This window comes from Hemitrygon akajei, chromosome 28, assembly GCF_048418815.1.
Source record: "Hemitrygon akajei chromosome 28, sHemAka1.3, whole genome shotgun sequence".
Lineage (NCBI taxonomy): Eukaryota > Metazoa > Chordata > Chondrichthyes > Myliobatiformes > Dasyatidae > Hemitrygon > Hemitrygon akajei.
Window position 1 is genome coordinate 46,719,935 of NC_133151.1, and position 72,089 is coordinate 46,792,023.

The following is a 72,089-nucleotide window of genomic DNA, read 5'->3' on the forward strand; positions in this document are numbered from 1 at the left end:
GCCGAATGACATAATACTGTTCCTATGTCTGATGACAGAATGGGGGATCAGACTCCATGGGCCGAATGACATAATACTGTTCCTATGTCTGATGATAGAATGGAGGATCAGACTTCATGGGGCGAATGACATAATACTGTTCCTGTGTCTGATGATAGAATGGAGGATCAGACACCATGGGCCGAATGACATGACACTGTTCCTATGTCTGATGATAGAATGAAGGAGAATCCATGGGCCGAATAAATAATACTGTTCCTATGTCTGATGATAGAAAGGAGGATCAGACTCCATGGGCAGAATGAAATAATAATGTTCCGATGTCTGATGACAGAATGGAGGATCAGACTCCATGGGCAGAATGACATAATACTGTTCCTATGTCTGATGATAGAATGGAGGATCAGACTCCAGGGGCAGAATGACATAATACTGTTCCTATGTCTGATGATAGAATGGGGGATCAGACTCCATGGGCCGAATGACATAATTCTGTTCCTATGTCTGATGATAGAATGGAGGTGCAGACTCCATGGGCCTAATGACATAATACTGTTCCAATGTCTGATGATAGAATGGAGGAGACTCCATGGGCCGAATGACATAATACTGTTCCTGTGTCTGATGATAGAATGGAGGATCAGACTCCATGGGCCGAATGACATAATACTGTTCCTATGTCTGATGATAGAATGGAGGATCAGACTCCATGGGCCTAATGACATAATACTGTTCCTATGTCTGATGATAGAATGGGGCGTCAGACTCCATGGGCCGAATGACATAATACTGTTCCTATGTCTGATGATAGAATGGGGCGTCAGACTCCATGGGCCGAATGACATAATACTGTTCCTGTGTCTGATGATAGAATGGAGGATCAGACACCATGGGCCGAATGACATGACACTGTTCCTATGTCTGATGATAGAATGAAGGAGAATCCATGGGCCGAATAAATAATACTATTCCTATGTCTGATGATAGAATGGAGGATCAGACTCCATGGGCAGAATGAAATAATAATGTTCCGATGTCTGATGATAGAATGGAGGATCAGACTCCATGGGCAGAATGCCATAATACTGTTCCTATGTCTGATGATAGAATGGAGGATCAGACTCCAGGGGCAGAATGACATAATACTGTTCCTATGTCTGATGATAGAATGGGGGATCAGACTCCATGGGCCGAATGACATAATTCTGTTCCTATGTCTGATGATAGAATGAGGGATCAGACTCCATGGGCAGAATGACATAATACTGTTCCTATGTCTGATGATAGAATGGAGGATCAGACTCCATGGGCAGAATGACATAATACTGTTCCTATGTCTGATAATAGAATGGGGCATCAGACTCCATGGGCCGAATGACATAATACTGTCCCTATGTCTGATGATAGAATGGAGGAGCAGACTCCATGGGCCGAATGACATAACACTGTTCCTATGTCTGATGATAGAATGGGGGATCAGACACCATGGGCCGAATGACATAATACTGTTCCTATGTCTGATGATAGAATGGGGGATCAGACTCCATGGGCCGAATGACATAATTCTGTTCCTATGTCTGATGATAGAATCGAGGATCAGACACCATGGGCCGAATGACATAATACTGTTCCTATGTCAGATGATAGAATGGGGGATCAGACGCCATTGGCCGAATGACATAATACTGTTCCTATGTCTGATGATAGAATGGAGGATCAGACTCCATGGGGCTAATGACATAATACTGTTCCTGTGTCTGATGATAGAATGGAGGAGACTCCATGGGCCGAATGACATAATACTGTTCCTATGTCTGATGATAGAATGGAGGAGACTCCATGGGCCGAATGACATAATACTGTTCCTATGTCTGATGATAGAATGGAGGTGCAGACTCCATGGCCGAATGACATAATACTGTTCCTATATCTGATGATAGAATGGGGGATCAGACTCCAGTGGCCGAATGACATAATACTGTTCCTATGTCTGATGATAGAATGGAGGATCAGACTCCATGGGCCTAATGACATAATACTGTTCCTATGTCTGATGATAGAATGGGGCGTCAGACTCCATGGGCCGAATGACATAATACTGTTCCTATGTCTGATGATAGAATGGGGCGTCAGACTCCATGGGCCGAATGACATAATACTGTTCCTGTGTCTGATGATAGAATGGAGGATCAGACACCATGGGCCGAATGACATGACACTGTTCCTATGTCTGATGATAGAATGAAGGAGAATCCATGGGCCGAATAAATAATACTATTCCTATGTCTGATGATAGAATGGAGGATCAGACTCCATGGGCAGAATGAAATAATAATGTTCCGATGTCTGATGATAGAATGGAGGATCAGACTCCATGGGCAGAATGCCATAATACTGTTCCTATGTCTGATGATAGAATGGAGGATCAGACTCCAGGGGCAGAATGACATAATACTGTTCCTATGTCTGATGATAGAATGGGGGATCAGACTCCATGGGCCGAATGACATAATTCTGTTCCTATGTCTGATGATAGAATGAGGGATCAGACTCCATGGGCAGAATGACATAATACTGTTCCTATGTCTGATGATAGAATGGAGGATCAGACTCCATGGGCAGAATGACATAATACTGTTCCTATGTCTGATAATAGAATGGGGCATCAGACTCCATGGGCCGAATGACATAATACTGTCCCTATGTCTGATGATAGAATGGAGGAGCAGACTCCATGGGCCGAATGACATAACACTGTTCCTATGTCTGATGATAGAATGGGGGATCAGACACCATGGGCCGAATGACATAATACTGTTCCTATGTCTGATGATAGAATGGGGGATCAGACTCCATGGGCCGAATGACATAATTCTGTTCCTATGTCTGATGATAGAATCGAGGATCAGACACCATGGGCCGAATGACATAATACTGTTCCTATGTCAGATGATAGAATGGGGGATCAGACGCCATTGGCCGAATGACATAATACTGTTCCTATGTCTGATGATAGAATGGAGGATCAGACTCCATGGGGCTAATGACATAATACTGTTCCTGTGTCTGATGATAGAATGGAGGAGACTCCATGGGCCGAATGACATAATACTGTTCCTATGTCTGATGATAGAATGGAGGAGACTCCATGGGCCGAATGACATAATACTGTTCCTATGTCTGATGATAGAATGGAGGTGCAGACTCCATGGCCGAATGACATAATACTGTTCCTATATCTGATGATAGAATGGGGGATCAGACTCCAGTGGCCGAATGACATAATACTGTTCCTATGTCTGATGATAGAATGGTGGAGACTCCATGGGCCGAATGACATAATACTGTTCCTATGTCTGATGATAGAATGGAGGATCAGACTCCGTGGGCCTAATGACATAATACTATTCCTACGTCTGATGATAGAATGGAGGTGCAGTCTCCATGGGCCTAATGACATAATACTGTTACTATGTCTGATGATAGAATGGAGGAGAATACATGGGCCGAATGACATAATACTGTTCCTGTGTCTGATGAAAGAATGGAGGATCAGACTTCATGGGCCGAATGACATAATACTGTTCCTATGTCTGATGACAGAATGGGGGATCAGACTCCATGGGCCGAATGACATAATACTGTTCCTATGTCTGATGATAGAATGGAGGATCAGACTCCATTGGCCTAATGACATAATACTGTTCATATGTCTGATGATAGAATGTAGGAGACTCCATGGGCCGAATGACATAATACTGTTCCTGTGTCTGATGATAGAATGGAGGATCAGACTTCATGGGGCGAATGACATAATACTGTTCCTGTGTCTGATGATAGAATGGAGGATCAGACACCATGGGCCGAATGACATGACACTGTTCCTATGTCTGATGATAGAATGAAGGAGAATCCATGGGCCGAATAAATAATACTGTTCCTATGTCTGATGATAGAATGGAGGATCAGACTCCATGGGCAGAATGAAATAATAATGTTCCGATTTCTGATGACAGAATGGAGGATCAGACTCCATGGGCAGAATGACATAATACTGTTCCTATGTCTGATGATAGAATGGAGGATCAGACTCCAGGGGCAGAATGACATAATACTGTTCCTATGTCTGATGATAGAATGGGGGATCAGACTCCATGGGCCGAATGACATAATTCTGTTCCTATGTCTGATGATAGAATGGAGGTGCAGACTCCATGGGCCTAATGACATAATACTGTTCCAATGTCTGATGATAGAATGGAGGAGACTCCATGGGCCGAATGACATAATACTGTTCCTGTGTCTGATGATAGAATGGAGGATCAGACTCCATGGGCCGAATGACATAATACTGTTCCTATGTCTGATGATAGAATGGGGGATCAGACTCCATTGGCCGAATGACATAATACTGTTTCTATGTCTGATGATTGAATGGAGGAGACTCCATGGGCCGAATGATATAATACTGTTCCTATGGCTGATGATAGAATGGAGGATCAGACTCCGTGGGCCTAATGACATAATACTATTCCTACGCCTGATGATAGAATGGAGGTGCAGTCTCCATGGGCCGAATGACATAATACTGTTCCTGTGTCTGATGAAAGAATGGAGGATCAGACTTCATGGGCCGAATGACATAATACTGTTCCTATGTCTGATGACAGAATGGGGGATCAGACTCCATGGGCCGAATGACATAATACTGTTCCTATGTCTGATGATAGAATGGAGGATCAGACTCCATGGGCCTAATGACATAATACTGTTCCTATGTCTGATGATAGGATGGGGCGTCAGACTCCATGGGCCGAATGACATAATACTGTTCCTATGTCTGATGATAGAATGGGGCGTCAGACTACATGAGCCGAATGACATAATACTGTTCCTGTGTCTGATGATAGAATGGAGGATCAGACACCATGGGCCGAATGACATGACACTGTTCCTATGTCTGATGATTGAATGAAGGAGAATCCATGGGCCGAATAAATAATACTGTTCCTATGTCTGATGATAGAATGGAAGATCAGACTCCATGGGCAGAATGAAATAATAATGTTCCGATGTCTGATGATAGAATGGAGGATCAGACTCCATGGGCAGAATGACATAATACTGTTCCTATGTCTGATGATAGAATGGAGGATCAGACTCCAGGGGCAGAATGACATAATACTGTTCCTATGTCTGATGATAGAATGGGGGATCAGACTCCATGGGCCGAATGACATAATACTGTTCCTATGTCTGATGATAGAATGGAGGATCAGACTCCATGGGCCGAATGATATAATACTGTTCCTATGTCTGATGATAGAATGGGGGATCAGACTCCATGGGCAGAATGACATAATACTGTTCCTATGTCTGATGATAGAATGGGGGATCAGACTCCATGGGCAGAATGACATAATACTGTTCCTATGTCTGATGATAGAATGGATGATCAGACTCCATGGGCAGAATGACATAATACTGTTACTATGTCTGATGATAGAATGGAGGTGCAGACTCCATGGGCCTAATGACAGAATACTGTTCCTATGTCTGATGATAGAATGGAGGAGACTCCATGGGCCGAATGACATAATACTGTTCCTGTGTCTGATGATGGAATGGAGGATCAGACTCTATGGGCCGAATGACATAATACTGTTCCTATGTCTGATGATAGAATGGGGGATCAGACTCCATTGGCCGAATGACATAATACTGTTCCTATGTCTGATGATAGAATGGAGGAGACTCCATGGGCCGAATGACATAATACTGTTTCTATGTCCGATGATAGAATGGAGGAGACTCCATGGGCCGAATGATATAATACTGTTCCTATGTCTGATGATAGAATGGAGGAGACTCCATGGGCCGAATGACATAATACTGTTCCTATGTCTGAAGATAGAATGGGGGATCAGACTCCATGGGCCGAATGACATAATACTGTTCCTATGTCTGATGATAGAATGGGGGATCAGACTCCAAGGGCCGAATGACATAATACTGTTCCTATGTCTGATGATAGAATGGAGGATCAGACTCCATGGGCCGAATGACATAATACTGTCCCTATGTCTGATGATAGAATGGAGGATCAGACTCCATGGGCCGAATGACATAACACTGTTCCTATGTCTGATGATAGAATGGGGGATCAGACACCATGGGCCGAATGACATAATACTGTTCCTATGTCTGATGATAGAATGGGGGATCAGACTCCATTGGCCGAATGACATAATTCTGTTCCTATGTCTGATGATAGAATCGAGGATCAGACACCATGGGCCGAATGACATAATACTGTTCCTATGTCTGATGATAGAATGGGGGATCAGACTCCATTGGCCGAATGACATAATACTGTTCCTATGTCTGATGATAGAATGGAGGATCAGACTCCATGTGGCTAATGACATAATACTGTTCCTGTGTCTGATGATAGAATGGAGGAGACTCCATGGGCCGAATGACATAATACTGTTCCTATGTCTGATGATAGAATGGAGGATCAGACTCCATGGGCCGAATGACATAATACTGTTCCTATGTCTGATGATAGAATGGAGGTGCAGTCTCCATGGGCCTAATGACATAATACTGTTACTATGTCTGATGATAGAATGGAGGAGAATACATGGGCCGAATGACATAATACTGTTCCTGTGTCTGATGAAAGAATGGAGGATCAGACTTCATGGGCCGAATGACATAATACTGTTCCTATGTCTGATGATAGAATGGAGGATCAGACTCCAGGGGCAGAATGACATAATGCTGTTCCTATGTCTGATGATAGAATGGGGGATCAGACTCCATGGGCCGAATGACATAATTCTGTTCCTATGTCTGATGATAGAATGGAGGTGCAGACTCCATGGGCCTAATGACATAATACTGTTCCTATGTCTGATGATAGAATGGAGGAGACTCCATGGGCCGAATGACATAATACTGTTCCTGTGTATGATGATAGAATGGAGGATCAGACTCCATGGGCCGAATGACATAATACTGTTCCTATGTCTGATGATAGAATGGGGGATCAGACTCCATTGGCCGAATGACATAATACTGTTCCTATGTCTGATGATAGAATGGAGGAGACTCCATGGGCCGAATGACATAATACTGTTTCTATGTCTGATGATAGAATGGAGGAGACTCCATGGGCCGAATGATATAATACTGTTCCTATGTCTGATGATAGAATGGAGGAGACTCCATGGGCCGAATGACATAATACTGTTCCTATGTCTGAAGATAGAATGGTGGATCAGACTCCATGGGCCGAATGACATAATACTGTTCCTATGTCTGATGATAGAATGGAGGATCAGACTCCATGGGCCGAATGACATAATACTGTTAATATCTCTGATGATAGAATGGAGGATCAGACTCCATGGGCCGAATGACATAATACTGTTCCTATGTCTGATGATAGAATGGAGGATCAGACTCCATGGGCCGAATGACATAATACTGTTCCTATGTCTGATGATAGAATGGAGGATCAGACTCCATGGGCCGAATGACATAACACTGTTCCTATGTCTGATGATAGAATGGGGGATCAGACTGCATGGGCCGAATGACATAATACTGTTCCTATGTCTGATGATAGAATCGAGGATCAGACACCAAGGGCCGAATGACATAATACTGTTCCTATGTCTGATGATAGAATGGGGGATCAGACTCCATTGGCCGAATGACATAATACTGTTCCTATGTCTGATGATAGAATGGAGGATCAGACTCCATGGGCCGAATGACATAATACTGTTCCTGTGTCTGATGACAGAATGGAGCAGACTCCATGGGCCGACTGACATAATACTGTTCCTATGTCTGATGATAGAATGGAGGATCAGACTCCGTGGGCCTAATGACATAATACTATTCCTACGTCTGATGATAGAATGGAGGTGCAGTCTCCATGGGCCGAATGACATAATACTGTTCCTATGTCTGATGATAGAATGGAGGATCAGACTCCATGGGCCGAATGACATAACACTGTTCCTATGTCTGATGATAGAATGGGGGATCAGACTGCATGGGCCGAATGACATAATACTGTTCCTATGTCTGATGATAGAATCGAGGATCAGACACCAAGGGCCGAATGACATAATACTGTTCCTATGTCTGATGATAGAATGGGGGATCAGACTCCATTGGCCGAATGACATAATACTGTTCCTATGTCTGATGATAGAATGGAGGATCAGACTCCATGGGCCGAATGACATAATACTGTTCCTGTGTCTGATGACAGAATGGAGCAGACTCCATGGGCGGACTGACATAATACTGTTCCTATGTCTGATGATAGAATGGAGGATCAGACTCCGTGGGCCTAATGACATAATACTATTCCTACGTCTGATGATAGAATGGAGGTGCAGTCTCCATGGGCCGAATGACATAATACTGATCCTGTGTCTGATGAAAGAATGGAGGATCAGACTTCATGGGCCGAATGACATAATACTGTTCCTATGTCTGATGACAGAATGGGGGATCAGACTCCATGGGCCGAATGACATAATACTGTTCCTATGTCTGATGATAGAATGGAGGATCAGACTCCATGGGCCTAATGACATAATACTGTTCCTATGTCTGATGATAGAATGGGGCGTCAGACTCCATGGGCCGAATGACATAATACTGTTCCTATGTCTGATGATAGAATGGGGCGTCAGACTCCATGGGCCGAATGACATAATACTGTTCCTGTGTCTGATGATAGAATGGAGGATCAGACACCATGGGCCGAATGACATGACACTGTTCCTATGTCTGATGATAGAATGAAGGAGAATCCATGGGCCGAATAAATAATACTGTTCCTATGTCTGATGATAGAATGGAGGATCAGACTCCATGGGCAGAATGAAATAATAATGTTCCGATGTCTGATGATAGAATGGAGGATCAGACTCCATGGGCAGAATGCCATAATACTGTTCCTATGTCTGATGATAGAATGGAGGATCAGACTCCAGGGGCAGAATGACATAATACTGTTCCTATGTCTGATGATAGAATGGGGGATCAGACTCCATGGGCCGAATGACATAATTCTGTTCCTATGTCTGATGATAGAATGGGGGATCAGACTCCATGGGCAGAATGACATAATACTGTTCCTATGTCTGATGATAGAATGGAGGATCAGACTCCATGGGCAGAATGACATAATACTGTTCCTATGTCTGATGATAGAATGGGGCATCAGACTCCATGGGCCGAATGACATAATACTGTCCCTATGTCTGATGATAGAATGGAGGATCAGACTCCATGGGCCGAATGACATAACACTGTTCCTATGTCTGATGATAGAATGGGGGATCAGACACCATGGGCCGAATGACATAATACTGTTCCTATGTCTGATGATAGAATGGGGGATCAGACTGCATGGGCCGAATGACATAATACTGTTCCTATGTCTGATGATAGAATCGAGGATCAGACACCAAGGGCCGAATGACATAATACTGTTCCTATGTCTGATGATAGAATGGGGGATCAGACTCCATTGGCCGAATGACATAATACTGTTCCTATGTCTGATGATAGAATGGAGGATCAGACTCCATGGGCCGAATGACATAATACTGTTCCTGTGTCTGATGACAGAATGGAGTAGACTCCATGGGCCGACTGACATAATACTGTTCCTATGTCTGATGATAGAATGGAGGATCAGACTCCGTGGGCCTAATGACATAATACTATTCCTACGTCTGATGATAGAATGGAGGTGCAGTCTCCATGGGCCGAATGACATAATACTGATCCTGTGTCTGATGAAAGAATGGAGGATCAGACTTCATGGGCCGAATGACATAATACTGTTCCTATGTCTGATGACAGAATGGGGGATCAGACTCCATGGGCCGAATGACATAATACTGTTCCTATGTCTGATGATAGAATGGAGGATCAGACTCCATGGGCCTAATGACATAATACTGTTCCTATGTCTGATGATAGAATGGGGCGTCAGACTCCATGGGCCGAATGACATAATACTGTTCCTATGTCTGATGATAGAATGGGGCGTCAGACTCCATGGGCCGAATGATATAATACTGTTCCAGTGTCTGATGATAGAATGGAGGATCAGACACCATGGGCCGAATGACATGACACTGTTCCTATGTCTGATGATAGAATGAAGGAGAATCCATGGGCCGAATAAATAATACTGTTCCTATGTCTGATGATAGAATGGAGGATCAGACTCCATGGGCAGAATGAAATAATAATGTTCCGATGTCTGATGATAGAATGGAGGATCAGACTCCATGGGCAGAATGCCATAATACTGTTCCTATGTCTGATGATAGAATGGAGGATCAGACTCCAGAGGCAGAATGACATAATACTGTTCCTATGTCTGATGATAGAATGGGGGATCAGACTCCATGGGCCGAATGACATAATTCTGTTCCTATGTCTGATGATAGAATGGGGGATCAGACTCCATGGGCAGAATGACATAATACTGTTCCTATGTCTGATGATAGAATGGAGGATCAGACTCCATGGGCAGAATGACATAATACTGTTCCTATGTCTGATGATAGAATGGGGCATCAGACTCCATGGGCCGAATGACATAATACTGTCCCTATGTCTGATGATAGAATGGAGGATCAGACTCCATGGGCCGAATGACATAACACTGTTCCTATGTCTGATGATAGAATGGGGGATCAGACACCATGGGCCGAATGACATAATACTGTTCCTATGTCTGATGATAGAATGGGGGATCAGACTCCATGGGCCGAATGACATAATTCTGTTCCTATGTCTGATGATAGAATCGAGGATCAGACACCATGGGCCGAATGACATAATACTGTTCCTATGTCAAATGATAGAATGGGGGATCAGACGCCATTGGCCGAATGACATAATACTGTTCCTATGTCTGATGATAGAATGGAGGATCGGACTCCATGGGGCTAATGACATAATACTGTTCCTGTGTCTGATGATAGAATGGAGGAGACTCCATGGGCCGAATGACATAATACTGTTCCTATGTCTGATGATAGAATGGAGGAGACTCCATGGGCCGAATGACATAATACTGTTCCTATGTCTGATGATAGAATGGAGGTGCAGACTCCATGGGCCGAATGACATAATACTGTTCCTATATCTGATGATAGAATGGGGGATCAGACTCCAGTGGCCGAATGACATAATACTGTTCCTATGTCTGATGATAGAATGGTGGAGACTCCATGGGCCGAATGACATAATACTGTTCCTATGTCTGATGATAGAATGGAGGATCAGACTCCGTGGGCCTAATGACATAATACTATTCCTACGTCTGATGATAGAATGGAGGTGCAGTCTCCATGGGCCTAATGACATAATACTGTTACTATGTCTGATGATAGAATGGAGGAGAATACATGGGCCGAATGACATAATACTGTTCCTGTGTCTGATGAAAGAATGGAGGATCAGACTTCATGGGCCGAATGACATAATACTGTTCCTATGTCTGATGACAGAATGGGGGATCAGACTCCATGGGCCGAATGACATAATACTGTTCCTATGTCTGATGATAGAATGGAGGATCAGACTTCATGGGGCGAATGACATAATACTGTTCCTGTGTCTGATGATAGAATGGAGGATCAGACACCATGGGCCGAATGACATGACACTGTTCCTATGTCTGATGATAGAATGAAGGAGAATCCATGGGCCGAATAAATAATACTGTTCCTATGTCTGATGATAGAAAGGAGGATCAGACTCCATGGGCAGAATGAAATAATAATGTTCCGATGTCTGATGACAGAATGGAGGATCAGACTCCATGGGCAGAATGACATAATACTGTTCCTATGTCTGATGATAGAATGGAGGATCAGACTCCAGGGGCAGAATGACATAATACTGTTCCTATGTCTGATGATAGAATGGGGGATCAGACTCCATGGGCCGAATGACATAATTCTGTTCCTATGTCTGATGATAGAATGGAGGTGCAGACTCCATGGGCCTAATGACATAATACTGTTCCAATGTCTGATGATAGAATGGAGGAGACTCCATGGGCCGAATGACATAATACTGTTCCTGTGTCTGATGATAGAATGGAGGATCAGACTCCATGGGCCGAATGACATAATACTGTTCCTATGTCTGATGATTGAATGGGGGATCAGACTCCATTGGCCGAATGACATAATACTGTTTCTATGTCTGATGATAGAATGGAGGAGACTCCATGGGCCGAATGATATAATACTGTTCCTATGTCTGATGATAGAATGGAGGAGACTCCATGGGCCGAATGATATAATACTGTTCCTATGTCTGATGATAGAATGGAGGAGACTCCATGGGCCGAATGACATAATACTGTTCCTATGTCTGAAGATAGAATGGGGGATCAGACTCCATGGGCCGAATGACATAATACTGTTCCTATGTCTGATGATAGAATGGGGGATCAGACTCCATGGGCCGAATGACATAATACTGTTCCTATGTCTGATGATAGAATGGAGGATCAGACTCCATGGGCCGAATGACATAATACTGTCCCTATGTCTGATGATAGAATGGAGGATCAGACTCCATGGGCCGAATGACATAACACTGTTCCTATGTCTGATGATAGAATGGGGGATCAGACACCATGGGCCGAATGACATAATACTGTTCCTATGTCTGATGATAGAATGGGGGATCAGACTCCATTGGCCGAATGACATAATTCTGTTCCTATGTCTGATGATAGAATCGAGGATCAGACACCATGGGCCGAATGACATGACACTGTTCCTATGTCTGATGATAGAATGAAGGAGAATCCATGGGCCGAATAAATAATACTGTTCCTATGTCTGATGATAGAATGGAGGATCAGACTCCATGGGCAGAATGAAATAATAATGTTCCGATGTCTGATGACAGAATGGAGGATCAGACTCCATGGGCAGAATGACATAATACTGTTCCTATGTCTGATGATAGAATGGAGGATCAGACTCCAGGGGCAGAATGACATAATACTGTTCCTATGTCTGATGATAGAATGGGGGATCAGACTCCATGGGCCGAATGACATAATTCTGTTCCTATGTCTGATGATAGAATGGGGGATCAGACTCCATGGGCAGAATGACATAATACTGTTCCTATGTCTGATGATAGAATGGAGGATCAGACTCCATGGGCAGAATGACATAATACTGTTCCTATGTCTGATGATAGAATGGGGGATCAGACTCCATGGGCAGAATGACATAATACTGTTCCTATGTCTGATGATAGAATGGAGGATCAGACTCCATGGGCAGAATGACATAATACTGTTCCTATGTCTGATTGTAGAATGGGGCATCAGACTCCATGGGCCGAATGACATAATACTGTCCCTATGTCTGATGATAGAATGGAGGATCAGACTCCATGGGCCGAATGACATAACACTGTTCCTATGTCTGATGATAGAATGGGGGATCAGACACCATGGGCCGAATGACATAATACTGTTCCTATGTCTGATGATAGAATGGGGGATCAGACTGCATGGGCCGAATGACATAATACTGTTCCTATGTCTGATGATAGAATCGAGGATCAGACACCAAGGGCCGAATGACATAATACTGTTCCTATGTCTGATGATAGAATGGGGGATCAGACTCCATTGGCCGAATGACATAATACTGTTCCTATGTCTGATGATAGAATGGAGGATCAGACTCCATGGGCCGAATGACATAATACTGTTCCTGTGTCTGATGACAGAATGGAGCAGACTCCATGGGCCGACTGACATAATACTGTTCCTATGTCTGATGATAGAATGGAGGATCAGACTCCGTGGGCCTAATGACATAATACTATTCCTACGTCTGATGATAGAATGGAGGTGCAGTCTCCATGGGCCGAATGACATAATACTGATCCTGTGTCTGATGAAAGAATGGAGGATCAGACTTCATGGGCCGAATGACATAATACTGTTCCTATGTCTGATGACAGAATGGGGGATCAGACTCCATGGGCCGAATGACATAATACTGTTCCTATGTCTGATGATAGAATGGAGGATCAGACTCCATGGGCCTAATGACATAATACTGTTCCTATGTCTGATGATAGAATGGGGCTTCAGACTCCATGGGCCGAATGACATAATACTGTTCCTATGTCTGATGATAGAATGGGGCGTCAGACTCCATGGGCCGAATGACATAATACTGTTCCTGTGTCTGATGATAGAATGGAGGATCAGACACCATGGGCCGAATGACATGACACTGTTCCTATGTCTGATGATAGAATGAAGGAGAATCCATGGGCCGAATAAATAATACTGTTCCTATGTCTGATGATAGAATGGAGGATCAGACTCCATGGGCAGAATGAAATAATAATGTTCCGATGTCTGATGATAGAATGGAGGATCAGACTCCATGGGCAGAATGACATAATACTGTTCCTATGTCTGATGATAGAATGGAGGATCAGACTCCATGGGCAGAATGACATAATACTGTTCCTATGTCTGATGATAGAATGGGGCATCAGACTCCATGGGCCGAATGACATAATACTGTCCCTATGTCTGATGATAGAATGGAGGATCAGACTCCATGGGCCGAATGACATAACACTGTTCCTATGTCTGATGATAGAATGGGGGATCAGACACCATGGGCCGAATGACATAATACTGTTCCTATGTCTGATGATAGAATGGGGGATCAGACTCCATGGGCCGAATGACATAATTCTGTTCCTATGTCTGATGATAGAATCGAGGATCAGACACCATGGGCCGAATGACATAATACTGTTCCTATGTCAAATGATAGAATGGGGGATCAGACGCCATTGGCCGAATGACATAATACTGTTCCTATGTCTGATGATAGAATGGAGGATCGGACTCCATGGGGCTAATGACATAATACTGTTCCTGTGTCTGATGATAGAATGGAGGAGACTCCATGGGCCGAATGACATAATACTGTTCCTATGTCTGATGATAGAATGGAGGAGACTCCATGGGCCGAATGACATAATACTGTTCCTATGTCTGATGATAGAATGGAGGTGCAGACTCCATGGGCCAAATGACATAATACTGTTCCTATATCTGATGATAGAATGGGGGATCAGACTCCAGTGGCCGAATGACATAATACTGTTCCTATGTCTGATGATAGAATGGTGGAGACTCCATGGGCCGAATGACATAATACTGTTCCTATGTCTGATGATAGAATGGAGGATCAGACTCCGTGGGCCTAATGACATAATACTATTCCTACGTCTGATGATAGAATGGAGGTGCAGTCTCCATGGGCCTAATGACATAATACTGTTACTATGTCTGATGATAGAATGGAGGAGAATACATGGGCCGAATGACATAATACTGTTCCTGTGTCTGATGAAAGAATGGAGGATCAGACTTCATGGGCCGAATGACATAATACTGTTCCTATGTCTGATGACAGAATGGGGGATCAGACTCCATGGGCCGAATGACATAATACTGTTCCTATGTCTGATGATAGAATGGAGGATCAGACTTCATGGGGCGAATGACATAATACTGTTCCTGTGTCTGATGATAGAATGGAGGATCAGACACCATGGGCCGAATGACATGACACTGTTCCTATGTCTGATGATAGAATGAAGGAGAATCCATGGGCCGAATAAATAATACTGTTCCTATGTCTGATGATAGAATGGAGGATCAGACTCCATGGGCAGAATGAAATAATAATGTTCCGATGTCTGATGACAGAATGGAGGATCAGACTCCATGGGCAGAATGACATAATACTGTTCCTATGTCTGATGATAGAATGGAGGATCAGACTCCAGGGGCAGAATGACATAATACTGTTCCTATGTCTGATGATAGAATGGGGGATCAGACTCCATGGGCCGAATGACATAATTCTGTTCCTATGTCTGATGATAGAATGGAGGTGCAGACTCCATGGGCCTAATGACATAATACTGTTCCAATGTCTGATGATAGAATGGAGGAGACTCCATGGGCCGAATGACATAATACTGTTCCTGTGTCTGATGATAGAATGGCGGATCAGACTCCATGGGCCGAATGACATAATACTGTTCCTATGTCTGATGATTGAATGGGGGATCAGACTCCATTGGCCGAATGACATAATACTGTTTCTATGTCTGATGATAGAATGGAGGAGACTCCATGGGCCGAATGATATAATACTGTTCCTATGTCTGATGATAGAATGGAGGAGACTCCATGGGCCGAATGATATAATACTGTTCCTATGTCTGATGATAGAATGGAGGAGACTCCATGGGCCGAATGACATAATACTGTTCCTATGTCTGAAGATAGAATGGGGGATCAGACTCCATGGGCCGAATGACATAATACTGTTCCTATGTCTGATGATAGAATGGGGGATCAGACTCCATGGGCCGAATGACATAATACTGTTCCTATGTCTGATGATAGAATGGAGGATCAGACTCCATGGGCCGAATGACATAATACTGTCCCTATGTCTGATGATAGAATGGAGAATCAGACTCCATGGGCCGAATGACATAACACTGTTCCTATGTCTGATGATAGAATGGGGGATCAGACACCATGGGCCGAATGACATAATACTGTTCCTATGTCTGATGATAGAATGGGGGATCAGACTCCATTGGCCGAATGACATAATTCTGTTCCTATGTCTGATGATAGAATCGAGGATCAGACACCATGGGCCGAATGACATGACACTGTTCCTATGTCTGATGATAGAATGAAGGAGAATCCATGGGCCGAATAAATAATACTGTTCCTATGTCTGATGATAGAATGGAGGATCAGACTCCATGGGCAGAATGAAATAATAATGTTCCGATGTCTGATGACAGAATGGAGGATCAGACTCCATGGGCAGAATGACATAATACTGTTCCTATGTCTGATGATAGAATGGATGATCAGACTCCAGGGGCAGAATGACATAATACTGTTCCTATGTCTGATGATAGAATGGGGGATCAGACTCCATGGGCCGAATGACATAATTCTGTTCCTATGTCTGATGATAGAATGGGGGATCAGACTCCATGGGCAGAATGACATAATACTGTTCCTATGTCTGATGATAGAATGGAGGATCAGACTCCATGGGCAGAATGACATAATACTGTTCCTATGTCTGATGATAGAATGGGGGATCAGACTCCATGGGCCGAATGACATAATACTGTTCGATGTCTGATGATAGAATGGAGGATCAGACTCCATGGGCAGAATGACATAATACTTTTCGATGTCTGATGATAGAATGGAGGATCAGACTCCATGGGCAGAATGACATAATTCTGTTCCTACGTCTGATGATAGAATCGAGGATCAGACACCATGGGCCGAATGACATAATACTGTTCCTATGTCTGATGATGAAATGGGGGATCAGACTCCATTGGCCGAATGACATAATACTGTTCCTATGTCTGATGATAGAATGGAGGATCAGACTCCATGGGGCTAATGACATAATACTGTTCCTGTGTCTGATGACAGAATGGAGCAGACTCCATGGGCCAAATGACGTAATATTGTTCCTATGTCTGATGATAGAATGGAGGAGACTCCATGGGCCGAATGACATAATACGGTTCCTATGTCTGATGATAGAATGGAGGTGCAGACTCCACGGGCCGAATGACATAATACTGTTCCTATGTCCGATGATAGAATGGGGGATCAGACTCCAGTGGCTGAATGACATAATACTGTTCCTATGTCTGATGATAGAATGGTGGAGACTCCATGGGCCGAAAGACATAATACTGTTCCTATGTCTGATGATAGAATGGAGGATCAGACTCCGTGGGCCTAATGACATAAAACTATTCCTACGTCTGATGATAGAATGGAGGATCAGACTTCATGGGGCGAATGACATAATACTGTTCCTGTGTCTGATGATAGAATGGAGGATCAGACACCATGGGCCGAATGACATGACACTGTTCCTATGTCTGATGATAGAATGAAGGAGAATCCATGGGCTGAATAAATAATACTGTTCCTATGTCTGATGATAGAATGGGGGATCAGACTCCATGGGCCGAATGACATAATTCTGTTCCTATGTCTGATGATAGAATGGGGGATCAGACTCCATGGGCAGAATGACATAATACTGTTCCTATGTCTGATGATAGAATGGAGGATCAGACTCCATGGGCAGAATGACATAATACTGTTCCTATGTCTGATGATAGAATGGGGGATCAGACTCCTTGGGCCGAATGACATAATACTGTTCGATGTCTGATGATAGAACGGAGGATCAGACTCCATGGGCAGAATGACATAATACTGTTCGATGTCTGATGATAGAATGGAGGATCAGACTCCATGGGCAGAATGACATAAATCTGTTCCTATGTCTGATGATAGAATGGAGGTGCAGACTCCATGGGCAGAATGACATAATACTGTTCCTATGTCTGATGATAGAATGGAGGATCAGACTCCATGGGCAGAATGACATAATACTGTTCCTATGTCTGATGATAGAATGGAGGATCAGACTCCATGGGCAGAATGACATAATACTGTTCGATGTCTGATGATAGAATGGAGGTGCAGTCTCCATGGGCAGAATGACATAATACTATACCTATGTCTGATGATAGAATGGAGGATCAGACTCCATGGGCAGAATGACATAATACTGTTCCTATGTTTGATGATAGAATGGAGGATCAGACTGCATGGGCAGAATGACATAATACTGTTCCTATGTCTGATGATAGAATGGGGGATCAGACTCCATGGGCCGAATGACATAATTCTGTTCCTATGTCTGATGATAGAATGGAGGTGCAGACTCCATGGGCCTAATGACATAATACTGTTCCAATGTCTGATGATAGAATGGAGGAGACTCCATGGGCCGAATGACATAATACTGTTCCTGTGTCTGATGATAGAATGGAGGATCAGACTCCATGGGCCGAATGACATAATACTGTTCCTATGTCTGATGATTGAATGGGGGATCAGACTCCATTGGCCGAATGACATAATACTGTTTCTATGTCTGATGATAGAATGGAGGAGACTCCATGGGCCGAATGATATAATACTGTTCCTATGTCTGATGATAGAATGGAGGAGACTCCATGGGCCGAATGATATAATACTGTTCCTATGTCTGATGATAGAATGGAGGAGACTCCATGGGCCGAATGACATAATACTGTTCCTATGTCTGAAGATAGAATGGGGGATCAGACTCCATGGGCCGAATGACATAATACTGTTCCTATGTCTGATGATAGAATGGGGGATCAGACTCCATGGGCCGAATGACATAATACTGTTCCTATGTCTGATGATAGAATGGAGGATCAGACTCCATGGGCCGAATGACATAATACTGTCCCTATGTCTGATGATAGAATGGAGGATCAGACTCCATGGGCCGAATGACATAACACTGTTCCTATGTCTGATGATAGAATGGGGGATCAGACACCATGGGCAGAATGACATAATACTGTTCCTATGTCTGATGATAGAATGGAGGTGCAGACTCCATGGGCAGAATGACATAATACTGTTCATATGTCTGATGATAGAATGGAGGATCAGACTCCATGGGCAGAATGACATAATACTGTTCCTATGTCTGATGATAGAATGGAGGATCAGACTCCATGGGCAGAATGACATAATACTGTTCCTATGTCTGATGATAGAATGGAGGATCAGACTCCATGGGCAGAATGACATAATACTGTTCGATGTCTGATGATAGAATGGAGGTGCAGACTCCATGGGCAGAATGACATAATACTGTTCCTATGTCTGATGATAGAATGGAGGATCAGACTCCATGGGCAGAATGACAGAATACTGTTCCTTTGTCTGATGATAGAATGGAGGATCAGACTCCATGGGCAGAATGACATAATACTGTTCCTATGTCTGATGATAGAATGGGGGATAAGACTCCATGGGCCGAATGACATAATACCGTTCGATGTCTGATGATAGAATGGAGAATCAGACTCCATGGGCAGAATGACATAATACTGTTCGATGTCTGATGATAGAATGGAGGTGCAGACTCCATGGGCAGAATGACATAATACTGTTCCTATGTCTGATGATAGAATGGAGGATCAGACTCCGTGGGCCTAATGACATAATACTATTCCTACGTCTGATGATAGAATGGAGGTGCAGTCTCCATGGGCCTAATGACATAATACTGTTACTATGTCTGATGATAGAATGGAGGAGAATACATGGGCCGAATGACATAATACTGTTCCTGTGTCTCATGAAAGAATGGAGGATCAGACTTCATGGGCAGAATGACATAATACTGTTCCTATGTCTGATGACAGAATGGGGGATCAGACTCCATGGGCCGAATGACATAATACTGTTCCTATGTCTGATGATAGAATGGAGGATCAGACTCCATGGGCCTAATGACATAATACTGTTCATATGTCTGATGATAGAATGTAGGAGACTCCATGGGCCGAATGACATAATACTGTTCCTGTGTCTGATGATAGAATGGAGGATCAGACTTCATGGGGCGAATGACATAATACTGTTCCTGTGTCTGATGATAGAATGGAGGATCAGACACCATGGGCCGAATGACATGACACTGTTCCTATGTCTGATGATAGAATGAAGGAGAATCCATGGGCCGAATAAATAATACTGTTCCTATGTCTGATGATAGAATGGAGGATCAGACTCCATGGGCAGAATGAAATAATAATGTTCCGATGTCTGATGACAGAATGGAGGATCAGACTCCATGGGCAGAATGACATAATACTGTTCCTATGTCTGATGATAGAATGGAGGATCAGACTCCAGGGGCAGAATGACATAATACTGTTCCTATGTCTGATGATAGAATGGGGGATCAGACTCCATGGGCCGAATGACATAATCCTGTTCCTATGTCTGATGATAGAATGGAGGTGCAGACTCCATGGGCCTAATGACATAATACTGTTCCAATGTCTGATGATAGAATGGAGGAGACTCCATGGGCCGAATGACATAATACTGTTCCTGTGTCTGATGATAGAATGGAGGATCAGACTCCATGGGCCGAATGACATAATACTGTTCCTATGTCTGATGATAGAATGGGGGATCAGACTCCATTGGCCGAATGACATAATACTGTTTCTATGTCTGATGATAGAATGGAGGAGACTCCATGGGCCGAATGATATAATACTGTTCCTATGTCTGATGACAGAATGGAGGATCAGACTCCGTGGGCCTAATGACATAATACTATTCCTACGTCTGATGATAGAATGGAGGTGCAGTCTACATGGGCCGAATGACATAATACTGTTCCTGTGTCTGATGAAAGAATGGAGGATCAGACTTCATGGGCCGAATGACATAATACTGTTCCTATGTCTGATGACAGAATGGGGGATCAGACTCCATGGGCCGAATTACATAATACTGTTCCTATGTCTGATGATAGAATGGAGGATCAGACTCCATGGGCCTAATGACATAATACTGTTCCTATGTCTGATGATAGAATGGGGCGTCAGACTCCATGGGCCGAATGACATAATACTGTTCCTATGTCTGATGATAGAATGGGGCGTCAGACTCCATGGGCCGAATGACATAATACTGTTCCTGTGTCTGATGATAGAATGGAGGATCAGACACCATGGGCCGAATGACATGACACTGTTCCTATGTCTGATGATAGAATGAAGGAGAATCCATGGGCCGAATAAATAATACTGTTCCTATGTCTGATGATAGAATGGAAGATCAGACTCCATGGGCAGAATGAAATAATAATGTTCCGATGTCTGATGATAGAATGGAGGATCAGACTCCATGGGCAGAATGACATAATACTGTTCCTATGTCTGATGATAGAATGGAGGATCAGACTCCAGGGGCAGAATGACATAATACTGTTCCTATGTCTGATGATAGAATGGGGGATCAGACTCCATGGGCCGAATGACATAATACTGTTCCTATGTCTGATGATAGAATGGAGGATCAGACTCCATGGGCCGAATGATATAATACTGTTCCTATGTCTGATGATAGAATGGGGGATCAGACTCCATGGGCAGAATGACATAATACTGTTCCTATGTCTGATGATAGAATGGGGGATCAGACTCCATGGGCAGAATGACATAATACTGTTCCTATGTCTGATGATAGAATGGATGATCAGACTCCATGGGCAGAATGACATAATACTGTTCCTATGTCTGATGATAGAATGGAGGTGCAGACTCCATGGGCCTAATGACAGAATACTGTTCCTATGTCTGATGATAGAATGGAGGAGACTCCATGGGCCGAATGACATAATACTGTTCCTGTGTCTGATGATTGAATGGAGGATCAGACTCCATGGGCCGAATGACATAATACTGTTCCTATTTCTGATGATAGAATGGGGGATCAGACTCCATTGGCCGAATGACATAATACTGTTCCTATGTCTGATGATAGAATGGAGGAGACTCCATGGGCCGAATGACATAATACTGTTTCTATGTCCGATGATAGAATGGAGGAGACTCCATGGGCCGAATGATATAATACTGTTCCTATGTCTGATGATAGAATGGAGGAGACTCCATGGGCCGAATGACATAATACTGTTCCTATGTCTGAAGATAGAATGGGGGATCAGACTCCATGGGCCGAATGACATAATACTGTTCCTATGTCTGATGATAGAATGGGGGATCAGACTCCAAGGGCCGAATGACATAATACTGTTCCTATGTCTGATGATAGAATGGAGGATCAGACTCCATGGGCCGAATGACATAATACTGTCCCTATGTCTGATGATAGAATGGTGGATCAGACTCCATGGGCCGAATGACATATCACTGTTCCTATGTCTGATGATAGAATGGGGGATCAGACACCATGGGCCGAATGACATAATACTGTTCCTATGTCTGATGATAGAATGGGGGATCAGACTCCATTGGCCGAATGACATAATTCTGTTCCTATGTCTGATGATAGAATCGAGGATCAGACACCATGGGCCGAATGACATAATACTGTTCCTATGTCTGATGATAGAATGGGGGATCAGACTCCATTGGCCGAATGACATAATACTGTTCCTATGTCTGATGATAGAATGGAGGATCAGACTCCATGTGGCTAATGACATAATACTGTTCCTGTGTCTGATGATAGAATGGAGGAGACTCCATGGGCCGAATGACATAATACTGTTCCTATGTCTGATGATAGAATGGAGGATCAGACTCCATGGGCCGAATGACATAATACTGTTCCTATGTCTGATGATAGAATGGAGGTGCAGTCTCCATGGGCCTAATGACATAATACTGTTACTATGTCTGATGATAGAATGGAGGAGAATACATGGGCCGAATGACATAATACTGTTCCTGTGTCTGATGAAAGAATGGAGGATCAGACTTCATGGGCCGAATGACATAATACTGTTCCTATGTCTGATGATAGAATGGAGGATCAGACTCCAGGGGCAGAATGACTTAATACTGTTCCTATGTCTGATGATAGAATGGGGGATCAGACTCCATGGGCCGAATGACATAATTCTGTTCCTATGTCTGATGATAGAATGGAGGTGCAGACTCCATGGGCCTAATGACATAATACTGTTCCTATGTCTGATGATAGAATGGAGGAGACTCCATGGGCCGAATGACATAATACTGTTCCTGTGTATGATGATAGAATGGAGGATCAGACTCCATGGGCAGAATGACATAATACTGTTCGATGTCTGATGATAGAATGGAGGTGCAGACTCCATGGGCAGAATGACATAATACTGTTCCTATGTCTGATGATAGAATGGAGGATCAGACTCCATGGGCAGAATTACATAATACTGTTCCTTTGTCTGATGATAGAATGGAGGATCAGACTCCATGGGCAGAATGACATAATACTGTTCCTATGTCTGATGATAGAATGGGGGATAAGACTCCATGGGCCGAATGACATAATACTGTTCGATGTCTGATGATAGAATGGAGAATCAGACTCCATGGGCAGAATGACATAATACTGTTCGATGTCTGATGATAGAATGGAGGTGCAGACTCCATGGGCAGAATGACATAATACTGTTCCTAGGTCTGATGATAGAATGGAGGATCAGACTCCATGGGCAGAATGACATAATACTGTTCCTTTGTCTGATGATAGAATGGAGGATCAGACTCCATGGGCAGAATGACATAATACTGTTCCTATGTCTGATGATAGAATGGGGGATAAGACTCCATGGGCCGAATGACATAATACTGTTCGATGTCTGATGATAGAATGGAGAATCAGACTCCATGGGCAGAATGACATAATACTGTTCGATGTCTGATGATAGAATGGAGGTGCAGACTCCATGGGCAGAATGACATAATACTGTTCCTATGTCTGATGATAGAATGGGGGATCAGACTCCAGTGGCCGAATGACATAATACTGTTCCTATGTCTGATGATAGAATGGTGGAGACTCCATGGGCCGAATGACATAATACTGTTCCTATGTCTGATGATAGAATGGAGGATCAGACTCCGTGGGCCTAATGACATAATACTATTCCTACGTCTGATGATAGAATGGAGGTGCAGTCTCCATGGGCCTAATGACATAATACTGTTACTATGTCTGATGATAGAATGGAGGAGAATACATGGGCCGAATGACATAATACTGTTCCTGTGTCTGATGAAAGAATGGAGGATCAGACTTCATGGGCCGAATGACATAATACTGTTCCTATGTCTGATGACAGAATGGGGGATCAGACTCCATGGGCCGAATGACATAATACTGTTCCTATGTCTGATGATAGAATGGAGGATCAGACTCCATGGGCCTAATGACATAATACTGTTCATATGTCTGATGATAGAATGTAGGAGACTCCATGGGCCGAATGACATAATACTGTTCCTGTGTCTGATGATAGAATGGAGGATCAGACTTCATGGGGCGAATGACATAATACTGTTCCTGTGTCTGATGATAGAATGGAGGATCAGACACCATGGGCCGAATGACATGACACTGTTCCTATGTCTGATGATAGAATGAAGGAGAATCCACGGGCCGAATAAATAATACTGTTCCTATGTCTGATGATAGAATGGAGGATCAGACTCCATGGGCAGAATGAAATAATAATGTTCCGATGTCTGATGACAGAATGGAGGATCAGACTCCATGGGCAGAATGACATAATACTGTTCCTATGTCTGATGATAGAATGGAGGATCAGACTCCAGGGGCAGAATGACATAATACTGTTCCTATGTCTGATGATAGAATGGGGGATCAGACTCCATGGGCCGAATGACATAATTCTGTTCCTATATCTGATGATAGAATGGAGGTGCAGACACCATGGGCCTAATGACATAATACTGTTCCAATGTCTGATGATAGAATGGAGGAGACGCCATGGGCCGAATGACATAATACTGTTCCTGTGTCTGATGATAGAATGGAGGATCAGACTCCATGGGCCGAATGACATAATACTGTTCCTATGTCTGATGATAGAATGGGGGATCAGACTCCATTGGCCGAATGACATAATACTGTTTCTATGTCTGATGATAGAATGGAGGAGACTCCATGGGCCGAATGATATAATACTGTTCCTATGTCTGATGATAGAATGGAGGATCAGACTCCGTGGGCCTAATGACATAATACTATTCCTACGTCTGATGATAGAATGGAGGTGCAGTCTCCATGGGCCGAATGACATAATACTGTTCCTGTGTCTGATGAAAGAATGGAGGATCAGACTTCATGGGCCGAATGACATAATACTGTTCCTATGTCTGATGACAGAATGGGGGATCAGACTCCATGGGCCGAATGACATAATACTGTTCCTATGTCTGATGATAGAATGGGGCGTCAGACTCCATGGGCCGAATGACATAATACTGTTCCTATGTCTGATGATAGAATGGATGATCAGACTCCATGGGCAGAATGACATAATACTGTTCCTATGTATGAAGATAGAATGGGGGATCAGACTCCATGGGCCGAATGACATAATACTGTTCCTATGTCTGATGATAGAATGGGGGATCAGACTCCAAGGGCCGAATGACATAATACTGTTCCTATGTCTGATGATAGAATGGAGGATCAGACTCCATGGGCCGAATGACATAATACTGTCCCTATGTCTGATGATAGAATGGTGGATCAGACTCCATGGGCCGAATGACATAACACTGTTCCTATGTCTGATGATAGAATGGGGGATCAGACACCATGGGCCGAATGACATAATACTGTTCCTATGTCTGATGATAGAATGGGGGATCAGACTCCATTGGCCGAATGACATAATTCTGTTCCTATGTCTGATGATAGAATCGAGGATCAGACACCATGGGCCGAATGACATAATACTGTTCCTATGTCTGATGATAGATTGGGGGATCAGACTCCATTGGCCGAATGACATAATACTGTTCCTATGTCTGATGATAGAATGGAGGATCAGACTCCATGTGGCTAATGACATAATACTGTTCCTGTGTCTGATGATAGAATGGAGGAGACTCCATGGGCCGAATGACATAATACTGTTCCTATGTCTGATGATAGAATGGAGGATCAGACTCCATGGGCCGAATGACATAATACTGTTCCTATGTCTGATGATAGAATGGAGGTGCAGTCTCCATGGGCCTAATGACATAATACTGTTACTATGTCTGATGATAGAATGGAGGAGAATACATGGGCCGAATGACATAATACTGTTCCTGTGTATGATGATAGAATGGAGGATCAGACTCCATGGGCAGAATGACATAATACTGTTCGATGTCTGATGATAGAATGGAGGTGCAGACTCCATGGGCAGAATGACATAATACTGTTCCTATGTCTGATGATAGAATGGAGGATCAGACTCCATGGGCAGAATGACATAATACTGTTCCTTTGTCTGATGATAGAATGGAGGATCAGACTCCATGGGCAGAATGACATAATACTGTTCCAATGTCTGATGATAGAATGGGGGATAAGACTCCATGGGCCGAATGACATAATACTGTTCGATGTCTGATGATAGAATGGAGAATCAGACTCCATGGGCAGAATGACATAATACTGTTCGATGTCTGATGATAGAATGGAGGTGCAGACTCCATGGGCAGAATGACATAATACTGTTCCTATGTCTGATGATAGAATGGGGGATCAGACTCCAGTGGCCGAATGACATAATACTGTTCCTATGTCTGATGATAGAATGGTGGAGACTCCATGGGCCGAATGACATAATACTGTTCCTATGTCTGATGATAGAATGGAGGATCAGACTCCGTGGGCCTAATGACATAATACTATTCCTACGTCTGATGATAGAATGGAGGTGCAGTCTCCATGGGCCTAATGACATAATACTGTTACTATGTCTGATGATAGAATGGAGGAGAATACATGGGCCGAATGACATAATACTGTTCCTGTGTCTGATGAAAGAATGGAGGATCAGACTTCATGGGCCGAATGACATAATACTGTTCCTATGTCTGATGACAGAATGGGGGATCAGACTCCATGGGCCGAATGACATAATACTGTTCCTATGTCTGATGATAGAATGGAGGATCAGACTCCATGGGCCTAATGACATAATACTGTTCATATGTCTGATGATAGAATGTAGGAGACTCCATGGGCCGAATGACATAATACTGTTCCTGTGTCTGATGATAGAATGGAGGATCAGACTTCATGGGGCGAATGACATAATACTGTTCCTGTGTCTGATGATAGAATGGAGGATCAGACACCATGGGCCGAATGACATGACACTGTTCCTATGTCTGATGATAGAATGAAGGAGAATCCATGGGCCGAATAAATAATACTGTTCCTATGTCTGATGATAGAATGGAGGATCAGACTCCATGGGCAGAATGAAATAATAATGTTCCGATGTCTGATGACAGAATGGAGGATCAGACTCCATGGGCAGAATGACATAATACTGTTCCTATGTCTGATGATAGAATGGAGGATCAGACTCCAGGGGCAGAATGACATAATACTGTTCCTATGTCTGATGATAGAATGGGGGATCAGACTCCATGGGCCGAATGACATAATTCTGTTCCTATATCTGATGATAGAATGGAGGTGCAGACTCCATGGGCCTAATGACATAATACTGTTCCAATGTCTGATGATAGAATGGAGGAGACTCCATGGGCCGAATGACATAATACTGTTCCTGTGTCTGATGATAGAATGGAGGATCAGACTCCATGGGCCGAATGACATAATACTGTTCCTATGTCTGATGATAGAATGGGGGATCAGACTCCATTGGCCGAATGACATAATACTGTTTCTATGTCTGATGATAGAATGGAGGAGACTCCATGGGCCGAATGATATAATACTGTTCCTATGTCTGATGATAGAATGTAGGATCAGACTCCGTGGGCCTAATGACATAATACTATTCCTACGTCTGATGATAGAATGGAGGTGCAGTCTCCATGGGCCGAATGACATAATACTGTTCCTGTGTCTGATGAAAGAATGGAGGATCAGACTTCATGGGCCGAATGACATAATACTGTTCCTATGTCTGATGACAGAATGGGGGATCAGACTCCATGGGCCGAATGACATAATACTGTTCCTATGTCTGATGATAGAATGGGGCGTCAGACTCCATGGGCCGAATGACATAATACTGTTCCTATGTCTGATGATAGAATGGGGCGTCAGATTCCATGGGCCGAATGACATAATACTGTTCCTGTGTCTGATGATACAATGGAGGATCAGACACCATGGGCCGAATGACATGACACTGTTCCTATGTCTGATGATAGAATGAAGGAGAATCCATGGGCCGAATAAATAATACTGTTCCTATGTCTGATGATAGAATGGAAGATCAGACTCCATGGGCAGAATGAAATAATAATGTTCCGATGTCTGATGATAGAATGGAGGATCAGACTCCATGGGCAGAATGACATAATACTGTTCCTATGTCTGATGATAGAATGGAGGATCAGACTCCAGGGGCAGAATGACATAATACTGTTCCTATGTCTGATGATAGAATGGGGGATCAGACTCCATGGGCCGAATGACATAATACTGTTCCTATGTCTGATGATAGAATGGAGGTGCAGACTCCATGGGCCTAATGACAGAATACTGTTCCTATGTCTGATGATAGAATGGAGGAGACTCCATGGGCCGAATGACATAATACTGTTCCTGTGTCTGATGATGGAATGGAGGATCAGACACCATGGGCCGAATGACATAATACTGTTCCTATGTCTGATGATAGAATGGGGGATCAGACTCCATTGGCCGAATGACATAATACTGTTCCTATGTCTGATGATAGAATGGAGGAGACTCCATGGGCCGAATGACATAATACTGTTTCTATGTCCGATGATAGAATGGAGGAGACTCCATGGGCCGAATGATATAATACTGTTCCTATGTCTGATGATAGAATGGAGGAGACTCCATGGGCCGAATGACATAATACTGTTCCTATGTCTGAAGATAGAATGGGGGATCAGACTCCATGGGCCGAATGACATAATACTGTTCCTATGTCTGATGATAGAATGGGGGATCAGACTCCAAGGGCCGAATGACATAATACTGTTCCTATGTCTGATGATAGAATGGAGGATCAGACTCCATGGGCCGAATGACATAATACTGTCCCTATGTCTGATGATAGAATGGAGGATCAGACTCCATGGGCCGAATGACATAACACTGTTCCTATGTCTGATGATAGAATGGGGGATCAGACACCATGGGCCGAATGACATAATACTGTTCCTATGTCTGATGATAGAATGGGGGATCAGACTCCATTGGCCGAATGACATAATTCTGTTCCTATGTCTGATGATAGAATCGAGGATCAGACACCATGGGCCGAATGACATAATACTGTTCCTATGTCTGATGATAGAATGGGGGATCAGACTCCATTGGCCGAATGACATAATACTGTTCCTATGTCTGATGATAGAATGGAGGATCAGACTCCATGTGGCTAATGACATAATACTGTTCCTGTGTCTGATGATAGAATGGAGGAGACTCTATGGGCCGAATGACATAATACTGTTCCTATGTCTGATGATAGAATGGAGGATCAGACTCCATGGGCCGAATGACATAATACTGTTCCTATGTCTGATGATAGAATGGAGGTGCAGTCTCCATGGGCCTAATGACATAATACTGTTACTATGTCTGATGATAGAATGGAGGAGAATACATGGGCCGAATGACATAATACTGTTCCTGTGTCTGATGATAGAATGGAGGATCAGACTCCATGGGCCGAATGACATAATACTGTTCCTGTGTCTGATGACAGAATGGAGCAGACTCCATGGGCCGACTGACATAATACTGTTCCTATGTCTGATGATAGAATGGAGGATCAGACTCCGTGGGCCTAATGACATAATACTATTCCTACGTCTGATGATAGAATGGAGGTGCAGTCTCCATGGGCCGAAAGACATAATACTGTTCCTGTGTCTGATGAAAGAATGGAGGATCAGACTTCATGGGCCGAATGACATAATACTGTTCCTATGTCTGATGACAGAATGGGGGATCAGACTCCATGGGCCGAATGACATAATACTGTTCCTATGTCTGATGATAGAATGGAGGATCAGACTCCATGGGCCTAATGACATAATACTGTTCCTATGTCTGATGATAGAATGGGGCGTCAGACTCCATGGGCCGAATGACATAATACTGTTCCTATGTCTGATGATAGAATGGGGCGTCAGACTCCATGGGCCGAATGACATAATACTGTTCCTGTGTCTGATGATAGAATGGAGGATCAGACACAATGGGCCGAATGACATGACACTGTTCCTATGTCTGATGATAGAATGAAGGAGAATCCATGGGCCGAATAAATAATACTGTTCCTATGTCTGATGATAGAATGGAAGATCAGACTCCATGGGCAGAATGAAATAATAATGTTCCGATGTCTGATGATAGAATGGAGGATCAGACTCCATGGGCAGAATGACATAATACTGTTCCTATGTCTGATGATAGAATGGAGGATCAGACACCATGGGCCGAATGACATGACACTGTTCCTATGTCTGATGATAGAATGAAGGAGAATCCATGGGCCGAATAAATAATACTGTTCCTATGTCTGATGATAGAATGGAAGATCAGACTCCATGGGCAGAATGAAATAATAATGTTCCGATGTCTGATGATAGAATGGAGGATCAGACTCCATGGGCAGAATGACATAATACTGTTCCTATGTCTGATGATAGAATGGAGGATCAGACTCCAGGGGCAGAATGACATAATACTGTTCCTATGTCTGATGATAGAATGGGGGATCAGACTCCATGGGCCGAATGACATAATACTGTTCCTATGTCTGATGATAGAATGGAGGATCAGACTCCATGGGCCGAATGATATAATACTGTTCCTATGTCTGATGATAGAATGGGGGATCAGACTCCATGGGCAGAATGACATAATACTGTTCCTATGTCTGATGATAGAATGGGGGATCAGACTCCATGGGCAGAATGACATAATACTGTTCCTATGTCTGATGATAGAATGGATGATCAGACTCCATGGGCAGAATGACATAATACTGTTCCTATGTCTGATGATAGAATGGAGGTGCAGACTCCATGGGCCTAATGACAGAATACTGTTCCTATGTCTGATGATAGAATGGAGGAGACTCCATGGGCCGAATGACATAATACTGTTCCTGTGTCTGATGATGGAATGGAGGATCAGACTCCATGGGCCGAATGACATAATACTGTTCCTATGTCTGATGATAGAATGGGGGATCAGACTCCATTGGCCGAATGACATAATACTGTTCCTATGTCTGATGATAGAATGGAGGAGACTCCATGGGCCGAATGACATAATACTGTTTCTATGTCCGATGATAGAATGGAGGAGACTCCATGGGCCGAATGATATAATACTGTTCCTATGTCTGATGATAGAATGGAGGAGACTCCATGGGCCGAATGACATAATACTGTTCCTATGTCTGAAGATAGAATGGGGGATCATACTCCATGGGCCGAATGACATAATACTGTTCCTATGTCTGATGATAGAATGGGGGATCAGACTCCAAGGGCCGAATGACATAATACTGTTCCTATGTCTGATGATAGAATGGTGGATCAGACTCCATGGGCCGAATGACATAATACTGTCCCTATGTCTGATGATAGAATGGAGGATCAGACTCCATGGGCCGAATGACATAACACTGTTCCTATGTCTGATGATAGAATGGGGGATCAGACTCCATGGGCCGAATGACATAATACTGTTCCTATGTCTGATGATAGAATGGAGGAGACTCCATGGGCCGAATGACATAATACTGTTCCTATGTCTGATGATATAATGGAGGATCAGACACCATGGGCCGAATGACATAATACTGTTCCTATGTCTGATGATAGAATGGAGGTGCAGTCTCCATGGGCCTAATGACATAATACTGTTACTATGTCTGATGATAGAATGGAGGAGAATACATGGGCCGAATGACATAATACTGTTCCTGTGTCTGATGAAAGAATGGAGGATCAGACTTCATGGGCCGAATGACATAATACTGTTCCTATGTCTGATGATAGAATGGAGGATCAGACTCCAGGGGCAGAATGACATAATACTGTTCCTATGTCTGATGATAGAATGGGGGATCAGACTCCATGGGCCGAATGACATAATTCTGTTCCTATGTCTGATGATAGAATGGAGGTGCAGACTCCATGGGCCTAATGACATAACACTGTTCCTATGTCTGATGATAGAATGGGGGATCAGACTCCATGGGCCGAATGACATAATACTGTTCCTATGTCTGATGATAGAATGGAGGAGACTCCATGGGCCGAATGACATAATACTGTTCCTATGTCTGATGATATAATGGAGGATCAGACACCATGGGCCGAATGACATAATACTGTTCCTATGTCTGATGATAGAATGGAGGTGCAGTCTCCATGGGCCTAATGACATAATACTGTTACTATGTCTGATGATAGAATGGAGGAGAATACATGGGCCGAATGACATAATACTGTTCCTGTGTCTGATGAAAGAATGGAGGATCAGACTTCATGGGCCGAATGACATAATACTGTTCCTATGTCTGATGATAGAATGGAGGATCAGACTCCAGGGGCAGAATGACATAATACTGTTCCTATGTCTGATGATAGAATGGGGGATCAGACTCCATGGGCCGAATGACATAATTCTGTTCCTATGTCTGATGATAGAATGGAGGTGCAGACTCCATGGGCCTAATGACATAATACTGTTCCTATGTCTGATGATAGAATGGAGGAGACTCCATGGGCCGAATGACATAATACTGTTCCTGTGTATGATGATAGAATGGAGGATCAGACTCCATGGGCCGAATGACATAATACTGTTCCTATGTCTGATGATAGAATGGGGGATCAGACTCCATTGGCCGAATGACATAATACTGTTCCTATGTCTGATGATAGAATGGAGGAGACTCCATGGGCCGAATGACATAATACTGTTTCTATGTCTGATGATAGAATGGAGGAGACTCCATGGGCCGAATGATATAATACTGTTCCTATGACTGATGATAGAATGGAGGAGACTCCATGGGCCGAATGACATAATACTGTTCCTATGTCTGAAGATAGAATGGGGGATCAGACTCCATGGGCCGAATGACATAATACTGTTCCTATGTCTGATGATAGAATGGAGGATCAGACTCCATGGGCCGAAGGACATAATACTGTTAATATCTCTGATGATAGAATGGAGGATCAGACTCCATGGGCCGAATGACATAATACTGTTCCTATGTCTGATGATAGAATGGAGGATCAGACTCCATGGGCCGAATGACATAATACTGTTCCTGTGTCTGATGACAGAATGGAGCAGACTCCATGGGCCGACTGACATAATACTGTTCCTATGTCTGATGATAGAATGGAGGATCAGACTCCATGGGCCGAATGACATAATACTGTTCCTATGTCTGATGATAGAATGGAGGATCAGACTCCATGGGCCGAATGACATAACACTGTTCCTATGTCTGATGATAGAATGGGGGATCAGACTGCATGGGCCGAATGACATAATACTGTTCCTATGTCTGATGATAGAATCGAGGATCAGACACCAAGGGCCGAATGACATAATACTGTTCCTATGTCTGATGATAGAATGGGGGATCAGACTCCATTGGCCGAATGACATAATACTGTTCCTATGTCTGATGATAGAATGGAGGATCAGACTCCATGGGCCGAATGACATAATACTGTTCCTGTGTCTGATGACAGAATGGAGCAGACTCCATGGGCCGACTGACATAATACTGTTCCTATGTCTGATGATAGAATGGAGGATCAGACTCCGTGGGCCTAATGACATAATACTATTCCTACGTCTGATGATAGAATGGAGGTGCAGTCTCCATGGGCCGAATGACATAATACTGTTCCTGTGTCTGATGAAAGAATGGAGGATCAGACTTCATGGGCCGAATGACATAATACTGTTCCTATGTCTGATGACAGAATTGGGGATCAGACTCCATGGGCCGAATGACATAATACTGTTCCTATGTCTGATGATAGAATGGAGGATCAGACTCCATGGGCCTAATGACATAATACTGTTCCTATGTCTGATGATAGAATGGGGCGTCAGACTCCATGGGCCGAATGACATAATACTGTTCCTATGTCTGATGATAGAATGGGGCGTCAGACTCCATGGGCCGAATGACATAATACTGTTCCTATGTCTGATGATAGAATGGAGGATCAGACTCCGTGGGCCGAATGATATAATACTGTTCCTATGTCTGATGATAGAATGGGGGATCAGACTCCATGGGCAGAATGACATAATACTGTTCCTATGTCTGATGATAGAATGGGGGATCAGACTCCATGGGCAGAATGACATAATACTGTTCCTATGTCTGATGATAGAATGGATGATCAGACTCCATGGGCAGAATGACATAATACTGTTCCTATGTCTGATGATAGAATGGAGGTGCAGACTCCATGGGCCTAATGACAGAATACTGTTCCTATGTCTGATGATAGAATGGAGGAGACTCCATGGGCCGAATGACATAATACTGTTCCTGTGTCTGATGATGGAATGGAGGATCAGACTCCATGGGCCGAATGACATAATACTGTTCCTATGTCTGATGATAGAATGGGGGATCAGACTCCATTGGCCGAATGACATAATACTGTTCCTATGTCTGATGATCGAATGGAGGAGACTCCATGGGCCGAATGACATAATACTGTTTCTATGTCCGATGATAGAATGGAGGAGACTCCATGGGCCGAATGATATAATACTGTTCCTATGTCTGATGATAGAATGGAGGAGACTCCATGGGCCGAATGACATAATACTGTTCCTATGTCTGAAGATAGAATGGGGGATCAGACTCCATGGGCCGAATGACATAATACTGTTCCTATGTCTGATGATAGAATGGGGGATCAGACTCCAAGGGCCGAATGACATAATACTGTTCCTATGTCTGATGATAGAATGGAGGATCAGACTCCATGGGCCGAATGACATAATACTGTCCCTATGTCTGATGATAGAATGGAGGATCAGACTCCATGGGCCGAATGACATAACACTGTTCCTATGTCTGATGATAGAATGGGGGATCAGACACCATGGGCCGAATGACATAATACTGTTCCTATGTCTGATGATAGAATGGGGGATCAGACTCCATTGGCCGAATGACATAATACTGTTCCTATGTCTGATGATAGAATGGAGGATCAGACTCCATGTGGCTAATGACATAATACTGTTCCTGTGTCTGATGATAGAATGGAGGAGACTCCATGGGCCGAATGACATAATACTGTTCCTATGTCTGATGATAGAATGGAGGATCAGACTCCATGGGCCGAATGACATAATACTGTTCCTATGTCTGATGATAGAATGGAGGTGCAGTCTCCATGGGCCTAATGACATAATACTGTTACTATGTCTGATGATAGAATGGAGGAGAATACATGGGCCGAATGACATAATACTGTTCCTGTGTCTGATGAAAGAATGGAGGATCAGACTTCATGGGCCGAATGACATAATACTGTTCCTATGTCTGATGATAGAATGGAGGATCAGACTCCAGGGGCAGAATGACATAATACTGTTCCTATGTCTGATGATAGAATGGGGGATCAGACTCCATGGGCCGAATGACATAATTCTGTTCCTATGTCTGATGATAGAATGGAGGTGCAGACTCCATGGGCCTAATGACATAATACTGTTCCTATGTCTGATGATAGAATGGAGGAGACTCCATGGGCCTAATGACATAATACTATTCCTACGTCTGATGATAGAATGGAGGTGCAGTCTCCATGGGCCGAATGACATAATACTGTTCCTGTGTCTGATGAAAGAATGGAGGATCAGACTTCATGGGCCGAATGACATAATACTGTTCCCATGTCTGATGACAGAATGGGGGATCAGACTCCATGGGCCGAATGACATAATACGGTTCCTATGTCTGATGATAGAATGGAGGATCAGACTCCATGGGCCTAATGACATAATACTGTTCCTATGTCTGATGATAGAATGGGGCGTCAGACTCCATGGGCCGAATGACATAATACTGTTCCTATGTCTGATGATAGAATGGGGCGTCAGTCTCCATGGGCCGAATGACATAATACTGTTCCTATGTCTGATGATAGAATGGAGGATCAGACTCCGTGGGCCGAATGATATAATACTGTTCCTATGTCTGATGATAGAATGGGGGATCAGACTCCATGGGCAGAATGACATAATACTGTTCCTATGTCTGATGATAGAATGGGGGATCAGACTCCATGGGCAGAATGACATAATACTGTTCCTATGTCTGATGATAGAATGGATGATCAGACTCCATGGGCAGAATGACATAATACTGTTCCTATGTCTGATGATAGAATGGAGGTGCAGACTCCATGGGCCTAATGACAGAATACTGTTCCTATGTCTGATGATAGAATGGAGGAGACTCCATGGGCCGAATGACATAATACTGTTCCTGTGTCTGATGATGGAATGGAGGATCAGACTCCATGGGCCGAATGACATAATACTGTTCCTATGTCTGATGATAGAATGGGGGATCAGACTCCATTGGCCGAATGACATAATACTATTCCTATGTCTGATGATAGAATGGAGGAGACTCCATGGGCCGAATGACATAATACTGTTTCTATGTCCGATGATAGAATGGAGGAGACTCCATGGGCCTAATGATATAATACTGTTCCTATGTCTGATGATAGAATGGAGGAGTCTCCATGGGCCGAATGACATTAAACTGTTCCTATGTCTGAAGATAGAATGGGGGATCAGACTCCATGGGCCGAATGACATAATACTGTTCCTATGTCTGATGATAGAATGGGGGATCAGACTCCAAGGGCCGAATGACATAATACTGTTCCTATGTCTGATGATAGAATGGAGGATCAGACTCTATGGGCCGAATGACATAATACTGTCCCTATGTCTGATGATAGAATGGAGGATCAGACTCCATGGGCCGAATGACATAACACTGTTCCTATGTCTGATGATAGAATGGGGGATCAGACACCATGGGCCGAATGACATAATACTGTTCCTATGTCTGATGATAGAATGGGGGATCAGACTCCATTGGCCGAATGACATAATTCTGTTCCTATGTCTGATGATAGAATCGAGGATCAGACACCATGGGCCGAATGACATAATACTGTTCCTATGTCTGATGATAGAATGGGGGATCAGACTCCATTGGCCGAATGACATAATACTGTTCCTATGTCTGATGATAGAATGGAGGATCAGACTCCATGTGGCTAATGACATAATACTGTTCCTGTGTCTGATGATAGAATGGAGGAGACTCCATGGGCCGAATGACATAATACTGTTCCTATGTCTGATGATAGAATGGAGGATCAGACTCCATGGGCCGAATGACATAATACTGTTCCTATGTCTGATGATAGAATGGAGGTGCAGTCTCCATGGGCCTAATGACATAATACTGTTACTATGTCTGATGATAGAATGGAGGAGAATACATGGGCCGAATGACATAATACTGTTCCTGTGTCTGATGAAAGAATGGAGGATCAGACTTCATGGGTCGAATGACATAATACTGTTCCTATGTCTGATGATAGAATGGAGGATCAGACTCCAGGGGCAGAATGACATAATACTGTTCCTATGTCTGATGATAGAATGGGGGATCAGACTCCATGGGCCGAATGACATAATTCTGTTCCTATGTCTGATGATAGAATGGAGGTGCAGACTCCATGGGCCTAATGACATAATACTGTTCCTATGTCTGATGATAGAATGGAGGAGACTCCATGGGCCGAATGACATAATACTGTTCCTGTGTATGATGATAGAATGGAGGATCAGACTCCATGGGCCGAATGACATAATACTGTTCCTATGTCTGATGATAGAATGGGGGATCAGACTCCATTGGCCGAATGACATAATACTGTTCCTATGTCTGATGATAGAATGGAGGAGACTCCATGGGCCGAATGACATAATACTGTTTCTATGTCTGATGATAGAATGGAGGAGACTCCATGGGCCGAATGATATAATACTGTTCCTATGTCTGATGATAGAATGGAGGAGACTCCATGGGCCGAATGACATAATACTGTTCCTATGTCTGAAGATAGAATGGGGGATCAGACTCCATGGGCCGAATGACATAATACTGTTCCTATGTCTGATGATAGAATGGAGGATCAGACTCCATGGGCCGAATGACATAATACTGTTAATATATCTGATGATAGAATGGAGGATCAGACTCCATGGGCCGAATGACATAATACTGTTCCTATGTCTGATGATAGAATGGAGGATCAGACTCCATGGGCCGAATGACATAATACTGTTCCTATGTCTGATGATAGAATGGAGGATCAGACTCCATGGGCCGAATGACATAACACTGTTCCTATGTCTGATGATAGAATGGGGGATCAGACTGCATGGGCCGAATGACATAATACTGTTCCTATGTCTGATGATAGAATCGAGGATCAGACACCAAGGGCCGAATGACATTATACTGTTCCTATGTCTGATGATAGAATGGGGGATCAGACTCCATTGGCCGAATGACATAATACTGTTCCTATGTCTGATGATAGAATGGAGGATCAGACTCCATGGGCCGAATGACATAATACTGTTCCTGTGTCTGATGATAGAATGGGGGATCAGACTCCATGGGCCGACTGACATAATACTGTTCCTATGTCTGATAATAGAATGGAGGATCAGACTCCGTGGGCCTAATGACATAATACTATTCCTACGTCTGATGATAGAATGGAGGTGCAGTCTCCATGGGCCGAATGACATAATACTGTTCCTGTGTCTGATGAAAGAATGGAGGATCAGACTTCATGGGCCGAATGACATAATACTGTTCCTATGTCTGATGACAGAATGCGGGATCAGACTCCATGGGCCGAATGACATAATACTGTTCCTATGTCTGATGATAGAATGGAGGATCAGACTCCATGGGCCTAATGACATAATACTGTTCCTATGTCTGATGATAGAATGGGGCGTCAGACTCCATGGGCCGAATGACATAATACTGTTCCTATGTCTGATGATAGAATGGGGCGTCAGACTCCATGGGCCGAATGACATAATACTGTTCCTGTGTCTGATGATAGAATGGAGGATCAGACACCATGGGCCGAATGACATGACACTGTTCCTATGTCTGATGATAGAATGAAGGAGAATCCATGGGCCGAATAAATAATACTGTTCCTATGTCTGATGATAGAATGGAGGATCAGACTCCATGGGCAGAATGAAATAATAATGTTCCGATGTCTGATGATAGAATGGAGGATCAGACTCCATGGGCAGAATGACATAATACTGTTCCTATGTCTGATGATAGAATGGAGGATCAGACTCCAGGGGCAGAATGACATAATACTGTTCCTATGTCTGATGATAGAATGGGGGATCAGACTCCATTGGCCGAATGACATAATACTGTTCCTATGTCTGATGATAGAATGGAGGATCAGACTCCATGGGCCGAATGACATAATACTGTTCCTGTGTCTGATGACAGAATGGAGCAGACTCCATGGGCCGACTGACATAATACTGTTCCTATGTCTGATGATAGAATGGAGGATCAGACTCCGTGGGCCTAATGACATAATACTATTCCTACGTCTGATGATAGAATGGAGGTGCAGTCTCCATGGGCCGAATGACATAATACTGTTCCTGTGTCTGATGAAAGAATGGAGGATCAGACTTCATGGGCCGAATGACATAATACTGTTCCTATGTCTGATGACAGAATGGGGGATCAGACTCCATGGGCCAAATGACATAATACTGTTCCTATGTCTGATGATAGAATGGAGGATCAGACTCCATGGGCCTAATGACATAATACTGTTCCTATGTCTGATGATAGAATGGGGCGTCAGACTCCATGGGCCGAATGACATAATACTGTTCCTATGTCTGATGATAGAATGGGGCGTCAGACTCCATGGGCCGAATGACATAATACTGTTCCTATGTCTGATGATAGAATGGAGGATCAGACTCCGTGGGCCGAATGATATAATACTGTTCCTATGTCTGATGATAGAATGGGGGATCAGACTCCATGGGCAGAATGACATAATACTGTTCCTATGTCTGATGATAGAATGGGGGATCAGACTCCATGGGCAGAATGACATAATACTGTTCCTATGTCTGATGATAGAATGGATGATCAGACTCCATGGGCAGAATGACATAATACTGTTCCTATGTCTGATGATAGAATGGAGGTGCAGACTCCATGGGCCTAATGACAGAATACTGTTCCTATGTCTGATGATAGAATGGAGGAGACTCCATGGGCCGAATGACATAATACTGTTCCTGTGTCTGATGATGGAATGGAGGATCAGACTCCATGGGCCGAATGACATAATACTGTTCCTATGTCTGATGATAGAATGGGGGATCAGACTCCATTGGCCGAATGACATAATACTGTTCCTATGTCTGATGATAGAATGGAGGAGACTCCATGGGCCGAATGACATAATACTGTTTCTATGTCCGATGATAGAATGGAGGAGACTCCATGGGCCGAATGATATAATACTGTTCCTATGTCTGATGATAGAATGGAGGAGACTCCATGGGCCGAATGACATAATACTGTTCCTATGTCTGAAGATAGAATGGGGGATCAGACTCCATGGGCCGAATGACATAATACTGTTCCTATGTCTGATGATAGAATGGGGGATCAGACTCCAAGGGCCGAATGACATAATACTGTTCCTATGTCTGATGATAGAATGGAGGATCAGACTCCATGGGCCGAATGACATAATACTGTCCCTATGTCTGATGATAGAATGGAGGATCAGACTCCATGGGCCGAATGACATAACACTGTTCCTATGTCTGATGATAGAATGGGGGATCAGACACCATGGGCCGAATGACATAATACTGTTCCTATGTCTGATGATAGAATGGGGGATCAGACTCCATTGGCCGAATGACATAATTCTGTTCCTATGTCTGATGATAGAATCGAGGATCAGACACCATGGGCCGAATGACATAATACTGTTCCTATGTCTGATGATAGAATGGGGGATCAGACTCCATTGGCCGAATGACATAATACTGTTCCTATGTCTGATGATAGAATGGAGGATCAGACTCCATGTGGCTAATGACATAATACTGTTCCTGTGTCTGATGATAGAATGGAGGAGACTCCATGGGCCGAATGACATAATACTGTTCCTATGTCTGATGATAGAATGGAGGATCAGACTCCATTGGCCGAATGACATAATACTGTTCCTATGTCTGATGATAGAATGGAGGATCTGACTCCATGTGGCTAATGACATAATACTGTTCCTGTGTCTGATGATAGAATGGAGGAGACTCCATGGGCCGAATGACATAATACTGTTCCTATGTCTGATGATAGAATGGAGGATCAGACTCCATGGGCCGAATGACATAATACTGTTCCTATGTCTGATGATAGAATGGAGGTGCAGTCTCCATGGGCCTAATGACATAATACTGTTACTATGTCTGATGATAGAATGGAGGAGAATACATGGGCCGAATGACATAATACTGTTCCTGTGTCTGATGAAAGAATGGAGGATCAGACTTCATGGGCCGAATGACATAATACTGTTCCTATGTCTGATGATAGAATGGAGGATCAGACTCCAGGGGCAGAATGACATAATACTGTTCCTATGTCTGATGATAGAATGGGGGATCAGACTCCATGGGCCGAATGACATAATTCTGTTCCTATGTCTGATGATAGAATGGAGGTGCAGACTCCATGGGCCAAATGACATAATACTGTTCCTATGTCTGATGATAGAATGGAGGAGACTCCATGGGCCGAATGACATAATACTGTTCCTGTGTATGATGATAGAATGGAGGATCAGACTCCATGGGCCGAATGACATAATACTGTTCCTATGTCTGATGATAGAATGGGGGATCAGACTCCATTGGCCGAATGACATAATACTGTTCCTATGTCTGATGATAGAATGGAGGAGACTCCATGGGCCGAATGACATAATACTGTTTCTATGTCTGATGATAGAATGGAGGAGACTCCATGGGCCGAATGATATAATACTGTTCCTATGTCTGATGATAGAATGGAGGAGACTCCATGGGCCGAATGACATAATACTGTTCCTATGTCTGAAGATAGAATGGGGGATCAGACTCCATGGGCCGAATGACATAATACTGTTCCTATGTCTGATGATAGAATGGAGGATCAGACTCCATGGGCCGAATGACATAATACTGTTAATATATCTGATGATAGAATGGAGGATCAGACTCCATGGGCCGAATGACATAATACTGTTCCTATGTCTGATGATAGAATGGAGGATCAGACTCCATGGGCCGAATGACATAATACTGTTCCTATGTCTGATGATAGAATGGAGGATCAGACTCCATGGGCCGAATGACATAACACTGTTCCTATGTCTGATGATAGAATGGGGGATCAGACTGCATGGGCCGAATGACATAATACTGTTCCTATGTCTGATGATAGAATCGAGGATCAGACACCAAGGGCCGAATGACATTATACTGTTCCTATGTCTGATGATAGAATGGGGGATCAGACTCCATTGGCCGAATGACATAATACTGTTCCTATGTCTGATGATAGAATGGAGGATCAGACTCCATGGGCCGAATGACATAATACTGTTCCTGTGTCTGATGATAGAATGGGGGATCAGACTCCATGGGCCGACTGACATAATACTGTTCCTATGTCTGATAATAGAATGGAGGATCAGACTCCGTGGGCCTAATGACATAATACTATTCCTACGTCTGATGATAGAATGGAGGTGCAGTCTCCATGGGCCGAATGACATAATACTGTTCCTGTGTCTGATGAAAGAATGGAGGATCAGACTTCATGGGCCGAATGACATAATACTGTTCCTATGTCTGATGACAGAATGCGGGATCAGACTCCATGGGCCGAATGACATAATACTGTTCCTATGTCTGATGATAGAATGGAGGATCAGACTCCATGGGCCTAATGACATAATACTGTTCCTATGTCTGATGATAGAATGGGGCGTCAGACTCCATGGGCCGAATGACATAATACTGTTCCTATGTCTGATGATAGAATGGGGCGTCAGACTCCATGGGCCGAATGACATAATACTGTTCCTGTGTCTGATGATAGAATGGAGGATCAGACACCATGGGCCGAATGACATGACACTGTTCCTATGTCTGATGATAGAATGAAGGAGAATCCATGGGCCGAATAAATAATACTGTTCCTATGTCTGATGATAGAATGGAGGATCAGACTCCATGGGCAGAATGAAATAATAATGTTCCGATGTCTGATGATAGAATGGAGGATCAGACTCCATGGGCAGAATGACATAATACTGTTCCTATGTCTGATGATAGAATGGAGGATCAGACTCCAGGGGCAGAATGACATAATACTGTTCCTATGTCTGATGATAGAATGGGGGATCAGACTCCATTGGCCGAATGACATAATACTGTTCCTATGTCTGATGATAGAATGGAGGATCAGACTCCATGGGCCGATTGACATAATACTGTTCCTGTGTCTGATGACAGAATGGAGCAGACTCCATGGGCCGACTGACATAATACTGTTCCTATGTCTGATGATAGAATGGAGGATCAGACTCCGTGGGCCTAATGACATAATACTATTCCTACGTCTGATGATAGAATGGAGGTGCAGTCTCCATGGGCCGAATGACATAATACTGTTCCTGTGTCTGATGAAAGAATGGAGGATCAGACTTCATGGGCCGAATGACATAATACTGTTCCTATGTCTGATGACAGAATGGGGGATCAGACTCCATGGGCCAAATGACATAATACTGTTCCTATGTCTGATGATAGAATGGAGGATCAGACTCCATGGGCCTAATGACATAATACTGTTCCTATGTCTGATGATAGAATGGGGCGTCAGACTCCATGGGCCGAATGACATAATACTGTTCCTATGTCTGATGATAGAATGGGGCGTCAGACTCCATGGGCCGAATGACATAATACTGTTCCTATGTCTGATGATAGAATGGAGGATCAGACTCCGTGGGCCGAATGATATAATACTGTTCCTATGTCTGATGATAGAATGGGGGATCAGACTCCATGGGCAGAATGACATAATACTGTTCCTATGTCTGATGATAGAATGGGGGATCAGACTCCATGGGCAGAATGACATAATACTGTTCCTATGTCTGATGATAGAATGGATGATCAGACTCCATGGGCAGAATGACATAATACTGTTCCTATGTCTGATGATAGAATGGAGGTGCAGACTCCATGGGCCTAATGACAGAATACTGTTCCTATGTCTGATGATAGAATGGAGGAGACTCCATGGGCCGAATGACATAATACTGTTCCTGTGTCTGATGATGGAATGGAGGATCAGACTCCATGGGCCGAATGACATAATACTGTTCCTATGTCTGATGATAGAATGGGGGATCAGACTCCATTGGCCGAATGACATAATACTGTTCCTATGTCTGATGATAGAATGGAGGAGACTCCATGGGCCGAATGACATAATACTGTTTCTATGTCCGATGATAGAATGGAGGAGACTCCATGGGCCGAATGATATAATACTGTTCCTATGTCTGATGATAGAATGGAGGAGACTCCATGGGCCGAATGACATAATACTGTTCCTATGTCTGAAGATAGAATGGGGGATCAGACTCCATGGGCCGAATGACATAATACTGTTCCTATGTCTGATGATAGAATGGGGGATCAGACTCCAAGGGCCGAATGACATAATACTGTTCCTATGTCTGATGATAGAATGGAGGATCAGACTCCATGGGCCGAATGACATAATACTGTCCCTATGTCTGATGATAGAATGGAGGATCAGACTCCATGGGCCGAATGACATAACACTGTTCCTATGTCTGATGATAGAATGGGGGATCAGACACCATGGGCCGAATGACATAATACTGTTCCTATGTCTGATGATAGAATGGGGGATCAGACTCCATTGGCCGAATGACATAATTCTGTTCCTATGTCTGATGATAGAATCGAGGATCAGACACCATGGGCCGAATGACATAATACTGTTCCTATGTCTGATGATAGAATGGGGGATCAGACTCCATTGGCCGAATGACATAATACTGTTCCTATGTCTGATGATAGAATGGAGGATCAGACTCCATGTGGCTAATGACATAATACTGTTCCTGTGTCTGATGATAGAATGGAGGAGACTCCATGGGCCGAATGACATAATACTGTTCCTATGTCTGATGATAGAATGGAGGATCAGACTCCATGGGCCGAATGACATAATACTGTTCCTATGTCTGATGATAGAATGGAGGTGCAGTCTCCATGGGCCTAATGACATAATACTGTTACTATGTCTGATGATAGAATGGAGGAGAATACATGGGCCGAATGACATAATACTGTTCCTGTGTCTGATGAAAGAATGGAGGATCAGACTTCATGGGCCGAATGACATAATACTGTTCCTATGTCTGATGATAGAATGGAGGATCAGACTCCAGGGGCAGAATGACATAATACTGTTCCTATGTCTGATGATAGAATGGGGGATCAGACTCCATGGGCCGAATGACATAATTCTGTTCCTATGTCTGATGATAGAATGGATGTGCAGACTCCATGGGCCTAATGACATAATACTGTTCCTATGTCTGATGATAGAATGGAGGAGACTCCATGGGCCTAATGACATAATACTATTCCTACGTCTGATGATAGAATGGAGGTGCAGTCTCCATGGGCCGAATGACATAATACTGTTCCTGTGTCTGATGAAAGAATGGAGGATCAGACTTCATGGGCCGAATGACATAATACTGTTCCTATGTCTGATGACAGAATGGGGGATCAGACTCCATGGGCCGAATGACATAATACGGTTCCTATGTCTGATGATAGAATGGAGGATCAGACTCCATGGGCCTAATGACATAATACTGTTCCTATGTCTGATGATAGAATGGGGCGTCAGACTCCATGGGCCGAATGACATAATACTGTTCCTATGTCTGATGATAGAATGGGGCGTCAGTCTCCATGGGCCGAATGACATAATACTGTTCCTATGTCTGATGATAGAATGGAGGATCAGACTCCGTGGGCCGAATGATATAATACTGTTCCTATGTCTGATGATAGAATGGGGGATCAGACTCCATGGGCAGAATGACATAATACTGTTCCTATGTCTGATGATAGAATGGGGGATCAGACTCCATGGGCAGAATGACATAATACTGTTCCTATGTCTGATGATAGAATGGATGATCAGACTCCATGGGCAGAATGACATAATACTGTTCCTATGTCTGATGATAGAATGGAGGTGCAGACTCCATGGGCCTAATGACAGAATACTGTTCCTATGTCTGATGATAGAATGGAGGAGACTCCATGGGCCGAATGACATAATACTGTTCCTGTGTCTGATGATGGAATGGAGGATCAGACTCCATGGGCCGAATGACATAATACTGTTCCTATGTCTGATGATAGAATGGGGGATCAGACTCCATTGGCCGAATGACATAATACTGTTCCTATGTCTGATGATAGAATGGAGGAGACTCCATGGGCCGAATGACATAATACTGTTTCTATGTCCGATGATAGAATGGAGGAGACTCCATGGGCCTAATGATATAATACTGTTCCTATGTCTGATGATAGAATGGAGGAGACTCCATGGGCCGAATGACATAATACTGTTCCTATGTCTGAAGATAGAATGGGGGATCAGACTCCATGGGCCGAATGACATAATACTGTTCCTATGTCTGATGATAGAATGGGGGATCAGACTCCAAGGGCCGAATGACATAATACTGTTCCTATGTCTGATGATAGAATGGAGGATCAGACTCCATGGGCCGAATGACATAATACTGTCCCTATGTCTGATGATAGAATGGAGGATCAGACTCCATGGGGCGAATGACATAACACTGTTCCTATGTCTGATGATAGAATGGGGGATCAGACACCATGGGCCGAATGACATAATACTGTTCCTATGTCTGATGATAGAATGGGGGATCAGACTCCATTGGCCGAATGACATAATTCTGTTCCTATGTCTGATGATAGAATCGAGGATCAGACACCATGGGCCGAATGACATAATACTGTTCCTATGTCTGATGATAGAATGGGGGATCAGACTCCATTGGCCGAATGACATAATACTGTTCCTATGTCTGATGATAGAATGGAGGATCAGACTCCATGTGGCTAATGACATAATACTGTTCCTATGTCTGATGATAGAATGGAGGAGACTCCATGGGCCGAATGACATAATACTGTTCCTATGTCTGATGATAGAATGGAGGATCAGACTCCATGGGCCGAATGACATAATACTGTTCCTATGTCTGATGATAGAATGGAGGTGCAGTCTCCATGGGCCTAATGACATAATACTGTTACTATGTCTGATGATAGAATGGAGGAGAATACATGGGCCGAATGACATAATACTGTTCCTGTGTCTGATGAAAGAATGGAGGATCAGACTTCATGGGCCGAATGACATAATACTGTTCCTATGTCTGATGATAGAATGGAGGATCAGACTCCAGGGGCAGAATGACATAATACTGTTCCTATGTCTGATGATAGAATGGGGGATCAGACTCCATGGGCCGAATGACATAATTCTGTTCCTATGTCTGATGATAGAATGGAGGTGCAGACTCCATGGGCCTAATGACATAATACTGTTCCTATGTCTGATGATAGAATGGAGGAGACTCCATGGGCCGAATGACATAATACTGTTCCTGTGTATGATGATAGAATGGAGGATCAGACTCCATGGGCCGAATGACATAATACTGTTCCTATGTCTGATGATAGAATGGGGGATCAGACTCCATTGGCCGAATGACATAATACTGTTCCTATGTCTGATGATAGAATGGAGGAGACTCCATGGGCCGAATGACATAATACTGTTTCTATGTCTGATGATAGAATGGAGGATCAGACTCCGTGGGCCTAATGACATAATACTATTCCTACGTCTGATGATAGAATGGAGGTGCAGTCTCCATGGGCCGAATGACATAATACTGTTCCTGTGTCTGATGAAAGAATGGAGGATCAGACTTCATGGGCCGAATGACATAATACTGTTCCTATGTCTGATGACAGAATGGGGGATCAGACTCCATGGGCCAAATGACATAATACTGTTCCTATGTCTGATGATAGAATGGAGGATCAGACTCCATGGGCCTAATGACATAATACTGTTCCTATGTCTGATGATAGAATGGGGCGTCAGACTCCATGGGCCGAATGACATAATACTGTTCCTATGTCTGATGATAGAATGGGGCGTCAGACTCCATGGGCCGAATGACATAATACTGTTCCTATGTCTGATGATAGAATGGAGGATCAGACTCCGTGGGCCGAATGATATAATACTGTTCCTATGTCTGATGATAGAATGGGGGATCAGACTCCATGGGCAGAATGACATAATACTGTTCCTATGTCTGATGATAGAATGGGGGATCAGACTCCATGGGCAGAATGACATAATACTGTTCCTATGTCTGATGATAGAATGGATGATCAGACTCCATGGGCAGAATGACATAATACTGTTCCTATGTCTGATGATAGAATGGAGGTGCAGACTCCATGGGCCTAATGACAGAATACTGTTCCTATGTCTGATGATAGAATGGAGGAGACTCCATGGGCCGAATGACATAATACTGTTCCTGTGTCTGATGATGGAATGGAGGATCAGACTCCATGGGCCGAATGACATAATACTGTTCCTATGTCTGATGATAGAATGGGGGATCAGACTCCATTGGCCGAATGACATAATACTGTTCCTATGTCTGATGATAGAATGGAGGAGACTCCATGGGCCGAATGACATAATACTGTTTCTATGTCCGATGATAGAATGGAGGAGACTCCATGGGCCGAATGATATAATACTGTTCCTATGTCTGATGATAGAATGGAGGAGACTCCATGGGCCGAATGACATAATACTGTTCCTATGTCTGAAGATAGAATGGGGGATCAGACTCCATGGGCCGAATGACATAATACTGTTCCTATGTCTGATGATAGAATGGGGGATCAGACTCCAAGGGCCGAATGACATAATACTGTTCCTATGTCTGATGATAGAATGGAGGATCAGACTCCATGGGCCGAATGACATAATACTGTCCCTATGTCTGATGATAGAATGGAGGATCAGACTCCATGGGCCGAATGACATAACACTGTTCCTATGTCTGATGATAGAATGGGGGATCAGACACCATGGGCCGAATGACATAATACTGTTCCTATGTCTGATGATAGAATGGGGGATCAGACTCCATTGGCCGAATGACATAATTCTGTTCCTATGTCTGATGATAGAATCGAGGATCAGACACCATGGGCCGAATGACATAATACTGTTCCTATGTCTGATGATAGAATGGGGGATCAGACTCCATTGGCCGAATGACATAATACTGTTCCTATGTCTGATGATAGAATGGAGGATCAGACTCCATGTGGCTAATGACATAATACTGTTCCTGTGTCTGATGATAGAATGGAGGAGACTCCATGGGCCGAATGACATAATACTGTTCCTATGTCTGATGATAGAATGGAGGATCAGACTCCATGGGCCGAATGACATAATACTGTTCCTATGTCTGATGATAGAATGGAGGTGCAGTCTCCATGGGCCTAATGACATAATACTGTTACTATGTCTGATGATAGAATGGAGGAGAATACATGGGCCGAATGACATAATACTGTTCCTGTGTCTGATGAAAGAATGGAGGATCAGACTTCATGGGCCGAATGACATAATACTGTTCCTATGTCTGATGATAGAATGGAGGATCAGACTCCAGGGGCAGAATGACATAATACTGTTCCTATGTCTGATGATAGAATGGGGGATCAGACTCCATGGGCCGAATGACATAATTCTGTTCCTATGTCTGATGATAGAATGGATGTGCAGACTCCATGGGCCTAATGACATAATACTGTTCCTATGTCTGATGATAGAATGGAGGAGACTCCATGGGCCTAATGACATAATACTATTCCTACGTCTGATGATAGAATGGAGGTGCAGTCTCCATGGGCCGAATGACATAATACTGTTCCTGTGTCTGATGAAAGAATGGAGGATCAGACTTCATGGGCCGAATGACATAATACTGTTCCTATGTCTGATGACAGAATGGGGGATCAGACTCCATGGGCCGAATGACATAATACGGTTCCTATGTCTGATGATAGAATGGAGGATCAGACTCCATGGGCCTAATGACATAATACTGTTCCTATGTCTGATGATAGAATGGGGCGTCAGACTCCATGGGCCGAATGACATAATACTGTTCCTATGCTGATGATAGAATGGGGCGTCAGTCTCCATGGGCCGAATGACATAATACTGTTCCTATGTCTGATGATAGAATGGAGGATCAGACTCCGTGGGCCGAATGATATAATACTGTTCCTATGTCTGATGATAGAATGGGGGATCAGACTCCATGGGCAGAATGACATAATACTGTTCCTATGTCTGATGATAGAATGGGGGATCAGACTCCATGGGCAGAATGACATAATTCTGTTCCTATGTCTGATGATAGAATGGATGATCAGACTCCATGGGCAGAATGACATAATACTGTTCCTATGTCTGATGATAGAATGGAGGTGCAGACTCCATGGGCCTAATGACAGAATACTGTTCCTATGTCTGATGATAGAATGGAGGAGACTCCATGGGCCGAATGACATAATACTGTTCCTGTGTCTGATGATGGAATGGAGGATCAGACTCCATGGGCCGAATGACATAATACTGTTCCTATGTCTGATGATAGAATGGGGGATCAGACTCCATTGGCCGAATGACATAATACTGTTCCTATGTCTGATGATAGAATGGAGGAGACTCCATGGGCCGAATGACATAATACTGTTTCTATGTCCGATGATAGAATGGAGGAGACTCCATGGGCCTAATGATATAATACTGTTCCTATGTCTGATGATAGAATGGAGGAGACTCCATGGGCCGAATGACATAATACTGTTCCTATGTCTGAAGATAGAATGGGGGATCAGACTCCATGGGCCGAATGACATAATACTGTTCCTATGTCTGATGATAGAATGGGGGATCAGACTCCAAGGGCCGAATGACATAATACTGTTCCTATGTCTGATGATAGAATGGAGGATCAGACTCCATGGGCCGAATGACATAATACTGTCCCTATGTCTGATGATAGAATGGAGGATCAGACTCCATGGGGCGAATGACATAACACTGTTCCTATGTCTGATGATAGAATGGGGGATCAGACACCATGGGCCGAATGACATAATACTGTTCCTATGTCTGATGATAGAATGGGGGATCAGACTCCATTGGCCGAATGACATAATTCTGTTCCTATGTCTGATGATAGAATCGAGGATCAGACACCATGGGCCGAATGACATAATACTGTTCCTATGTCTGATGATAGAATGGGGGATCAGACTCCATTGGCCGAATGACATAATACTGTTCCTATGTCTGATGATAGAATGGAGGATCAGACTCCATGTGGCTAATGACATAATACTGTTCCTATGTCTGATGATAGAATGGAGGAGACTCCATGGGCCGAATGACATAATACTGTTCCTATGTCTGATGATAGAATGGAGGATCAGACTCCATGGGCCGAATGACATAATACTGTTCCTATGTCTGATGATAGAATGGAGGTGCAGTCTCCATGGGCCTAATGACATAATACTGTTACTATGTCTGATGATAGAATGGAGGAGAATACATGGGCCGAATGACATAATACTGTTCCTGTGTCTGATGAAAGAATGGAGGATCAGACTTCATGGGCCGAATGACATAATACTGTTCCTATGTCTGATGATAGAATGGAGGATCAGACTCCAGGGGCAGAATGACATAATACTGTTCCTATGTCTGATGATAGAATGGGGGATCAGACTCCATGGGCCGAATGACATAATTCTGTTCCTATGTCTGATGATAGAATGGAGGTGCAGACTCCATGGGCCTAATGACATAATACTGTTCCTATGTCTGATGATAGAATGGAGGAGACTCCATGGGCCGAATGACATAATACTGTTCCTGTGTATGATGATAGAATGGAGGATCAGACTCCATGGGCCGAATGACATAATACTGTTCCTATGTCTGATGATAGAATGGGGGATCAGACTCCATTGGCCGAATGACATAATACTGTTCCTATGTCTGATGATAGAATGGAGGAGACTCCATGGGCCGAATGACATAATACTGTTTCTATGTCTGATGATAGAATGGAGGAGACTCCATGGGCCGAATGATATAATACTGTTCCTATGACTGATGATAGAATGGAGGAGACTCCATGGGCCGAATGACATAATACTGTTCCTATGTCTGAAGATAGAATGGGGGATCAGACTCCATGGGCCGAATGACATAATACTGTTCCTATGTCTGATGATAGAATGGAGGATCAGACTCCATGGGCCGAATGACATAATACTGTTAATATATCTGATGATAGAATGGAGGATCAGACTCCATGGGCCGAATGACATAATACTGTTCCTATGTCTGATGATAGAATGGAGGATCAGACTCCATGGGCCGAATGACATAATACTGTTCCTATGTCTGATGATAGAATGGAGGATCAGACTCCATGGGCCGAATGACATAACACTGTTCCTATGTCTGATGATAGAATGGGGGATCAGACTGCATGGGCCGAATGACATAATACTGTTCCTATGTCTGATGATAGAATCGAGGATCAGACACCAAGGGCCGAATGACATTATACTGTTCCTATGTCTGATGATAGAATGGGGGATCAGACTCCATTGGCCGAATGACATAATACTGTTCCTATGTCTGATGATAGAATGGAGGATCAGACTCCATGGGCCGAATGACATAATACTGTTCCTGTGTCTGATGATAGAATGGGGGATCAGACTCCATGGGCCGACTGACATAATACTGTTCCTATGTCTGATAATAGAATGGAGGATCAGACTCCGTGGGCCTAATGACATAATACTATTCCTACGTCTGATGATAGAATGGAGGTGCAGTCTCCATGGGCCGAATGACATAATACTGTTCCTGTGTCTGATGAAAGAATGGAGGATCAGACTTCATGGGCCGAATGACATAATACTGTTCCTATGTCTGATGACAGAATGCGGGATCAGACTCCATGGGCCGAATGACATAATACTGTTCCTATGTCTGATGATAGAATGGAGGATCAGACTCCATGGGCCTAATGACATAATACTGTTCCTATGTCTGATGATAGAATGGGGCGTCAGACTCCATGGGCCGAATGACATAATACTGTTCCTATGTCTGATGATAGAATGGGGCGTCAGACTCCATGGGCCGAATGACATAATACTGTTCCTGTGTCTGATGATAGAATGGAGGATCAGACACCATGGGCCGAATGACATGACACTGTTCCTATGTCTGATGATAGAATGAAGGAGAATCCATGGGCCGAATAAATAATACTGTTCCTATGTCTGATGATAGAATGGGGCATCAGACTCCATGGGCAGAATGACATAATACTGTTCCTATGTCTGATGATAGAATGGAGGATCAGACTCCATGGGCAGAATGACATAATACTGTTCCTATGTCTGATGATAGAATGGGGCATCAGACTCCATGGGCCGAATGACATAATACTGTCCCTATGTCTGATGATAGAATGGAGGATCAGACTCCATGGGCCGAATGACATAACACTGTTCCTATGTCTGATGATAGAATGGGGGATCAGACACCATGGGCCGAATGACATAATACTGTTCCTATGTCAGATGATAGAATGGGGGATCAGACGCCATTGGCCGAATGACATAATACTGTTCCTATGTCTGATGATAGAATGGAGGATCAGACTCCATGGGGCTAATGACATAATACTGTTCCTGTGTCTGATGATAGAATGGAGGAGACTCCATGGGCTGAATGACATAATACTGTTCCTATGTCTGATGATAGAATGGAGGAGACTCCATGGGCCGAATGACATAATACTGTTCCTATGTCTGATGATAGAATGGAGGTGCAGACTCCATGGGCCGAATGACATAATACTGTTCCTATATCTGATGATAGAATGGGGGATCAGACTCCAGTGGCCGAATGACATAATACTGTTCCTATGTCTGATGATAGAATGGTGGAGACTCCATGGGCCGAATGACATAATACTGTTCCTATGTCTGATGATAGAATGGAGGATCAGACTCCGTGGGCCTAATGACATAATACTATTCCTACGTCTGATGATAGAATGGAGGTGCAGTCTCCATGGGCCTAATGACATAATACTGTTACTATGTCTGATGATAGAATGGAGGAGAATACATGGGCCGAATGACATAATACTGTTCCTGTGTCTGATGAAAGAATGGAGGATCAGACTTCATGGGCCGATTGACATAATACTGTTCCTATGTCTGATGACAGAATGGGGGATCAGACTCCATGGGCCGAATGACATAATACTGTTCCTCTGTCTGATGATAGAATGGAGGATCAGACTCCATGGGCCTAATGACATAATACTGTTCATATGTCTGATGATAGAATGTAGGAGACTCCATGGGCCGAATGACATAATACTGTTCCTGTGTCTGATGATAGAATGGAGGATCAGACACCATGGGCCGAATGACATGACACTGTTCCTATGTCTGATGATAGAATGAAGGAGAATCCATGGGCCGAATAAATAATACTGTTCCTATGTCTGATGATAGAATGGAGGATCAGACTCCATGGGCAGAATGAAATAATAATGTTCCGATGTCTGATGACAGAATGGAGGATCAGACTCCATGGGCAGAATGACATAATACTGTTCCTATGTCTGATGATAGAATGGAGGATCAGACTCCAGGGGCAGAATGACATAATACTGTTCCTATGTCTGATGATAGAATGGGGGATCAGACTCCATGGGCCGAATGACATAATTCTGTTCCTATGTCTGATGATAGAATGGAGGTGCAGACTCCATGGGCCTAATGACATAATACTGTTCCAATGTCTGATGATAGAATGGAGGAGACTCCATGCGCCGAATGACATAATACTGTTCCTGTGTCTGATGATAGAATGGAGGATCAGACTCCATGGGCCGAATGACATAATACAGTTCCTATGTCTGATGATAGAATGGGGGATCAGACTCCATTGGCCGAATGACATAATACTGTTTCTATGTCTGATGATAGAATGGAGGAGACTCCATGGGCCGAATGATATAATACTGTTCCTATGTCTGATGATAGAATTGAGGAGACTCCATGGGCCGAATGATATAATACTGTTCCTATGTCTGATGATAGAATGGAGGAGACTCCATGGGCCGAATGACATAATACTGTTCCTATGTCTGAAGATAGAATGGGGGATCAGACTCCATGGGCCGAATGACATAATACTGTTCCTATGTCTGATGATAGAATGGGGGATCAGACTCCATGGGCCGAATGACATAATACTGTTCCTATGTCTGATGATAGAATGGAGGATCAGACTCCATGGGCCGAATGACATAATACTGTCCCTATGTCTGATGATAGAATGGAGGATCAGACTCCATGGGCCGAATGACATAACACTGTTCCTATGTCTGATGATAGAATGGGGGATCAGACACCATGGGCCGAATGACATAATACTGTTCCTATGTCTGATGATAGAATGGGGGATCAGACTCCATTGGCCGAATGACATAATTCTGTTCCTATGTCTGATGATAGAATCGAGGATCAGACACCATGGGCCGAATGACATAATACTGTTCCTATGTCTGATGATAGAATGGGGGATCAGACTCCATTGGCCGAATGACATAATACTGTTCCTATGTCTGATGATAGAATGGAGGAGACTCCATGGGCCGAATGACATAATACTGTTCCTATGTCTGATGATAGAATGGAGGTGCAGACTCCATGGGCCGAATGACATAATACTGTTCCTATGTCTAATGATAGAATGGGGGATCAGACTCCAGTGGCCGAATGACATAATACTGTTCCTATGTCTGATGATACAGTGGTGGAGACTCCATGGGCCGAATGACATAATACTGTTCCTATGTCTGATGATAGAATGGAGGATCAGACTCCGTGGGCCTAATGACATAATACTATTCCTACGTCTGATGATAGAATGGAGGTGCAGTCTCCATGGGCCTAATGACATAATACTGTTACTATGTCTGATGATAGAATGGAGGAGAATACATGGGCCGACTGACATAATACTGTTCCTGTGTCTGATGAAAGAATGGAGGATCAGACTTCATGGGCCGAATGACATAATACTGTTCCTATGTCTGATGACAGAATGGGGGATCAGACTCCATGGGCCGAATGACATAATACTGTTCCTATGTCTGATGATAGAATGGAGGATCAGACTACATGGGCCTAATGACATAATACTGTTCATATGTCTGATGATAGAATGTAGGAGACTCCATGGGCCGAATGACATAATACTGTTCCTGTGTCTGATGATAGAATGGAGGATCAGACTTCATGGGGCGAATGACATAATACTGTTCCTGTGTCTGATGATAGAATGGAGGATCAGACACCATGGGCCGAATGACATGACACTGTTCCTATGTCTGATGATAGAATGAAGGAGAATCCATGGGCCGAATAAATAATACTGTTCCTATGTCTGATGATAGAATGGAGGATCAGACTCCATGGGCAGAATGAAATAATAATGTTCCGATGTCTGATGACAGAATGGAGGATCAGACTCCATGGGCAGAATGACATAATACTGTTCCTATGTCTGATGATAGAATGGAGGATCAGACTCCAGGGGCAGAATGACATAATACTGTTCCTATGTCTGATGATAGAATGGGGGATCAGACTCCATGGGCCGAATGACATAATTCTGTTCCTATGTCTGATGATAGAATGGGGGATCAGACTCCATGGGCAGAATGACATAATACTGTTCCTATGTCTGATGATAGAATGGAGGATCAGACTCCATGGGCAGAATGACATAATACTGTTCCTATGTCTGATGATAGAATGGGGGATCAGACTCCATGGGCCGAATGACATAATACTGTTCGATGTCTGATGATAGAATGGAGGATCAGACTCCATGGGCAGAATGACATAATTCTGTTCCTATGTCTGATGATAGAATCGAGGATCAGACACCATGGGCCGAATGACATAATACTGTTCCTATGTCTGATGATGGAATGGGGGATCAGACTCCATTGGCCGAATGACATAATACTGTTCCTATGTCTGATGATAGAATGGAGGATCAGACTCCATGGGGCTAATGACATAATACTGTTCCTGTGTCTGATGACAGAATGGAGCAGACTCCATGGGCCAAATGACGTAATACTGTTCCTATGTCTGATGATAGAATGGAGGAGACTCCATGGGCCGAATGACATAATACGGTTCCTATGTCTGATGATAGAATGGAGGTGCAGACTCCATGGGCCGAATGACATAATACTGTGCCTATGTCCGATGATAGAATGGGGGATCAGACTCCAGTGGCTGAATGACATAATACTGTTCAAATGTCTGATGATAGAATGGTGGAGACTCCATGGGCCGAAAGACATAATACTGTTCCTATGTCTGATGATAGAATGGAGGATCAGACTCCGTGGGCCTAATGACATAATACTATTCCTACGTCTGATGATAGAATGGAGGATCAGACTTCATGGGGCGAATGACATAATACTGTTCCTGTGTCTGATGATAGAATGGAGGATCAGACACCATGGGCCGAATGACATGACACTGTTCCTATGTCTGATGATAGAATGAAGGAGAATCCATGGGCTGAATAAATAATACTGTTCCTATGTCTGATGATAGAATGGGGGATCAGACTCCATGGGCCGAATGACATAATTCTGTTCCTATGTCTGATGATAGAATGGGGGATCAGACTCCATGGGCAGAATGACATAATACTGTTCCTATGTCTGATGATAGAATGGAGGATCAGACTCCATGGGCAGAATGACATAATACTGTTCCTATGTCTGATGATAGAATGGGGGATCAGACTCCTTGGGCCGAATGACATAATACTGTTCGATGTCTGATGATAGAACGGAGGATCAGACTCCATGGGCAGAATGACATAATACTGTTCGATGTCTGATGATAGAATGGAGGATCAGACTCCATGGGCAGAATGACATAAATCTGTTCCTATGTCTGATGATAGAATGGAGGTGCAGACTCCATGGGCAGAATGACATAATACTGTTCCTATGTCTGATGATAGAATGGAGGATCAGACTCCATGGGCAGAATGACATAATACTGTTCCTATGTCTGATGATAGAATGGAGGATCAGACTCCATGGGCAGAATGACATAATACTGTTCGATGTCTGATGATAGAATGGAGGTGCAGACTCCATGGGCAGAATGACATAATACTGTACCTATGTCTGATGATAGAATGGAGGATCAGACTCCATGGGCAGAATGACATAATACTGTTCCTATGTTTGATGATAGAATGGAGGATCAGACTCCATGGGCAGAATGACATAATACTGTTCCTATGTCTGATGATAGAATGGGGGATCAGACTCCATGGGCAGAATGACATAATACTGTTCCTATGTCTGATGATAGAATGGAGGTGCAGACTCCATGGGCAGAATGACATAATACTGTTCATATGTCAGATGATAGAATGGAGGATCAGACTCCATGGGCAGAATGACATAATACTGTTCCTATGTCTGATGATAGAATGGAGGATCAGACTCCATGGGCAGAATGACATAATACTGTTCCTATGTCTGATGATAGAATGGAGGATCAGACTCCATGGGCAGAATGACATAATACTGTTCGATGTCTGATGATAGAATGGAGGTGCAGACTCCATGGGCAGAATGACATAATACTGTTCCTATGTCTGATGATAGAATGGAGGATCAGACTCCATGGGCAGAATGACATAATACTGTTCCTTTGTCTGATGATAGAATGGAGGATCAGACTCCATGGGCAGAATGACATAATACTGTTCCTATGTCTGATGATAGAATGGGGGATAAGACTCCATGGGCCGAATGACATAATACTGTTCGATGTCTGATGATAGAATGGAGAATCAGACTCCATGGGCAGAATGACATAATACTGTTCGATGTCTGATGATAGAATGGAGGTGCAGACTCCATGGGCAGAATGACATAATACTGTTCCTATGTCTGATGATAGAATGGGGGATCAGACTCCAGTGGCCGAATGACATAATACTGTTCCTATGTCTGATGATAGAATGGTGGAGACTCCATGGGCCGAATGACATAATACTGTTCCTATGTCTGATGATAGAATGGAGGATCAGACTCCGTGGGCCAAATGACATAATACTGTTCCAATGTCTGATGATAGAATGGAGGAGACTCCATGCGCCGAATGACATAATACTGTTCCTGTGTCTGATGATAGAATGGAGGATCAGACTCCATGGGCCGAATGACATAATACTGTTCCTATGTCTGATGATAGAATGGGGGATCAGACTCCATTGGCCGAATGACATAATACTGTTTCTATGTCTGATGATAGAATGGAGGAGACTCCATGGGCCGAATGATATAATACTGTTCCTATGTCTGATGATAGAATTGAGGAGACTCCATGGGCCGAATGATATAATACTGTTCCTATGTCTGATGATAGAATGGAGGAGACTCCATGGGCCGAATGACATAATACTGTTCCTATGTCTGAAGATAGAATGGGGGATCAGACTCCATGGGCCGAATGACATAATACTGTTCCTATGTCTGATGATAGAATGGGGGATCAGACTCCATGGGCCGAATGACATAATACTGTTCCTATGTCTGATGATAGAATGGAGGATCAGACTCCATGGGCCGAATGACATAATACTGTCCCTATGTCTGATGATAGAATGGAGGATCAGACTCCATGGGCCGAATGACATAACACTGTTCCTATGTCTGATGATAGAATGGGGGATCAGACACCATGGGCCGAATGACATAATACTGTTCCTATGTCTGATGATAGAATGGGGGATCAGACTCCATTGGCCGAATGACATAATTCTGTTCCTATGTCTGATGATAGAATCGAGGATCAGACACCATGGGCCGAATGACATAATACTGTTCCTATGTCTGATGATAGAATGGGGGATCAGACTCCATTGGCCGAATGACATAATACTGTTCCTATGTCTGATGATAGAATGGAGGAGACTCCATGGGCCGAATGACATAATACTGTTCCTATGTCTGATGATAGAATGGAGGTGCAGACTCCATGGGCCGAATGACATAATACTGTTCCTATGTCTAATGATAGAATGGGGGATCAGACTCCAGTGGCCGAATGACATAATACTGTTCCTATGTCTGATGATACAATGGTGGAGACTCCATGGGCCGAATGACATAATACTGTTCCTATGTCTGATGATAGAATGGAGGATCAGACTCCGTGGGCCTAATGACATAATACTATTCCTACGTCTGATGATAGAATGGAGGTGCAGTCTCCATGGGCCTAATGACATAATACTGTTACTATGTCTGATGATAGAATGGAGGAGAATACATGGGCCGACTGACATAATACTGTTCCTGTGTCTGATGAAAGAATGGAGGATCAGACTTCATGGGCCGAATGACATAATACTGTTCCTATGTCTGATGACAGAATGGGGGATCAGACTCCATGGGCCGAATGACATAATACTGTTCCTATGTCTGATGATAGAATGGAGGATCAGACTCCATGGGCCTAATGACATAATACTGTTCATATGTCTGATGATAGAATGTAGGAGACTCCATGGGCCGAATGACATAATACTGTTCCTGTGTCTGATGATAGAATGGAGGATCAGACTTCATGGGGCGAATGACATAATACTGTTCCTGTGTCTGATGATAGAATGGAGGATCAGACACCATGGGCCGAATGACATGACACTGTTCCTATGTCTGATGATAGAATGAAGGAGAATCCATGGGCCGAATAAATAATACTGTTCCTATGTCTGATGATAGAATGGAGGATCAGACTCCATGGGCAGAATGAAATAATAATGTTCCGATGTCTGATGACAGAATGGAGGATCAGACTCCATGGGCAGAATGACATAATACTGTTCCTATGTCTGATGATAGAATGGAGGATCAGACTCCAGGGGCAGAATGACATAATACTGTTCCTATGTCTGATGATAGAATGGGGGATCAGACTCCATGGGCCGAATGACATAATTCTGTTCCTATGTCTGATGATAGAATGGGGGATCAGACTCCATGGGCAGAATGACATAATACTGTTCCTATGTCTGATGATAGAATGGAGGATCAGACTCCATGGGCAGAATGACATAATACTGTTCCTATGTCTGATGATAGAATGGGGGATCAGACTCCATGGGCCGAATGACATAATACTGTTCGATGTCTGATGATAGAATGGAGGATCAGACTCCATGGGCAGAATGACATAATTCTGTTCCTATGTCTGATGATAGAATCGAGGATCAGACACCATGGGCCGAATGACATAATACTGTTCCTATGTCTGATGATGGAATGGGGGATCAGACTCCATTGGCCGAATGACATAATACTGTTCCTATGTCTGATGATAGAATGGAGGATCAGACTCCATGGGGCTAATGACATAATACTGTTCCTGTGTCTGATGACAGAATGGAGCAGACTCCATGGGCCAAATGACGTAATACTGTTCCTATGTCTGATGATAGAATGGAGGAGACTCCATGGGCCGAATGACATAATACGGTTCCTATGTCTGATGATAGAATGGAGGTGCAGACTCCATGGGCCGAATGACATAATACTGTGCCTATGTCCGATGATAGAATGGGGGATCAGACTCCAGTGGCTGAATGACATAATACTGTTCCTATGTCTGATGATAGAATGGTGGAGACTCCATGGGCCGAAAGACATAATACTGTTCCTATGTCTGATGATAGAATGGAGGATCAGACTCCGTGGGCCTAATGACATAATACTATTCCTACGTCTGATGATAGAATGGAGGATCAGACTTCATGGGGCGAATGACATAATACTGTTCCTGTGTCTGATGATAGAATGGAGGATCAGACACCATGGGCCGAATGACATGACACTGTTCCTATGTCTGATGATAGAATGAAGGAGAATCCATGGGCTGAATAAATAATACTGTTCCTATGTCTGATGATAGAATGGGGGATCAGACTCCATGGGCCGAATGACATAATTCTGTTCCTATGTCTGATGATAGAATGGGGGATCAGACTCCATGGGCAGAATGACATAATACTGTTCCTATGTCTGATGATAGAATGGAGGATCAGACTCCATGGGCAGAATGACATAATACTGTTCCTATGTCTGATGATAGAATGGGGGATCAGACTCCTTGGGCCGAATGACATAATACTGTTCGATGTCTGATGATAGAACGGAGGATCAGACTCCATGGGCAGAATGACATAATACTGTTCGATGTCTGATGATAGAATGGAGGATCAGACTCCATGGGCAGAATGACATAAATCTGTTCCTATGTCTGATGATAGAATGGAGGTGCAGACTCCATGGGCAGAATGACATAATACTGTTCCTATGTCTGATGATAGAATGGAGGATCAGACTCCATGGGCAGAATGACATAATACTGTTCCTATGTCTGATGATAGAATGGAGGATCAGACTCCATGGGCAGAATGACATAATACTGTTCGATGTCTGATGATAGAATGGAGGTGCAGACTCCATGGGCAGAATGACATAATACTGTACCTATGTCTGATGATAGAATGGAGGATCAGACTCCATGGGCAGAATGACATAATACTGTTCCTATGTTTGATGATAGAATGGAGGATCAGACTCCATGGGCAGAATGACATAATACTGTTCCTATGTCTGATGATAGAATGGGGGATCAGACTCCATGGGCAGAATGACATAATACTGTTCCTATGTCTGATGATAGAATGGAGGTGCAGACTCCATGGGCAGAATGACATAATACTGTTCATATGTCAGATGATAGAATGGAGGATCAGACTCCATGGGCAGAATGACATAATACTGTTCCTATGTCTGATGATAGAATGGAGGATCAGACTCCATGGGCAGAATGACATAATACTGTTCCTATGTCTGATGATAGAATGGAGGATCAGACTCCATGGGCAGAATGACATAATACTGTTCGATGTCTGATGATAGAATGGAGGTGCAGACTCCATGGGCAGAATGACATAATACTGTTCCTATGTCTGATGATAGAATGGAGGATCAGACTCCATGGGCAGAATGACATAATACTGTTCCTTTGTCTGATGATAGAATGGAGGATCAGACTCCATGGGCAGAATGACATAATACTGTTCCTATGTCTGATGATAGAATGGGGGATAAGACTCCATGGGCCGAATGACATAATACTGTTCGATGTCTGATGATAGAATGGAGAATCAGACTCCATGGGCAGAATGACATAATACTGTTCGATGTCTGATGATAGAATGGAGGTGCAGACTCCATGGGCAGAATGACATAATACTGTTCCTATGTCTGATGATAGAATGGGGGATCAGACTCCAGTGGCCGAATGACATAATACTGTTCCTATGTCTGATGATAGAATGGTGGAGACTCCATGGGCCGAATGACATAATACTGTTCCTATGTCTGATGATAGAATGGAGGATCAGACTCCGTGGGCCAAATGACATAATACTGTTACTATGTCTGATGATAGAATGGAGGAGAATACATGGGCCGAATGACATAATACTGTTCCTATATCTGATGATAGAATGGAGGAGAATACATGGGCCGAATGACATAATACTGTTCGATGTCTGATGATAGAACGGAGGATCAGACTCCATGGGCAGAATGACATAATACTGTTCGATGTCTGATGATAGAATGGAGGATCAGACTCCATGGGCAGAATGACATAAATCTGTTCCTATGTCTGATGATAGAATGGAGGTGCAGACTCCATGGGCAGAATGACATAATACTGTTCCTATGTCTGATGATAGAATGGAGGATCAGACTCCATGGGCAGAATGACATAATACTGTTCCTATGTCTGATGATAGAATGGAGGATCAGACTCCATGGGCAGAATGACATAATACTGTTCGATGTCTGATGATAGAATGGAGGTGCAGACTCCATGGGCAGAATGACATAATACTGTACCTATGTCTGATGATAGAATGGAGGATCAGACTCCATGGGCAGAATGACATAATACTGTTCCTATGTCTGATGATAGAATGGAGGATCAGACTCCATGGGCAGAATGACATAATACTGTTCCTATGTCTGATGATAGAATGGGGGATCAGACTCCATGGCAGAATGACATAATACTGTTCCTATGTCTGATGATAGAATGGAGGTGCAGACTCCATGGGCAGAATGACATAATACTGTTCATATGTCTGATGATAGAATGGAGGATCAGATTCCATGGGAAGAATGACATAATACTGTTCCTATGTCTGATGATAGAATGGAGGATCAGACTCCATGGGCAGAATGACATAATACTGTTCCTATGTCTGATGATAGAATGGAGGATCAGACTCCATGGGCAGAATGACATAATACTGTTCGATGTCTGATGATAGAATGGAGGTGCAGACTCCATGGGCAGAATGACATAATACTGTTCCTATGTCTGATGATAGAATGGAGGATCAGACTCCATGGGCAGAATGACATAATACTATTCCTATGTCTGATGATAGAATGGGGGATCAGACTCCATGGGCAGAATGACATAATACTGTTCCTATGTCTGATGATAGAATGGGGGATCAGACTCCATGGGCAGAATGACATAATACTGTTCCTATGTCTGATGATAGAATGGATGATCAGACTCCATGGGCAGAATGACATAATACTGTTCCTATGTCTGATGATAGAATGGAGGTGCAGACTCCATGGGCTAATGACAGAATACTGTTCCTATGTCTGATGATAGAATGGAGGAGACTCCATGGGCCGAATGACATAATACTGTTCCTGTGTCTGATGATGGAATGGAGGATCAGACTCTATGGGCCGAATGACATAATACTGTTCCTATGTCTGATGATAGAATGGGGGATCAGACTCCATTGGCCGAATGACATAATACTGTTCCTATGTCTGATGATAGAATGGAGGAGACTCCATGGGCCGAATGACATAATACTGTTTCTATGTCCGATGATAGAATGGAGGAGACTCCATGGGCCGAATGATATAATACTGTTCCTATGTCTGATGATAGAATGGAGGAGACTCCATGGGCCGAATGACATAATACTGTTCCTATGTCTGAAGATAGAATGGGGGATCAGACTCCATGGGCCGAATGACATAATACTGTTCCTATGTCTGATGATAGAATGGGGGATCAGACTCCAAGGGCCGAATGACATAATACTGTTCCTATGTCTCATGATAGAATGGAGGATCTGACTCCATGGGCCGAATGACATAATACTGTCCCTATGTCTGATGATAGAATGGAGGATCAGACTCCATGGGCCGAATGACATAACACTGTTCCTATGTCTGATGATAGAATGGGGGATCAGACACCATGGGCCGAATGACATAATACTGTTCCTATGTCTGATGATAGAATGGGGGATCAGACTCCATTGGCCGAATGACATAATTCTGTTCCTATGTCTGATGATAGAATCGAGGATCAGACACCATGGGCCGAATGACATAATACTGTTCCTATGTCTGATGATAGAATGGGGGATCAGACTCCATTGGCCGAATGACATAATACTGTTCCTATGTCTGATGATAGAATGGAGGATCAGACTCCATGTGGCTAATGACATAATACTGTTCCTGTGTCTGATGATAGAATGGAGGAGACTCCATGGGCCGAATGACATAATACTGTTCCTATGTCTGATGATAGAATGGAGGATCAGACTCCATGGGCCGAATGACATAATACTGTTCCTATGTCTGATGATAGAATGGAGGTGCAGTCTCCATGGGCCTAATGACATAATACTGTTACTATGTCTGATGATAGAATGGAGGAGAATACATGGGCCGAATGACATAATACTGTTCCTGTGTCTGATGAAAGAATGGAGGATCAGACTTCATGGGCCGAATGACATAATACTGTTCCTATGTCTGATGATAGAATGGAGGATCAGACTCCAGGGGCAGAATGACATAATACTGTTCCTATGTCTGATGATAGAATGGGGGATCAGACTCCATGGGCCGAATGACATAATTCTGTTCCTATATCTGATGATAGAATGGAGGTGCAGACTCCATGGGCCTAATGACATAATACTGTTCCTATGTCTGATGATAGAATGGAGGAGACTCCATGGGCCGAATGACATAATACTGTTCCTGTGTATGATGATAGAATGGAGGATCAGACTCCATGGGCCGAATGACATAATACTGTTCCTATGTCTGATGATAGAATGGGGGATCAGACTCCATTGGCCGAATGACATAATACTGTTCCTATGTCTGATGATAGAATGGAGGAGACTCCATGGGCCGAATGACATAATACTGTTTCTATGTCTGATGATAGAATGGAGGAGACTCCATGGGCCGAATGATATAATACTGTTCCTATGTCTGATGATAGAATGGAGGAGACTCCATGGGCCGAATGACATAATACTGTTCCTATGTCTGAATATAGAATGGGGGATCAGACTCCATGGGCCGAATGACATAATACTGTTCCTATGTCTGATGATAGAATGGAGGATCAGACTCCATGGGCCGAATGACATAATACTGTTAATATCTCTGATGATAGAATGGAGGATCAGACTCCATGGGCCGAATGACATAATACTGTTCCTATGTCTGATGATAGAATGGAGGATCAGACTCCATGGGCCGAATGACATAATACTGTTCCTATGTCTGATGATAGAATGGAGGATCAGACTCCATGGGCCGAATGACATAACACTGTTCCTATGTCAGATGATAGAATGGGGGATCAGACTGCATGGGCCGAATGACATAATACTGTTCATATGTCTGATGATAGAATCGAGGATCAGACACCAAGGGCCGAATGACATAATACTGTTCCTATGTCTGATGATAGAATGGGGGATCAGACTCCATTGGCCGAATGACATAATACTGTTCCTATGTCTGATGATAGAATGGAGGATCAGACTCCATGGGCCGAATGACATAATACTGTTCCTGTGTCTGATGACAGAATGGAGCAGACTCCATGGGCCGACTGACATAATACTGTTCCTATGTCTGATGATAGAATGGAGGATCAGACTCCGTGGGCCTAATGACATAATACTATTCCTACGTCTGATGATAGAATGGAGGTGCAGTCTCCATGGGCCGAATGACATAATACTGTTCCTGTGTCTGATGAAAGAATGGAGGATCAGACTCCATTGGCCGAATGACATAATTCTGTTCCTATGTCTGATGATAGAATGGAGGATCAGACTCCATGTGGCTAATGACATAATACTGTTCCTGTGTCTGATGATAGAATGGAGGAGACTCCATGGGCCGAATGACATAATACTGTTCCTATGTCTGATGATAGAATGGAGGATCAGACTCCATGGGCCGAATGACATAATACTGTTCCTATGTCTGATGATAGAATGGAGGTGCAGTCTCCATGGGCCTAATGACATAATACTGTTACTATGTCTGATGATAGAATGGAGGAGAATACATGGGCCGAATGACATAATACTGTTCCTGTGTCTGATGAAAGAATGGAGGATCAGACTTCATGGGCCGAATGACATAATACTGTTCCTATGTCTGATGATAGAATGGAGGATCAGACTCCAGGGGCAGAATGACATAATACTGTTCCTATGTCTGATGATAGAATGGGGGATCAGACTCCATGGGCCGAATGACATAATTCTGTTCCTATATCTGATGATAGAATGGAGGTGCAGACTCCATGGGCCTAATGACATAATACTGTTCCTATGTCTGATGATAGAATGGAGGAGACTCCATGGGCCGAATGACATAATACTGTTCCTGTGTATGATGATAGAATGGAGGATCAGACTCCATGGGCCGAATGACATAATACTGTTCCTATGTCTGATGATAGAATGGGGGATCAGACTCCATTGGCCGAATGACATAATACTGTTCCTATGTCTGATGATAGAATGGAGGAGACTCCATGGGCCGAATGACATAATACTGTTTCTATGTCTGATGATAGAATGGAGGAGACTCCATGGGCCGAATGATATAATACTGTTCCTATGTCTGATGATAGAATGGAGGAGACTCCATGGGCCGAATGACATAATACTGTTCCTATGTCTGAATATAGAATGGGGGATCAGACTCCATGGGCCGAATGACATAATACTGTTCCTATGTCTGATGATAGAATGGAGGATCAGACTCCATGGGCCGAATGACATAATACTGTTAATATCTCTGATGATAGAATGGAGGATCAGACTCCATGGGCCGAATGACATAATACTGTTCCTATGTCTGATGATAGAATGGAGGATCAGACTCCATGGGCCGAATGACATAATACTGTTCCTATGTCTGATGATAGAATGGAGGATCAGACTCCATGGGCCGAATGACATAACACTGTTCCTATGTCAGATGATAGAATGGGGGATCAGACTGCATGGGCCGAATGACATAATACTGTTCATATGTCTGATGATAGAATCGAGGATCAGACACCAAGGGCCGAATGACATAATACTGTTCCTATGTCTGATGATAGAATGGGGGATCAGACTCCATTGGCCGAATGACATAATACTGTTCCTATGTCTGATGATAGAATGGAGGATCAGACTCCATGGGCCGAATGACATAATACTGTTCCTGTGTCTGATGACAGAATGGAGCAGACTCCATGGGCCGACTGACATAATACTGTTCCTATGTCTGATGATAGAATGGAGGATCAGACTCCGTGGGCCTAATGACATAATACTATTCCTACGTCTGATGATAGAATGGAGGTGCAGTCTCCATGGGCCGAATGACATAATACTGTTCCTGTGTCTGATGAAAGAATGGAGGATCAGACTTCATGGGCCGAATGACATAATACTGTTCCTATGTCTGATGACAGAATGGGGGATCAGACTCCATGGGCCGAATGACATAAGACTGTTCCTATGTCTGTTGATACAATGGAGGATCAGACTCCATGGGCCTAATGACATAATACTGTTCCTATGTCTGATGATAGAATGGGGCGTCAGACGCCATGGGCCGAATGACATAATACTGTTCCTATGTCTGATGATAGAATGGGGCGTCAGACTCCATGGGCCGAATGACATAATACTGTTCCTGTGTCTGATGATAGAATGGAGGATCAGACACCATGGGCCGAATGACATGACACTGTTCCTATGTCTGATGATAGAATGAAGGAGAATCCATGGGCCGAATAAATAATACTGTTCCTATGTCTGATGATAGAATGGAGGATCAGACTCCATGGGCAGAATGAAATAATAATGTTCCGATGTCTGATGATAGAATGGAGGATCAGACTCCATGGGCAGAATGACATAATACTGTTCCTATGTCTGATGATAGAATGGAGGATCAGACTCCAGGGGCATAATGACATAATACTGTTCCTATGTCTGATGATAGAATGGGGGATCAGACTCCATGGGCCGAATGACATAATTCTGTTCCTATGTCTGATGATAGAATGGGGGATCAGACTCTATGGGCAGAATGACATAATACTGTTCCTATGTCTGATGATAGAATGGAGGATCAGACTCCATGGGCAGAATGACATAATACTGTTCCTATGTCTGATGATAGAATGGGGCATCAGACTCCATGGGCCGAATGACATAATACTGTCCCTATGTCTGATGATAGAATGGAGGATCAGACTCCATGGGCCGAATGACATAACACTGTTCCTATGTCTGATGATAGAATGGGGGATCAGACACCATGGGCCGAATGACATAATACTGTTCCTATGTCTGATGATAGAATGGGGGATCAGACTCCATGGGCCGAATGACATAATTCTGTTCCTATGTCTGATGATAGAATCGAGGATCAGACACCATGGGCCGAATGACATAATACTGTTCCTATGTCAGATGATAGAATGGGGGATCAGACGCCATTGGCCGAATGACATAATACTGTTCCTATGTCTGTTGATAGAATGGAGGATCAGACTCCATGGGGCTAATGACATAATACTGTTCCTGTGTCTGATGATAGAATGGAGGAGACTCCATGGGCCGAATGACATAATACTGTTCCTATGTCTGATGATAGAATGGAGGAGACTCCATGGGCCGAATGACATAATACTGTTCCTATGTCTGATGATAGAATGGAGGTGCAGACTCCATGGGCCGAATGACATAATACTGTTCCTATATCTGATGATAGAATGGGGGATCAGACTCCAGTGGCCGAATGACATAATACTGTTCCTATGTCTGATGATAGAATGGTGGAGACTCCATGGGCCGAATGACATAATACTGTTCCTATGTCTGATGATAGAATGGAGGATCAGACTCCGTGGGCCTAATGACATAATACTATTCCTACGTCTGATGATAGAATGGAGGTGCAGTCTCCATGGGCCTAATGACATAATACTGTTACTATGTCTGATGATAGAATGGAGGAGAATACATGGGCCGAATGACATAATACTGTTCCTGTGTCTGATGAAAGAATGGAGGATCAGACTTCATGGGCCGAATGACATAATACTGTTCCTATGTCTGATGACAGAATGGGGGATCAGACTCCATGGGCCGAATGACATAATACTGTTC